The following is a 71,674-nucleotide window of genomic DNA, read 5'->3' as shown; positions in this document are numbered from 1 at the left end:
GTGATGTAAAGGGCCGAGCACGTGAAACGCCACCTCGTTGATGGTGTTCGAGCAAACGAATACAAATAACTATGTGCAGTCTGCGATCGGATCACCCATCCAGACCGATTCTAGGGCAGCTACGGCTGCGTTTCGCCGCTTGATGCCTGCCATAAGTATGCACTATCTCTCAAAACCCACGAATGCTTTTTCGACCCTGGGATGAGCACTGCGTTTGTGCTGTGTGCAGCCCAAAGTATCTTTTTCATGATGCCCAAGGGACACTACCTGAGAAACTTCGAATCAGCTTGTGACAAATTGCGTGCACTAAGAGCCAACAATTCTGTATTTTGCTTGCTCGTATAATTAAGAAAGGCCTTGTACTTCTAGATGCTCAAGATTTTGAGCTCGAGGTTCTTGCACTAAAAATAGCTGACCTGCAGCATTTCCAAAAGTACAAGCTTAACGACGTCGTCAAACAAACATTGGTTGTTAAAGAAAACTAAAAAATTTGAAGCTGTGCTTGAGCACGAGTACAGCTTCGTGCTGCCCTACCGTTCTTCTTTTTTTGAACAAATTTAGGCTTCATAGCCAAATGACGACGAGTGACCATCAGCACAGCTTCGAAACATGGAGTTTTGTCAGTACAACCAAAATTTGTTCATGATGTCTTTAAATGGCCACCTCATGGTCTGTAGAAGGTAACGATTATTTTCAGCGTGAAAGCTTCCAACGAACAATTTCTCATTCTCCGGTCCGTGTCCATAATAGCCATTTCAACTAAGAGCTTAGGAACATCCCAATAAGTTGGAGGGCCTAGCACCTTTTGAAATAACCTTTCCCATGCTTCACCGTAGTGTGAGTGTTACGCATTACGGTAGGCGGGAGGGCCATAGCTCCTGTTCTAACCGCTCCCGTTCCCACGCCGATGGTACCAGGAGCAGCACCAGTGCAGCGGCGGGGTGCTTGCCAGCGGCGAGCAGTAAACATGTAGCGGGAAGTTGATTACGTCAGGGCCGTTCCGCGGACCCATCAGCATTTTTTACAGCGGCGCCACCAGTTCAACGACGCTCTGCCACGCGGGGAGGGGCAGGGCTTCCCAGCGGGCCCGGCTGTCGTTATATACGAGGGGCGGGTCGGAGGCGGCACCAGTCTGTCGTCGCTCAGCGTCCGTCATGCAGTTCCTGTCCGTGTTCGCGGTGCTCGCCTGCTGCGGCGCCCTGGCCGCCTCCCCGGCCCGGCCACGCCGCGACCTCACCGCCCTGCCTGGGGGCATTCCCCTGGGGGTCCTGTTCGAGGCCTGTGGCGATACGACCGACACCGGTGATATCGGTCCCTGCGTGGAGGACCTTCTTAGGGGCGTCATAGACATATCCAAGCCGGCATTCTCCACGGGACTGGACGTCGGCAGTAAGGTCGTCGTTCTGGAGCCGCTGTCGCTCAAGGACATTCCGGAGAAAGCTGACAAGAAGTTCCGCTTCTCGGCGCGTAACCTGAAGGTGCACGGCCTGAGCACGGTGCAGGTGGAGGACGTGACGCTGCAGCCCGACACGCTGGCGCTGGAGCTGAGCTTTGACCAACTGCGGGCCTCCACTAAGATGACTCTGCGCTACAGCTTCATCACGGGCCGGCCGGACGTGGAGCTGGAGCTGACGCGGCCCCGCATCCGCGTGGAGGCCGGCTGGACGTTGGGCGAGCAGGACGGCAAGCTCAACATCCAACTAATCAACCCCAGGGTCACGATCGACTTGGAGTCCTTCTCCACGAAGATTTCTAATCTGGGAGGGCTGGGAGGCTTCCTGCAGTCGCTTCTCAACAACAACAACGAAGTTCTGCTCAGGTTCTTCAAGCCAGAGCTGCAGAAGCAGGCACAGAAGATGCTTGAAAAGGAGTTCAGAACCATCAAACTGGTCAGCTAAATTGTGCCACCGTTACGTCAGACGATGCCGTAGTGCATCATTCGAGTGATACGAGACTGCAGTGTATCATTCGGCTGCTCGTGGCCTGTTATCTGCTTTACGTGTGACGGACACAACTGGATGCCAAGTGCTGCGCTGGAGCGTGGCTTACTGCGAGTTGTCCTGCGCTCTCGCGACCGTGACCTGCGCGACCGCTCCCGAACTGTGATGCGCGATGCGCGCGTTGTGAATCTGTTGACCATTGTTGGTGTAAAGCTCTCGGCAGGTAATGGAGCGTTACGTTCGCGCCTCAATGTCTTGCTGTGGCAGTTGGTGGACAAATAAACCACAGATGACTTACATTTCCTCTGAGTGCTGCATCACGCCGTTGGAACGAACTAGAGGCCTAAACGCCTTTCGCAAAGAGACCCAATGAGGGCAGTCCGGCGGCCCAGACGAGCGCCAGGCCATCAGCTGTCCCTGCACACTCCTGCTTGCTAGATGTAATGCGAGTAGAAGGTGTGAAGAAAATTGTTGGCACCGGAGTTGCGTTAAGGGCAACGGGCCGACTGAACAGCATTTGCAGAGCAAAGGATGCTTTCTAAGCCGCCCAGCCGATTTTGATCCTAAACCGGGATTATCAGCAGTTTGAGATGGGTCGTTTCGCATGCTTGCGAGACGTGCGGTGCTGGTTTCCCTCGCGTGCTGCCCTGAGCACCCTCAGAGCTACGCAGTGAGTACACATAACACAGCATTAAGCCTTCATATCGCTGGGAGTCGTCGGTGGCTTACCTCCGGCACAACCCTGCCATGTCACCATCACTTCCGGTTTTCCCACAAATAAACCGAAATGGCACACTGATGGGTTGTGGAAGGTCGGGAAGGCCGCAGTGGGGGCGTGACCCCGAAGATCACGGTAAAAACACAATCTATGCTTCTAACCCTTGGCGCCACAACTGCAACAACAATGTCCACGTCTCCTGAATGCTTGAGAGTAGGGTTCGCAAAACATCACCATTAGCTGGTGGCTTTAGGATCAATTTTTTTCTTGTCGGGGCCTGGTCAAAACGAGGGTGCGTGCACGGGAAGCGGATGGGTACAGGCATGAAATACTCAAACGAGGGAGCGATAGTAGGCGAAGATCAACGCTGAGTGAGCAAAAAAGGATAGCACAAAATATAGTGGCAGTCGTATGAAATTTTCTAAAAAATCGAAGAGATCGGTCGCGGTCTTCACGTCTGATCTCCATGTAACATCATGTTCTCCATGTAAGACGATGTGATTAATGACGTCTATCTCGGGAGTTCCGGAGCGTCCGCCCCGTTCTAGCTCACATCTGCCGCTCCGGGAGCGACAGAAACGGACCTCGGAATAACAAGCTCGTCCCCGTTACCCTCCGGAGACTCTCGACATCCGAGGAGATAACATACCAGTTGGGAGGATGTCCAGCCCCTCCCCCCCCCCCCCCCCGAAGTCCGCTGGGAATTCCGGCACGTGTCTCCAGATGCTGCGTGCGTTCTCTTGACCGTACTGATGCCCTGACTGTCTCGGCACCGCTGGATGTCTGGCCTGGCGTGTCGCCAAGGTTCTACCTCACCATTCAATGAACATGGGGAAGGTACAGCTTTGCTTATTGCGCATCACCATGAGAGCTTGGGTCAAAACCTGATGCAGATCTCGACCACCCAGCGTTGCAGCGATGTGACATTACCATCATTTTACAGAGTAAAGGACTGATTTTACAGAGTAAAGGACTGATTTTACAGAGTAAAGGACATTGGGAAAAGTGTAAATCGGTGTGCATGGTTATCTAGCTAGGGTAGAGTAAACTATCATGCGAAGCCATCACCGGCGAGCAAATAAAGTAATACCTACCAGCGATGAGCTGATATGCGGGCAAAGGTGATGTATGCTCACACATCAGCTGATCATATCTGTTCTCCATGTAACACCATGTGACCAAATGCACCATATAATGATGCACTTGGTTTCGGTGCAGTGTCGCAGTTAATTTGCCTTCTTCGCAGCTAATTGTGTGAAATCGCAGCTAATTGTGTGAAACAAACTGCACGACACAGGCGAATGTACCGACCACAACTCGCTGATGGGTCTCCAGGCCGTCCGGCCCGGGCGTACGGACACTTCTGCAGCGAGCACGATACGTGCCCCAGTGATCGACTGGAGGAAAACAAATGTCAACCTTTTTGAAGCCGAAGACGATGTGGCCTGAATCAAGAACCGTTAAGCCTATACAAATTACGAGTGCGCATTTGTTCTCACTACGGGCAATGCATAAAGTGAAAACATTTGCGTTTTCGAAGTACTTTGGCCACAACTGACAAAACCATAACTAATCAATCATTCATCGATTTCGTACGCTTGATTTACTATTTCCGATGAGACCTAGAGATTGCGTTTTCCGGCCATGCTATTTGCGAGTGTTATGATAACAATGGTCAACAACTCCTAACCAAACCAAGCCAAAACGTACAAACAAAAGCCAACACCAATTACCCAAAATTGCGAACGCTTTCGCTGCAACGCATAACAAATTCGCAAAAAATGTGTATCGTCCGACAGACGTAAAATCGTCGCTGCCAAAGCCCATCCTCGGAATATCGCTGCATTTATGCTGACCACACCCATAATATGGCAGACATGCGGTGGCGAGTTCGCCTTCCAGAATTCGTGTTCGTATATGACTCGTCAAAGAGGACCATTCAGCCGTTGTCTTGATAGCGTCAGCCCAGTTACAGTGGCAACCAATAGTCGTGGATTTACATTGTACAATAAACGTCCTTTCGTGCCAAAAGGACAAAAGGGCATTCATTGTACAATGGGCCCCGAGACAAAATAGGTCCGTTGAACCGCCATTGCAATGCTGGGATGACGGGCTCAGGGCGCTGGAAATAGATTATGCTCCGCCCCGAATCCTACTGAAAACCCGCCCCAGACAAATGTTCGTGTTCTGAACTTCAGCATACCATTGCATGCAGGATGGTTAACCTTTCTCAATACCCCAGTCACTGCCGTCATCCTAGCCACTGGTCTGTGGTAGCGCAGACCAGGGCTACTGGCCACAGGTCTATGGTAGCACAGACCTGTGGCTCACAGGTCTGTGCTGATGTCGGATGCATCAGGATCCAGACGTGCCGAGTGGTACATTTAACATCATCAGGCTCGTGGCTGACCAATGGGCTCCTCGTGATAAATTTTGCTCTCGGAATGTGGCGTACGCAGAGGCGTCCCCGGCGGCACCAGGGAAACGTCCTAGCAAGAAAGCAACGTACTGTCAACTGGCTACGCAGAACAACAGCAGCAGCCGGGCAGCCACGGACGCACCGATCCCTTCCCCCACACAGACGCAAAACCCATCGCTTTTGGCGCACAAAGCTCAGCAAAAAAGACAGCGCGCTTCCTGATGAATGCATCGCAGGGGTTCTCGCAGATGCTCTCTAGTGCGAGAACGAGAACGACGGACTCCGTCCGTCATCGGCCACCGCAGGGACGCCGTCAGCTGCTAGGATTGCATCGGCGCTGCCAGTCGCGGGAACTGCAGGGCGAGAATCGTCGGGACTGCACCGGCGCCTGCACCCCAGCAGTGGGCACTGCAGGGACACTATGTTGGACTGCCGTGACTCCACAGACATCGGCGGCTGGGGCTTCAGAGGCGCTGCCAGTCGCTGGAATGGCTCACCTGGTGCTGATCATTCCGCGTTCCTCGCCCCCGCAGGTCAGGGGCAAGGTCACAGGGCAGCGCTCGATATTGCCGATTTCCTCATCAGTGCAAAGGCACCAGGACCGGCAGAATAAGAGATGCTCATAAACCCAGATGAAGAGTCCAAGTATACAGCCACCGGTCAAAACGTTCTGGATGATGTGTTCCCTCTGGCGAAGGTGTGGTACGAACGCGATAAATCTGACTCCAGTGTGTGAAATGTTTCAGAATGAGATGCTGCACTCGTGCGCGAGATGTACATGAAAGGATCTGAATCGGATGAACCTTTTCGTGTGGCTTTAATTCCAGTCAGGGTCAGCATGCTAAATAAGGTGATCTGAGGCCACGTACAGATATCGCGTAAGGTAAATATACTTGCAATCAAACCAAAATGATTTATGACGCCGATTTATGATGACAAGTCAAGACAAAACTTCAGTAGCTCGCAATGAAGTCTGGGCTCACTCATGGGAACCAGAAAACACCAGAACAGGAAGTGGAAAAGATCCGATGCACGCCGCACAAAGGGCTTGATAAGCAAGGGGGACCTGTCGGTCTTTGGTCGGGGCGCTCCAAATAGTGTTGAGTCCTCTGGAAACGTTTGACTAACGGCGTAATACTCGTAGTAGATCTGCGGGTTCTGAGAAGTGGCTAACCGCTCTGACCGTGTCTACTCGGCACTGCCATTGCAGTTTTTTCTAGGGGGGGGGGGGGGTGTAATGATGAATACTGCGGCGAAGGCTACGATATGTCAGTTGCAGCGAAGGCCTGCGCTCTTGGAAACGACGCAATCTCGCAAGGCTTTTACGAAATGCATGCGGTGAACGTGATGTATAGAAATGAAAGGTCACGCGATAATCGTCGCCAAGCTCGCTCGGGTGTGTCAGGGCGCCCGGGTGCCAGAGTCCAGTATACAGCCAGGACAGAGCACCACATTAATCCACTCCGAAGACCACTCGCAAAGCACTCCATTTCTATAGATGCGGTCGCAAAGAAAATGTCTGTCTTGTAATGCTTACCCGGCTCGCGACGGTGATGCATTTGAACACTAAATCACCGTGACACATGTACGTCATGCGGTCCTCTGCCGGTTTCATTTTCAGTTGTATTTCATTACAAAAAAAACATAAAACACAGAGCAATAATTCAGCTATCCCACAGCGGGGTTAAGCTAGGCTCCCAGAGAGGTTTCAGTTATTCCTCTAGGCTGGCACCCCAGCAACGTGCCCCATAATCATAAGAACCACGTGCGGACTGCGTGGATGTCACAAATCAGATGCTTTTCAGATCGTCAACTCCATTGAAAAAATAATTACTGAAACACCACCAACACAGCAAAGCAAGCAGAGAACCCAAATACCGCAGGGGAGTTTGTCTTCAACCAGCAATAAAAAAGACTGGTGATCCGACAGGAGCCTCGTCTGACCACGTGCCGAGTAACCGGACCTCTGATCCCACGCGCCGGGGAGTTTCAGAAAGGTTGAATTCCGCGATATGCCTGCCACCGAATGCGTCATGATACGGCAAAGCTCACATGTTTCAACAAAACGTTGTCTATACCTATGCACGGTGGCATTAACTGAGCGCCACTGTACCTGATGACGTCATTCGTCACCACAGCAGTGCAAAACCGGCTGCGATAACCTTTTGTTGGGTAATGTCTGAACTCTGGGTGTTCCAATGCGCTTCCAGGAATGTGGGATCCGTGGCGATTTCCGTTCGCCTTTTTGGTGTGGAAGGTTGTGGGTGTAAGATAACACGAACGTTACCCATTGTAAGAATTACAAGTTATCTTGCCGAGTAAGAGCCACCACTTGGTCAGATAACGTTTGCCGTCGTTATTTTCTTGCGGATGGTGCAAAAAGAAAAAGAAAAAAGCTAAAAAACTGGTTGTATTAAAGCGAGATGACACATCAGTGGACATTCGACGACTAACATAAGCATCGAATCATTCGCCCATCACGCAAACACCTTTTAATGATGCACAACAAACAAACTCTTTCGTTGAAATGCGGAGGGAGGGGCAAAAGAGTGGAAGCAGCATGGTGATGAGAAAGACGCAATACGTTACGGGTAGGGTGCGTAGTGCACGCAAAAGTATTCGATGAAAAAACATCAGAAGTGCCATGTGCGTGCTTCAACGGGAGGAAAGGATGCGGCACATAGGGACATGGGGAATGACCATGAACAATATCACAGCCATCACAGGCGAACGCCTTATGGGTCATCGCCTCTCAATACCCTTGATAAGGTAAATGTCCTGCATTCTCGTCACGCTGTAACGAAATACAGTGATTGGTTACGCGACCGATTCCTGCCGGACAACGCATAACACACGCCGTGCGCGGCGCGCCAGCGTAGTACATCACAGATCCTGCTCAATCATTCGTAAAATGCAGGCAAAGATCATGAAAAACATCCGTTGGGGGGTAGCTTGCCACATCGGCATGTTGTAGGAGATCTGAAATCCCTGGTCTAGCTAGCCAGCTTGATCTTCTTGAACTCCTTCTCCAGCAACTTCTTAGCTTGTTTTTCCAGCTCTGGCTTGAAGAACCTGAGCAGGACGTCACTGTTGTTGCGGACAACGGCCTCCAAGAAGCCTCCCAGCCCTCCCAGATCCGAAATCTTCGCGGAGAAGGACTGCATGTCAATCGTGACCCTGGGGTTGACTAGCTGGATGTTGAGCTTGCCATCCTGCTCTCCCAGCGTCCAGCCGGCCTCCACGCGGATGCGGGGCCGGGTCAGCTCCAGCTCCACGTCCGGCTGGCCCGCGATGAAGATGTAGCGCAGAGTCATCTTGGAGGTGGCCCGCAGTTGGCCAAAGCTCAGCTCCAGCGCCAGCATGTCGGGCTGCAGCGTCACGTCCTCCACCTGCACCGTGCTCAGGCCGTGCACCTTCAGGTTACGCGTCGAGAAGCGGAACTTCTTGTCAGCTCTCTCCGGAATGTCCTTGAGCGACAGCGGCTCCAGTACGACGGTCTTACTGCCGACGTCCAGTCCGTCAGCGAAGGACGGCTTCGCCAGGTCGATGATGCCCGCAAGCAGCTCCTCCACGCAGGGACCGATGTCGTTGGTGTCGGTCGTATCGCCACAGGCCTCGAACAGGAGGTCCAGGGGAAGGCCCCCGGACAGGGTCAGGTCGCGGCGTGGCCGGGCCGGGGAGGCGGCCAGGGCGCCGCAGCAGGCGAGCACCGCGAACACGGACAGGAACTGCATGACGGACGCTGAGCCGACGACAGACTGGTGCCGGAACACGCACGTCCGCAGCATATACGGCCGGCCGGACATTTCGGGAAGCCCGCCGCGTCGCCACGTGGGGACGCCCGCCTGGAGGCGCCGGTCAAGTGTCGCCCGCGGCCGTTCGCCGAACGGATGCGGCGGCGCTCGACTTCCCGCGGCGATGTTTACGCCGGCGGGCGCTGTTTATGTCGGGCGGCGACGGCCATCGCAGATGCGGTGTCGGCTGCAGCATCGGCCCGTGCCACCATCCTGACATTCCCAGCGGGTGTCGGGCCCGGCATTACCAGCCTGTCAACCGCTGCACGGTGTGAACAGCTGGACGAGGCAGCGCACTAGGCCCGGTCCCTCTCGAAGCACGTGCTCCGTTATTTTCTGAAGTCATTCACGATAATACGTCATCTTTTTCGATATCTGACGCGCGAGCACGTGGGGACCATCCGACCTCACACGTGGAAACGTTTCGGATGAAGATGGGGGCAATGCCAATGTTTACATCGACTCCTTTCCATGCATCGCCACAGGGTGACTGTTAAGCATTGCACATTCTCGAAAGTGAGGGCATGTCAAACTTCCCCTGCTTCTGAGCTTGGGAATCAGTCAAGCTGTTGCATCCAGAACTGAGCACCCGTTACCAGTGGTGTAACCAAGGAGAATCATTTTAGGCCCTACCCCATCCTCCTCCCCACCCTGGAGGTGGCGGTGCCCCCTCTGGCTGAATGAGCCTTTTAGGATCCAGTTGAGTCCCCCCTTAGACGAAGTCCTGATTGCACCTCTGCTCGCGTTCTGTGGTCACCATTCGTACGTTTATGATCATGGTGGTAACATGCGCTTCAGAAGTAACAAACTAGCAGTAAAGTCCGGAAACTCTTTCTCTTACGGTACAGATCGGGTTGGCCGCCGTGCCCTGCCGTGCCTCCTGCTGTGGCGGGGAGGCCGGATACGGTGGCGTAAATCACTCTGTGAATATAATAATGCGCTTGGGTACAACAGGGGCATTTCACAACACATCAACGGGTGGAGGGGCCAAAATAACACCCCTTTTTTTGATATTGCTGAAAGTGTCAGTATGGGGTGTCTCACGAAACCACATGTGCCATTTTTAGAAAGACCGGAACAGCGGTTAAGGGGTTATAAACTCGGACACTTTTATGGGGTCAAATAGCAAGGTCGTCTTTGAGTTTATACAGTTTAAAGTTATTAAGATTTAGCAAAACGAGATACCTTTGGACTTGCAATGAACCCACGCACCTTTTTTAAAAGTTTTTAAATTCTTATTTACTAAAATTGTAAGCCTGTTACCGGCTAACAAAGCTGTCACCCCCTGCACAAAAGTGCAGGGACATCACTATGCGAGTTTGTTCATCGAACTTGTAAGGCATTCAAATTCGCCTTCATATCGATATTTGCACGAGAGAGGACATGTGGTTGACCTGAAAACTTGTACAGAGATACAACGCGATTTTTTTTTATCTCATCGAGTACATCTGAGACCGGTGCACCGCTTTTCGCAGGTCCTACTCCTATAACCAATTGACGGAGCTGTGGTGGGTCTAGTGTCATCATTCAAAACGGGCTTCGATATTCGCTAAAAAATATTGTGTAGCAATAAATGCTGACCTCTTAATACGACAAGCACCAAGACTGACATCGGCAAGACTCAGCACGGGACCAAAAACTAGTCAAAGTTACCAACATCGACCGAAATATGAATCCAAAACAGTTAATATTCATCATCATGCTTCATCATAATACATGTTATAAATGTGTTGCTGTTACATGTAATCTGTTACAGATCCCTCCATGATTTTTGAAGTCAATTAAAAACTGGTTATCACATTGTTTCCTTTTAGTGAAAAGCAATCCTTTGTACCGTTTCAAGATCCAGGCGTACAATTAACTGTGCGAGCGCTTTTCCCGAAATGTTACTAATGCAACAATAGCAACCATATCTACGTCTCAAGGGAAAAAAATCAATCGTATCGATGAAATGTTCAATGGTCACCTCGACTTTTAAGCGGTGGCAGCATTGCGCCTTCGCCATTCGCGCTTAGGTGGCGACGTGCAAGAGATGATTCATACTTCTTTGGAGAGTCCACTCATAACCATCGAATTCCTGTGCGAGGCTGCGATAAGGCACGCGCCCGCTTAACACTCTGGTCCATTAACGGCCTTAACCATCATGCAAAAGGCTTATCGAACACCTTGACCATCCCTCGTTAGTGCGCCCGGTTATCGTGGCAGCGGGTGGAAAGAACGTCCTGTCACATACCGTCAATACATGCCCTTTTTTGTCCCGGCTGTGGCTACCACGGTCACCGGTGCCACTCTCATTCTCTCGCGTTCATCCTTTCGAACGTAAATAATGTATCTCAAGCCTGCCATAACTACACGACATCAGGCACAATGCACGCTGTAAAAAGTTGCTCCGCCATGCTCCCTTTATTACACCATCCAAGCTGCAAGCTGAAACTCAGCTACATCCTGGCTATTGAACAATATCCGCCAACGGTTTCATACCTCTTGATCATTTCCGTCTCTCTTTGTCCCCCACCATGCCTGCCCGCTCCCAGTCCACTAATTACGCCCATCACGCCCGCATACTCTGATTGATGAGTGATTGATCTCTGAGTGATGAGCGATTTGTATCGCGCCACGCGCCGGGCTCACTGTCACTTCTGACTGTTCAATTCTCCCGTTCATTTTTCCCCTTACACTGGATGTTTTGAGGCGGTGGATGCGGAGGTGGCCGGCAGCCGCCGCCATCCACTAAGTGCCGCCAGGAGCGCGCTGGCGTGGGCGTCCGCCGAGCTGGCTCGATCCCCTCCTCGCTCTCCCTATTCCTCGATTAGCCCCGGTCACGTGACTGCCCGTCAGTTTTGTCTGTCTTCTGCTGGGAGCGCCCCCTAGTTCCCTGCGGTGATCCGTGCCGCCGTGACGGACTGATTTTTAAAGTTTCTCCTCCGTGCTCCTTCCATTGCAATGGAAATACCCACGCATTGACTTCACCGAGAGCTGAGCTCGCTTCCAGCGTTTGCCTGTCTCCGCTTGTCGACCCTGTGACTGACCTCTGACGTCACGTCCCCCGGGCTATCGACCTTTCGCCCGCACCCAGGTACTCCCACAGCTCACTGGACGGCGGCTTTGCGGCGATGATGCAGCGTTAATAACCAGCGTTTATAACCAGCGTTATACGGCAGTAAATCTGAACACCTGAGTGGTCTCCTCAATAACGGCGCGCTAACGTGCGTCGGTCGAGCCACGGCGCGAACTTTCACCTGGTCACGCACGGAAATAACTCTGTTTTCCCGGTGCATGGCTCCACGCTGCCGTCCAGATTTGCGATGGTAACAGCACGCGGGGGAAGGGGGCGCTAGGGAAAAAGAGGGCAAGCGATGCTAGTTAAAAATGTAACCTTCCTTACAATTCCTTTGCATTGCTCCCAACTCCGCCCGTCCCATTGGCAGCTGAACGATGTGACACACTCTGGACTGACCCTCCAGGTGATTACAGAGAATGCCAAATCGACGCTCCGGGCTCCGGCTCTACGTGCCCATTCTTTTATGCGCAATTATCTCGTGTGCCTCATCTGAGGGCGGATCCAGAACAACGCCTTAGGGGAGAGAGGAAAGGCAGCCTGGCTCGTGGTCCAAGATCCAAAAAGAGTCCTTATTTTCACCAACTCATTTACCTAGCCTGATGGTGATTGAGAATTAAAATGCTACTTTGCCTGCCGTCTCAGTCTCAATTTAGGGATGTGCTAGGTGTGGGATGTCGTACATAATAATGTCAGCCCAGTGCGAGTCGAGCCTAGATCAAAACCGTTCAACTGAGGTTGACGATACCACTGCAGGTGGAAGAGCGCTCCAGTCATCGACGATGTCCTCTTCCCACCTCCGAGTTGCTGTCTTGTCAGAAACTCCTCCACTGACAGCGACATGCTTTCATAAAACAGTTAAAATACCGCAACCATGCTTCCTGTACGACGACGGCAATACAGCGAAGGCAGCTGTAGGAGTCGGAGCATCTCAGGATATGGCCGGTGCCTCGCTTCGTGGACAAGACGCGTGACTCGTCGCTGTACCCGCTGTACCAGCTACTCCTGGTCCAGCTTGGCAAATGGGCCCCAGATAACGGCGCCATAAACAGCGGACAAACTTCGGCCTTGTACAGCCGTGGCAGCGTGCAAACGTCGATGTTGGCGAATGACCGCCTCGCGAGACCCAACATCTGGTTGGCCTTCGATATCGCCTCCACAGTCTGCACGTAAAATTTCAGCCTGTAATCCACGACGATTCCAAGGTCTTGCTCAGTGGGCTCGGCCGTGAGTTCGATGCCGTTTAAGAAAGAAAGTCAGTCTCGTGTTACAATTGCCGATGTGCATTGCTCTGCACTTTGATGCACTGAAAATAAGCAGCTACTCCTCCGATCACTCGACCAGGACATCGAGGTCGACCTGTGAAGGGGAGACGCGGTCGGGGACCTCGGAACACGACAATGTACCTTAGTGTCATCCGCGTGCGTCTTGGCCACGCTTCGCTCTTGATCTGGTAGATCATGAACGAAGATGATGAGCAGTTTTCGTTCACAACACTGCTCCTTGCGGAATGCCACTGACGACGTCAATCCAGTCCGACTTCGAGCCCTGGACTCACCTTCGCTGCCTCCGGTGAGTTAGCAAGGCCCTGATCCAGCGCATCAAGCTTGCCTCGCACACTGTAAGCATGGGACTTGGGGACCATTCGTTTATGGGGCATAGAATCGAAGGCTTTGCTGACGTCGAGGTGCGCTACATTCACCGGTCCCCCGATCCTTTACCGCGAAGCTCCAATCCTTCATGACATATAATAGCTGAGTGTGGCAGGGAAGTTTCGGGAGAAAGCCCATGTTGGGCTGCTTGAAGGAGTCTTCGTTAGGTCTTCGTTAAGTGTTAAGTTAGAACGTCTCCGACGAAAAATTCAGGCACCTTGGAAGGAACAGCAGCAAGATTCCCTAGTTGGTAACTCGCTGTGGACTGTCGGCTATCGTTCTTAAAGATCGGGACTGCTTCACGAAGCTCACACTCTTGGGAGAACATTCTGGATGTCAGTGCTTTTCACAACAGCGAACACAGAGGTACTGCCAGAGGTACTCGGTAGACGGTTCTTCCGGTCCGGTCCGGTCCGGTCCAGTCAGGTCCGGCCCAATCTGGTCTGATCCAGTCCGACGAGATACGATCAGATTGGGTTCTGTCGGTCTGGCCCGGTTCGGTCCGGTCCGGTCCGGTCCGCTCCGATCCAGGTCCGATCCGATCCGGTCCAGTCCAGTCCGGTCCGGTCCCAGTCCGGTCCAGTCCAACACTAGCGAACCTGGCTGCAAGGCTCATGCAGTGCATACTCAGCCTCTTTTCTATCTCTTCCTGAGTGCCCCATGTCTTTACCTGGTTGCATCCTGGGTCCTGTATAGGTTAAACGGGAAATCTCTGGAGCAGGATAAAAACCTACGTACTTCTGAAGGCAGCAGCTGCTCTCCGCAGACCGTCCTCATACTCAAAGCTATGCTGGGGCCCACATTATCAGCTAATGGGCCTCGGCTTTGAAGTCGATCAACTGTGCCACTTCTGTGTTGGTTTATACTCAAGTGCACGGTGTGAAATATTTACGCAGCTCTAGCACCAGCGCCGTGCGGCCGCGGCTTGCTGCGGCCTGGCAGGTCAGGCCACGGATCGTGCGTCACCGGCCCTCCAATCAGCGCGTCGGACCCGCATGACGTCATGTGGATGTCCTGTCCCGCCGCGCTCGGCCCGGGAAAACTGACCCTCCTATCCTCTTCCTTGCTTCACCCTAAATCCTCGCGGTGCCCCGTTAATCCGGGGCAGACTATATGCACCAGTCACGAGTGGGGTAAGAGGCTCCCTTGGAAAGGGGACCTCGACCGGGCACTCAGCGCACACCATGAGGAGTTCCTGCGCGAGTTAAAGCTCGGCTGTTGCCTCACCCCCCCCCAAGAGCATGCAGGCCCGCCCCGCCATTATCCATTTCTTCTTCATCCCATAGCCCTGAAATGATAATTTATGGTCGGAAGGGCTGTAATAAAAACAGGTAATCATCCCTGAGCGCGAGCTCCCCGTCGACGACGCGCTCGGGTGTCGTGCACAGCATCGCTGATGTTGCCCGAGACGTAAATAACGTATATAGAAATGACCGTAGTGCTGCAAAACTGGACGGAGCAGAGCAGTGATCGGAAGCGAACATAACATACGATTCCGTATACGTATGCAGGGAAGATATCCAGTATTTATGACGTAGCTTGATTTAGACACCACACGTAGTGCAATGGTCGTCTTGTACAGACAAACGAGTGAGTATAAGGGCATTATGCACCGTTTTTGATGCACTTGAAACAGGACCATGTGTAGTGGAAAGTGTTGGGCATTTCGAGTAGGTGTACGAACAGCGGCGCGGTGTTGTGGTCACGACGGAACGGCCCTTCACATTTTGAAAATGTTTAGCGATGATTATGCATCATGGCGTGTTGCTAATTTACTCTCAATGGATGAGCCACGGTCCACTTTTCAAAAGAATCTTACGGATACCATGAAAGTTATCATTCCTGCTCAAAACATTACAGGGTCAGATATAGTATCGTTGAGTTAGGGGGGGTGGGGGGTGTAGAGAACATTTGCTAGCGGATTTCCTGCATAGTCTGCCGCAACTGCGCTATGGCTGTCCGCATTCGTGAAAATCGCCCAAGGCCAATCAACAGAGATGATCCCACCGCAGAAGCCATGGAAGTTTTGTCGATGCTGTGGCGGTGATGCTTGGTAAAATTGCCGGGGTCTTAGGCTTGTTGGACTTTGGATGAAAGATCAGTGTGGAGGCATCCAAGCGTGGCCGTCGAGCGTGGTTCTAAGTGGTTAACAATCGTTTACGTCAATATTACCGTCTTGTGCACCCTGCTGGCTGTGAAACGACTCCGTCTACTACTGTGGCAGACCAAATAACATTCGGCAATTATTTCAAGTGCTCAGGTAGCTTACATGTCAGCTGATGAAGCTTACACTGTCACTTATGCACAGCGTTCTATGTGGAGGAAGCATCATTGCTATTCTTCTAAAATCCACCCACTGTATCAGATGCCTGCACATTAGGGTGTTGAACCTTGTTTTTGCATGTGCCAAACTCGAGGCCTGACAGAATTTTCAGAAAACTTTTGAACAATTTCACAAAAAAAGAAGAAAAATAAGTAGAACTGAATATGTATGTTTGCCCCAAATTTTGAGCTGTGCTCTCCATGGTCCACATATTGTCAAGAGTGTTGGGAGTGTGCACATAAGCTAGAAATAAAAACATGAGCTCATTTTGCATTCTATGAAATTACAGTCATTTTTGGATGGTGAGGATCCATCTTCTGATCCATGTGATGTGCTCAGATTATCACAATGTACATAAACACATTTTAGTAAGAGGCTTTAGGTTGTAACAGTGTGAACAGATGTGAAGAATGATCAACAGTAGGAACAAACACATACAATTAGCATTATGAGCCAACAGGTTTATCATTTTCTTGTGCTTTTGTTATGATATCTCTGTGATCCAGAGAAACTGTGTGGTACATTCTCATTTTTCTCCTTGAAGGTGATGAAACATGATTATGGCATGTGTATCTTGCTTTTAGCCATTGCTGGTGAGTATCAAACTCTCCAGCAATTCCCAGTGCACCACAACCTCATGGGTGTAATATCTGTGTTGCCTATCTCTGGATGCCCTCTACCCTGCATTGGTGAACTTCAAATAACCTGGCCTGGAATACAGAAAACACTGACACTCTTCAAGATGAATTGGATGGCTTAGATTGGTATGCCTTGCTGCTTTTTACTTTTTGTGAAACTACTGGTGTTAACCTTATTCTAGATATCAGATTGCAATGTGCGTGCATGACAAAGCAGACAGCCAAAATGCTGGCAAAGCAGTATCCAGTTCTTCAAGCTACATAACAGACATTTCATCAATTAGTTTGTCACTTTAATTTCTGCAGTATTATGGGTTGCATGAAATTTGGCCTTGCTGAGCTATACATTCATATAAGAAGAATTCACTGTAAGCTCAGTTAGCTCCATTTGGTCTCAAGAATCTGGCATAACAACCTAAATTTTAATGGAGAATGATAAGAACCATCACACTGTTCATGGTAAACCCAGACTGTATTGACAGATGTGAGGCTAATGTTGCCTTGAGAACTTTTGGAAGAGACCTTCCTTCCAGACCTTCCTACACCATCCATGCCTAATGATGTGCAGTGAGAATCAGAGCCCAATCTTTTAAGACCATATTTTCATATTTTCCAGCTCACCTCAAGGCCAGACTTCCTTTTCCTGCACATAGGCACCTCAGGTTAAATTGCTAAGCACAATGTGTCAAGATCACTATCTGTACAATTGCTTTAACAAAATATGGATTGCAGTGTTCAGTGCTACTTTTGCAAAGCTTTGCTTTGCATGTCTTTGTACCAGGCCAAGTAAACAGGATGAGCATGGCTAGCTGAATGATGTTGATGTTTATGAACTTGGCAACCATGCAATGAACCCAATGTTGGCATGTCTTGGTGGTTGAATTTTTTAACTAGCATATACCATCTGACAAATGTTTCAACATGCAATTTTCAGACATCTTGTTTATAAGAAGTTACAGGTAGAAGGTAAATTGGCACAAGTTTTTCAGTTGTCCTCAGTCAGTTCATAGGAAATAATATATGTTCATCTCTAATAATCATGATACACCTTTCTTGCATGAGGTGGAATAGGCAAGGTAAAATGGATGGGGGCATTGTCATGTATATGGTACAATGTTCACAATGAGTGAGCAGCATAGCTTGGAATCTTCACGACCCAAGCCACCAGTATAGCATGCAAGACCGGCTTAAAGAAAGGGGCCGTTGCTGCTTCGTCTCTTTGGGTCAAGCTGTCTCGAGGTTTCTGATTGATTTGCAGAGCGTTAAACGCTATGCTTTGCTTTCTCGACCTTGTGCGCCGGCTCCCGAGGTCTGAGATCTATCCTCACATGTCTCCCGAAGCGGGCGACTGCACGGTTTGTGGTCGATCGCGCACAACGAGCACCATGCGTCTACCCGTACTGACTTACGTCCTGTTCTCCATCAGACGGCTTTTTCACTGTCACATGGACCGAGTCGTCGAGGACTGAGCGCCGTTGCAACCTGTGTTACGCGGCGTTGTCACGACTAGGAGAATGTACGTTTCGCGAGCTGGTCGAATAGAAAATCTTGTTGCTCAAAGTTTGCTGAACCAAAATTGCAAAAATATCAAATGCTGCTCACTTTACAATTGCAGCAGGGTGTTGACGCCTGATCGGCGCTTACGGCTTTGGTAGAAATGTGCTTCATGAAATACAGCACGAACTCTTACTAAATTTATTTCGTGTTGCCGAACGAACACGGAAATATGCGATTACTGCTTGCTGAAATATTAGCGGGTTATGGACGCACCGGCCGTACTGGGTATGGCCGAGCCGTTCAGGTAGAACAATGTTACGCTTTTAAGTGAAACCTGCTTGAGCTGCCGACCCGCCTGTCATTTTCGGTACCTTCCGAAGAACTGAGACATATATTTTTTACCGTGTCGTTTTTATGGGTGTTTGTTGCGGGTTTTTCGTGTTAGTGGGATGACTGCATACGTTGACATGCTGGATGCGTTATTGCCAGACATCTTTTCGGTTTGATGGGAAAGTTGAAGCATGTGATTGTCATGCACTTTCGATCGACAAACTAATTGCTGTGGCAATCTGTTCCAGGCGAAGTCCAAAAAGTTAACGAGGAAGACAAATGTCGTTGAAAAGACGTCGTCCTTGGTTACAGCATCAAAATAACATGACCTTGCGCAGTGTTTTGAGCAGGTCATGTGATTAACATTTGACACCTATCAACTAGTGCCAGTGAAGTACCACCGATATCAAAGGCCCGCTCGATCTTCCACGATACATTTTTGCTCAACTTGATTTGACTCCATGGTGTTGACTTCCATGAACACCGATTTCCCTGATCAAACCACAGCAAGGTGGCAGCGTTGCTGAAACTGCATGGTGTATAACGGTACAGCCCGTCTGGAACCCAGAGTGTGAAGGCTCAACTGAAACCCAAGGCGTGAAAGCTCATCACGCACCCGACGTGTGGGAGAGGGCTTTAATGGAGAGAATGGCCGGCAACGACGAACTGCCAGGAGTATTGGTGGTTATTTTTATTGCTGGAGGAGTGCTGGTATTCTTGATCGTGTTCATCTTTGGGAAGAGGCAAATCCAGAGATTTGCTCTAAAAAACCAGAAAGGTCCTCATGTAGCTGTTGGAATCGATGCCAGAAAGGTGAGGCCACCTACTTTTTTTCCACATCGCTGTTGGCTTCTTGACTGTGATGCTATCGTTTATCTGCCATGTCCACAGTCCACACTATTTATCTGCCAAGGGACAGACTGTAACAACGAAACCCTTTGTCGCCATGTCTCCTGTGGTATCGTCCAACGCCTTGACTGTGGTACAAACTGCACCCACGAGCCGACGCCGCCCCGCGACTGGCGGCCTCGTGCTGAGCGCGTGCCGCCGACCGCAGGCGCTGAAGCGCGAGATTGAGCGCCGGCTGGACCGGACAGCGGAGATCGTGACGGAGCCGCTGCTGGTCAGCCCCGGCGTGAACGCCGCCAGCCCCGGCTTCTACCGCATGTGTGCGGCAGACGACGCCAGGCGACTGGGTAAGGCCGGCGTTGACTAGGCGGCGGCGGGTTCACCGAGGTGGAGCCGGGGCGGGGTGTCGCGAGAGACTCTGAGCGGGCCCACAGAGGTGGAGCCGGGGCGGGGTGTCGCGAGAGACTCTGAGCGGGCCCACAGAGGTGGAGCCGGGGCGGGGTGTCGCGAGAGACTCTGAGCGGGCCCACAGAGGTGGAGCCGGGGCGGGGTGTCGCGAGGGACTCTGAGCGGGCTCACAGAGGTGGAGCCGGGGCGGGGTGTCGCGAGGGACTCTGAGCGGGCTCACAGAGGTGGAGCCGGGGCGGGGTGTCGCGAGAGACTCTGAGCGGGCCCACAGAGGTGGAGCCGGGGCGTGGCGTCCGCGAGGGACTAGGCAGGCTCACTGAGTGGAACCCGGGGTGGGGTGTGCGAGGGACTGGGCGGGCTCACTGAGGGGAACCCGAGGCGTGGTGACCGCGAGGGACTGGACGGGTTCACTGAGGGGGCCGGGGCGGGGTGTCCACGAGGGACTCTGGGCGGGCTCACTGAGGGGAACCCGGGGCGGGGTGTCCGCGGGGGACTCTGGGCGGGGTCACTGAGGGGAACCCGGGGCGGGGTGTCCACGAGGGACTGGACGGGTTCACTGAGGGGAACCCGGGGCGGGGTGTCCGCGGGGGACTATGGGCGGGGTCACTGAGGGGAACCCGGGGCGGGGTGTCCACGGGGGACCCTGGGCGGGGTCACTGAGGGGAACCCGGGGCGGGGTGTCCACGAGGGACTGGACGGGTTCACTGAGGGGACCCGGGCGGGGTGTCCACGAGGGACTCTGGGCGGGCTCACTGAGGGGACCCGGGCGGGGTGTCCGCGAGGGACTGGACGGGTTCACTGAGGGGAACCCGGGGCGGGGTGTCCGCGGGGGACTATGGGCGGGGTCACTGAGGGGAACCCGGGGCGGGGTGTCCACGAGGGACTCTGAGCGGGCTTACAGAGGGGGACGCGGGATGGGTCGCGGTGTCCGTGAGGGACTCTGGGGGGGGGGGGGGGGGGGGGGAGGGGCAGGGGGCTCGCCTTGAGGGATCTGAGATCTGCCGTCGGTGATGGACGGTGGGCGCACACTGCTTGGGTGGATTATAACTTCAGTGTGCCCACGATCAGCGGGGTCATTTCCAACGCTTAAGCTTTGAGTGCCTTGGTGTATTCCCATGCCGCGCTTCTCTATTACATGCCTGATGAGTAGCAGCGTAGACAAAGTGTCCGCGCGTCTTCAACCTGTCCTCTGTCGTCCATCACCAGAACTAGAGATTCTAGAATGCTCCGGTGAGCGGCGTTCGCCGACGGACTCGGTGCGCCGGTTTCTGATGGCGCTTCGGAACAGCCTGCTGGGTCGGGCTGGCGCGCGCACCATTCACGAGTTCTGCGACATGTACGAGCTGGCGCGCTACGACCCGGCGCCGTTCCTACAGCCGCAGTACGCCCAGATGTCGGCTCTGCACGCTCGGCTCATGGAGAGGTACGGCGGCTCGCGGCCGGCTACGCCGACACTCCCGGCGATTAGCGTTGGGCCGCCGTTGTGGGAGGGAACAAATGACACTCACGGTAATGGGACGGCACAGGATTGATGCGTGGCCACTCTGGTCATCTGCGACCGGATGCATCGCTGCCAGTTGGCTGTGACTAAGAGCGGCGGCACTGACCTAATGCGGATTGCTGATCTGATGTGCGCTGTGGCTCCCGTTCTCAACGCATCATTTGTGACCGAGCTGAATGCCCCTTGTGGAGCGTGGAGGCCTGTTATGTGCCAATGAAAAGTGTTGGCCGTGCTCCCATCTGCATCCGTCTGTGGCGTCTCCCGTAGCGTTCGTGATGGCCTTCTGTGTTGATCCCTCACTCCCCATTGCAGCTTGCACGCACAAAGTAGTCAGAGCTCACAACGCTCAACGCCACGCGTGCGGACGATCGGCGAGTCAGCCGAGGCGGCCGGCACCGGCCGGCGTCCGCACTCGCTGTCGGTGGCAGCCGGCGCGGGCTCCGAGACGCCCGTCTGATGCACGGCGGCCGGGCCCGGCCGGTGGACCATCCCGCGGGCCGGCGCCGGGTGCTCTGGGCTGGGCCGGGGCTGATGCGGACCTTCAGCCGCGACACCGGCCGCGGCGGTCTGAGGCGGCGCCGCAGGCCGGACGGCCAGCCCGGCGCCGCACCGGAGCTCCTTCGCGGAGGCGCGGGAGGCTGCCGGCCGCCCTCCGTAGACTGCGGATCGGCCGGGGATGGCTGCGCTGACGCTGCTGACGACCGGCCGGCTCGCCGCGTTTTGTTTGGGCACGCTTCCCCGCTTTTGGAAACATGGGAAGATTATTTTTGCATTTGAGCCAATCTCGCTGCGAGGAGGCCACGCTCCAGAGGTTCGAGGCGCGCGTCCGCCGGGCTCCTTCCATGTGCCACGTGTTTGCTTCCGGGTGGATATGAGTCTTCGGAAGCCACATGATGAAAATTAAAGCTCAGGCAATATTCGTGCGGTGGGGATCGCGTTCTGTTGTGACAGAATGGCGCGTGAGTGCATTTTTCATCATGCTGTCGACTCCCGCGCCATTTGGGATGATCCCCGACCCGACGGTGACGCTGCGATGGGATCGTTTGTCCGTGCGCTGGTTTGTTTCGTGCCCGCGTCCTCGCTAAACATTTCCGGCATGTAACGACGCGAGTTTTCGTCGTACGCATTGGAAGTTATTATTGGTGGCTTTTCGAGAAGTTCAGTAGATTGGGTACAGCCATGTTCTTACGCTCCCAGAAATATGCGACTGCAGTGCACAAACGCGCCGCTGTTCTGCTCGTTGGCCGCTGTCTGCGGGGCTGTTTGTTTTGGGGTGCAGTCGCGACGTCTGGCGCGGAGGTCCGCCGGCGGCCGGTGATTCCAGCGCGCGTTGTGCCGCGTCCCAGCGCCGGACGTCGCCCGCGTGGTGGCACCCCGGCGCGAGGAGCCGCGCCGGGTCCCTGGGCGCCAGACGGAAAGCCATGCACAGGCTGTCGCCCGGGTGGACCCAGCCTGTATTGTGATAACGCGCGCGAGACACGAGTGGCGCCGACTGACGGGAATGGGTGTGTACTATGCATGGCTGTAGTGAGAACGTGCTCAGAATCCGATCTGAGGACTTCGTCCACCCGTAGTTTAATAGCTGTTGATGTTGGTCACTGGATCGGTGGAATCGTGGCGCAGCTGATCAGAGCTGTCGTGTAGAAAGGGCCAAGCCAAAATCCGGGATCGGCGGGGCGCATCAAACTATGCGCGCTAAGATCCCAACACAGTATTATGAGGGCTACCTGGCCGTCGCTGTGATTCGGACGAGATTTGCGGGTACGTTTCGACCCAGGATGATGATGTTACAGGATGTCCTGATTGGGATCTGATCAAGCGCCATCCCGGACTCGGGTGGCAGGCGTTACGGTGTTATGACATCTCATTCGCAATATCCGTTCCGTGTATTGTGTGTTACTTGCCAAATCTGTCCGGATGGGCTACAGACTCGTGCAGGCAGCTGGACATGTCTCGCCGTGCTGTCGGTCCATGATAACCGATGGAATACACCATGCTGATTGTTAAGGTTTAATAGCCGTCTCTGAAGGGCGCAGTGGCCGGGTAGTTAGTACTTCGGACTCCCACGCGGCGGTCCGGGTTCGAATCCCGCCACGCTCTGACCCCTGAGCGCCAAATGGACAATGCAGTCGCTGGCGATCCATAAAAAGGACGTGATGACGTTCTCGCAAAAATAGTGAATGGCCTAGCCGTTACCGCTAAGTCTGCCAAGTAGAAAGGTCCAAACTAGAATCCGGGATCCGCCCTGTGCATCCAGCTGCGCACCAGTGGCGATGGCGGCAAAATCCCATGCTCCGGTCCAAGTGCGCTGACGTGCGGAGTGGAGAGCCTGCTCAGCGAGCCTGAATGCGCCGCCCGAAGCTCGGCCATCCGGGACGCGCCGGATTTCTCCTGCACTCAGTCCGATGGGAACTTGGAAGTGCACTCAGAGCTCGGTGACTTCGTGCGCTCCGGTACAACTGTTCTGCCTCGTCATCTACCCCGCAGGGTTAGGGGCTGAGCGCGGGCAATGAGGACGGCGCGGATTGCGGGGCTGGACCTGCGCTGTCATCGGATGGGCCCGCAGCGGTCAGGGATTTGACCCTGTCTTCCTTCTTATTTGGTATTTGTGGGAAACACCACGCAGGCGATCGCTACCAGGTGAGCTGCAGTTGAAAACCCACCAGTGAGCGTAAGGTAACGTGTGACGTTTAAGCTGACGTCGCTTTTATGGAGTGGCATTCATGCCCTCACTCGTGGCGAGAGCGTTTCACATGTACGGTTTAGCGGGTGACCAGTGGGCGGACTTTTCTATGGTGAGTCATATCTGGCTTGGGAAAATTTGGGGTGGGAAGCATAATTGGTCATAAATGTTTGCCAATCTGGTGGGCAGATGTATTTGTACTGAGCTGTCATTTTGACTTGTCGTACAGCGCTCTTAATGCTCTCGCCACTTCATAAGTGACAACTTATGCCTTTACTAACCGCTCAGTTGCTATGGCAAACTACTCGCAATCAGGAGACCCGGGTTCAAATCCCAGCAATCCCATGGCGCGGATTCGGGTTGCGACGCGAACATCGCTGAAAGCCAAACACCATCCAGGCCTAAGGTTTCCAAAACATCTGACGACAGCCGGAGAGTTAAATGGCTGAAACGTTGCGCACATACTAACACGAGACAAGGACATTACTCGGAATGGTTATTGCATCTTAAGTACGCATTCTTTTTGCCAGCTTTCCACCAGCGGTGAAACTACGTAAAACGCTTGGAGTAAGCCACGTACGTGGCCAAAGGTCATTCCCGTGGATGAAATTTCCTCCGCAATCCTGCGAATTTTAAACAAATTCCCGCGAAATTTCCCAGTATGCTGTGTAAACTCCTTGGCTCAGAAAGAGTGATGTCTCCCTTGGCCCCCTGACTGCGTCCCTGGAGGGAGCCGAGACTGCAGTGACGGTGACACCGTCGGGGACGTGACGGGGGTTGGGGGGAAGAGAAGTGTCTCCCACAGCTTTCAGAACGTGGGGGTTCTGAACCCATAACGTCAGACTTGTTCAATACTTGGCACATACTGTGATGGACGGAGTACGCGCACAAAGTCTCACACGGCACAAAACATACGTACTCGGCATTATTCTGGCAACACCGTAGAAACCGATCCCAAGCGACTTCTCGCGAATCCGCCCGATTGGGGACCTCCTCGCACTCCAGACAGAGCGCACGCTCGCCACTTGGGTTGATCAACGCTTTCCTTTTGTTCTCAGCATGCTCGTTCCGCAGGGGTAGGTCTTTTGACCCCTTTAAGCGAGTCATGCCCCTGCATGCTGCGCTGTTCCCTCAGTGTTATAGTTCAGATTTAAGACGCACGCAATGGCCTTAGGAGGTAAACAAGAATACACAAGTTTATAACTGTATGCTTTCTTGTATATGAAACCAGAGCTTTGCTGACGTTTTTTTAATAGGTGCCGTATTTTGGCACAGACACTGCATTTGGGATCAACATGAAAGCAAGCGCGCCTTTGCAAACGTCGTTCCTATTAGAGGATTGCATGGATCGAACAAACCATATCCAGTGGGTAGCGGACTAGCCGGCTGATATTTTGGGAGGACTGCGGGCGTGGATACGGCATGGGTAGGACGTTCTAGAAATGCGAGGTAGATGCACAAAAAGTGCTCGGCAATGTCACTGTTTTTGGCACCTTTTCATGACAATAAGTTCCATACACATTACTTGCGCAATTCTCAGCATAAAAAGCAGGTCTGGCTTTCAGCTAGCAGAATGCATACGAATGGGTACCAATGATTAAGAATAGTTAGCGAACGGGATTGGGCACATCCACATGAGGAGCATGCGGATTGTTCACAGAAAATCCCACAGTGAAGTTCCTAGTGCCTATGTCTTTGATATATTCCTCACATAGCCGCAGTCTTGTTTGTGACAATAGCATATTGGTGTGTAGGTCAGTTATCGGTGGTGATGCGGTAGAGTAACCAAGGCCTGGGTAAGGGAAGGAGCACAAAGCTTCATGGAGAGCCCTCGGTGAAAAAGCGCCCCTTATAAATATATAGGGGCGCTTTCTAATAATACCGCAGTTGACCCACTCCATCTCGAGTGTCCGCATAATAATAAATTCCTATCCAGTCATGCCAGCTGGTGCGTTCAAAGAAGCGCCTGGGTGAAGGGTCATTTTAACCCCGAAGGCAGTGTACAAAATACTTTCGAACACCGCAGCTTACCCACGCCAAATTGTGCACAGCTGTAGGCAATTTAATAGCGAACCTTTGGAAATAAAAGATGAAATATCTCGTACCGTGTAAGATCGCTGGTCCATGGCAGGTCGAGGTCAGGGCGTGGTTCTCAGCTAAGACAATTTCTAACAAATCGTTTCGTCTGATAAAATGGTGTGTTAGGCGAAGCCTTACGCCTCTGAAATAGTTTGGTAGGCAACAACACAACTAAATTTAGGACTGCAACACCTTCCATTGCCCTATGGTCACGTATGAAGGCCAGACCGAGGTCAAAACTAGCCTGTAGTTTGCATCTAGGTGACCAAAATAGTTAGTTCTAATCTTTAATCCCAGCAAATTGAACCTGAAATTTATGATCTAGGACCATACAATTTTGACGCATTGAGCTCACATACAGACCTACCCGTTTTCGAGTGTGGTGTCTCCAGATCTCTTATTTTCTGGGATCTCGGGGCGAAAATGGATTCCCCACCCGAGCGAAAGATATCCAACCGGCCACTTGGGCACCTGTTAATGGGTGTGTTCCACATCTGTGTTGGGTTTCGAACTGAAATAGCCATCTTGAGGACAGTTCGGTGCAGTTCATATCCATGCCCTTTTTGAGACCTAAGCCACCTTAGCTATACGCCCGCGAAGATGTGCAGGCTTTCAGGGAGACTATTTCAAGATCACCCAGGTATCCGTCACGTCATAATAACGCCATTCAAATGCGGACATTCCATTGTGCATGCGGCAGCCAAGGCCAAGACAGATACGATTATCGTGCATCGCCGTAAATTGGCTCTCAATCAATGTGTAAGGCATGCTGACGTGATCAAACAATTACGTATTGAGAGGCATATGCACTTAACAAGAAAATTTTGCTGTCTAGAACAGTCTTTTCCACTTAAAAGCTTACGAGTCGTTAAAAGTGAGCTTATTTCATTATCTCTCACTTCTGCTTCGATATCTTCAACTGCAGGACATTCCACTTAAGGGGAGCGCCCTATCTTTAGGGCGTATTTCAAAGGCCTCAAAACTAGCTACGTCTAATAATAACACTGAGAAGTGGCGCTGTAGCACCGTCAACTTATAAGGGGGATATAATTTTAATTATTTTCGGGTCCGAATTGCCCTGTCAACGCTTTGTAATGACACTACTCTTCTTCCCTTCCGCGACCACCGTCGTCACGGCAACTACCGGGCGCACCTCTAATGGTACGAATAAAAGAACGTTTGTGATTGGCCCAGCGGGCAAGAGCCTGTTACAGAGAAGCGCATTGACATTGACAACATTGAGTGCACTGAGTGCACTGAGAAGTGACAACACGCGCCCGGGTGGCCGGCTGGATACTCTTCGCTCCGATGGGGTGGGGGGTGGGGGTGGGGTCAATTTGACCCCCGCCCCTGAGATCTCGGGAACTAAGAAAGCTAGAACCACTAAATTTACAGGGTGTGTTGACCTGTACGTTAACTCATTTAGGTCCAAGTGTCAGATTCCTAGGTTGTGACCTTCGGGTCAAAAAAGGTCAAAAAAGGTCAAACTCTTGGTTGGTCTCCAGAGTGCCCCCAGAACCTAGATAACCGTTTCTAAACAAAGGGTCACATTCTCATTCAACGCCAGTGACATTGTTTGACCTTTTAAAGGTCAAGGTGACCAAAATCATGCAAGATTGCTTTGAGTTTTGCGTTTGACTAAGCGACAAAGATTACGGTAGGTAGTATGCTCGTAAAACAAAATGTTGACTTGGGTCATTTTGGGTCAATGACCTATTTTGACCTCTGAGAAGTGCATGGAAGATGTATAATGTGGTTCCTGCTATCAACAAACTCGAAATGAACACCACAAACTATCCCATACAGCAAGCCCTAGAGTAACAAAACAGGTTGCTTTTGACCTTGGTGTGACCTTCATACCTGACCTTAGGTCGATGTAATTTGATCATTCAACTGTTGTATTGCCTAAGAAAGCATCTCAGAGATGTTTGGCTTCGTCTAACATTCCGTTGTTGGATCAGATTGAAGGATTCCCTGGATATTGCCTTGGTTTTTTAGGTACATCTAAATTTTTGATGCCAAACGATCCGTTATTCAATTGTCTACAGCTATGCAAAATTTGGCGTGACTATGCCGCGCCGTTCGGAAACCATTCTGGAAAAGCCTTCGGGAGAGGGGGGGGGGGGGTCAATTTGACCCCCACCCGAGCGTGTGTCAAGGTTTGAACCAGTACACCACATGGACCGTGTGATACTCCTATTCCCAAAGCCAAAATGTGCCTAGAAAAGAGTCTCTGTGGTAAACGGCATGCGGGAGAAAGCAAAGCCATTGTGCAAAGTTTCGGCGAATTCGCGGGATAATAAAGATCTCCCCATTTTTGTATGTTCCCGTCCCAGTCCGGGGTAGCGGCGACTACTATAGCAACCGGGGCCAGGGCCTTCTAGTCGATCGGAGGGTCTCAATGGGAGAAAACGTACAGCGGTCCCACGCCGATGCATCCTATTATTCGACCCAGACCCAGAAGGCCACTGACCGCAGCTATTAACCTCGGATAGACGCAGGGGCTTTCACTGACCCCAAAGGACTTGCCGGCACAGCGGCTCAAAATCGGCACAGGTACACCAGGTAGGCTTTTTGGGCTCAGACCCGTAGCCAGACGGGTATGCTGGATACCCGTGCATTTCCGGGAATTTGCGGTACCCCTCCTCCCAACCTCATTCCGTGCAACCTCTGTACTTACGGTGTAAAGGTTTGAAGCATCTGAACCCCGTACTATTTTTCTCAGCTGTGTTTTGAGGAACAAACTAATTTTTTTGTGTTGACAGGTTTTCTTCATACAGGTGGTATTTGGTTCCTAAAATTATCCAAATTTGCGCGATAACAAAGCGATATTAGATATTCGATGTTCGAGCAGTGGCGACAATCTAATGCTTGGCACTTGCTCAACAATGTCAATTCAATGTTAGTGTCAATCAACAAAAATGCTCAACAATTTATTACAGGGATTCCATGTACGCTGACTGTCTGGCTGCGTGCTCTTCGTACCCCCAGCATTGACCGCGTGGATGAATTGGTTCAAAGTGCTCTAAATCGCATCGAGACTTTAAAAGTAAAGCACTAGAACACATAGCGTCTTTTCACGGATATACAACTTATACAGATAGTTCTAAAACCGATGCAGGCGAAGACTGTACCTTCGCGTGTGGCCCCATACACGCTCATTCACGCTACCTTCCCATGCATCCGCCTGCTTATCCGAACTGACGGCTATCACCGCAGCTCTCTGTGTTAGAGAAGAAGACAACGGTTATTTACATTCCATACTCTATCTAGCTGCGGCTCGTGCCTTGTTCAAAATATTCTTTCGCGTCTTACCTCATTGGATCGGGCGGGAAAAATAGTGGCATCATGTTAGATCTCAAGACACGCTTGGATCACTGGAAATGATCTCGCCCACACAGCAAGCAAACTTGTTACGCAATGGACGCGTATGTCAGTCACGCCACGGCCTGCCAAGAACACGTACCCAGCATTTTTGTCCGTTATGCAGAAGCTAGGGCAGCACCGCTGGGATTCGTGCAGCAACAAGCGGACGCTCGTCAACGTCATGGGGGGGGGGGGGGGGAGGAGCCCCATCGGACTGTGGCAGTCGTTTTTCTAGGAAACACACACCTCACCGTCATCTGCCATTTGCTGGTGATCGCCTACGCTGCCCTCGATGCAACGACCCGCGAACTGCACCACGTGCTGATCGCCTGTTGTGGCCCAGTTGAAACACGGGTGCCGTTTTTTTTTTAACGGAACGCCGCAGATCTTACACGGGCCGACATCTTAGGTAATGAATCTCACGCTGTCGAAACTCGAAAGTTTTTTCGTTTCTCTCTACTGTATGTTGTACTGTGATGTTTTCGCCGTGACACCACGCTTGCCTCAGTCTTTTGGTTGTTTATTTTCAGGAATCAACCACCAGTTTGAATCACGACTCTATGTACAATGGTCGGGGGCGCTGCACGGCCATTCGCAGTCGGCATGAACTAAGACACAAAGCCACAACCACTCAAACTTGGTGCAACCAGTGAAGATTACACATTTCCCCTGCAAAATCACCTACATTTTGAGATGTCTCTGTGGCTCCCTTGAACATCAACGACCAAGGCTTCTCATATCCTTTGGACATAGGTCCCGTGTTTCGAACATCTCAGAGTGATTTAAGACCGCGTCTCGTTTCATACGAATGTTGGAAATATTCTACATCACAGCTCATGCCTGCATGGTACCATTAAACGTACGTAGGGGCGTGGTAGGGGTGTCGACAGGTGTACCCTTCACACCCTTTACACTACAGCGATTCGATCAATTTTGGATCACTTAACGTTTCTGTTTGCTCTTTACGGTAGGTATACCTCTCCAATTTCTTTGCCTCACACTGTCCAAAACAATGCCCTTCACATTTTCACCAGCACCCCTCGAACATCGCCAGTGGGCAACCTGCTGTTCAAGCCGGACGTGCCCCACCTATCCCGCAGGCGTGAACTACAGCTCATTCATCACACCCGTAAACCAGTGTGCTCTGATCACCCCTGCGCCATAAAAATAAAATGAAATAAAACACAATCTACCAGCCACAGGAAATCTGGCACATACAGATGACATTTATTTATTATGCTATTAGTTTTTTTGCCTCACTTTTTGTCCTCATTTTTATATGCCTCACTATTAGTGCACACATTCAACGTGCACGAGACCTTCTTCACACGCATGTCGTCACCATTCTCCCGACGCCACAGCTCCAACCCTTCTGGGACAGCCAGGCATTCTCATGGCGTACCTCCCCTACTAAACAACGTGCCATAGCAGTGCAAGTAGTCTCTCGCTTTAATCAAAATTTAACGCCAAGCCACGAATCATATTTTACATTATATCATCCTATTACATCAGTTATATTTTCTATTCTACGCACTTTGAAATCATCATTTTACTACATTAACTACTGAAGACGGAATGCATGCGCTGGAGCCGTTTTTATTACTTCTGTTATTCCTTATACTGTTCGTCTCTCCAACTGTCATGATATTTCTTCAGCTAAACTGTTTGCAATCGATACTGCCCATCATCATGCAAGAATCAGCAGTCTTGCCAGACAATCGATGGCAGTGGTTTGCTGTCTTCACCTCGTGGTCTCTCCGCTAAGCATCACTTTTTAAATGCTGATTTTGTCTAACTCTGCGAAGGTTTCCCAGTCTTTCTCTAGTTACCACGGCCATTTTCCTGTGGATCCTACGTCATAGTCGTATCCTTTGAGATGACCGTGCCAATATTCTAGGCACGAATAGTTTCAGTCTTCGCTCATGTAACAATCTTGCTTATCTTGCGTCCAAAATCTTAACCCATCTCAAATCTTCTTTTAGAAGTCTGCTACGACAAGACAATACAACGTAAATCCACACCCATTCTTGTGATTAAACCGTCCCTGGAACACTAACCTCCATCGCACCAGAATAGACGTTACAAGGAGGTGACCGGTGACTCCCCTTGGTATTGGCCACACAAAATCACACTCCTACACTGTTTCGAACACATTCCACCTGTGCACCCTGTCGTTATGCTGCGCACTGCAGCGTCGTGCACATTTTTCTGTCCTGCCCACCCCATCAGCATTGCCACCAGACGCTTTTCAGGTACATTAATAGTTATGATATGCATTTAAACCTCCAAACGCGACTGGGATACCGATAACGCTTGTCTTTGTTTTTTCCACACCAAACCAAATTCGATAGCTGCATCCAATGCAGATTTTCCCAAACATTTTGGTTTAGCGTGTAGTTTTCCTCAAAGTTTGGATCCCCCATTTTGTTGTTAGGAAATCCTGGAAACACACAACACGAGAAGGCATTTGGCCTGCTGGGCCGGGACATGGTCTGACCCTATCCTTGCCTGCAATGAGGTCGATCCGACTCTAAACACACAGTAGAAAAAGCGGATAGTGCTGGTGGGACTCGTCGAGCCGGGAGCGAGTTTTGTTTCCCTTCCATTGCTGCGGTGGCTGATGATGCGAATCTGACCCCAGTTTTCCGTTGCCTTCGCGCATGACTGATGTTTCGCATGGCCGCTTGTACTGTTCTTGCAATACATGTGCACGTTGTGCCGTATGTTTCGTTTGTCGTAGATGTCTTCAAACGCTTTGTGTTTGCACCGTACGCTCAAAGCCTTCGCGTAATATTTTCCGGTTCAAATTGGCCAGACATAACTTTCTTCTCAGGGCTTTGTGGCTCTAAACCAGCACCAGTGCCAGAAAGAAAAAGAAGAAAAAAGACTCACATCGCGTGGGTTTGATGGTGATCGGATTTCACACGTGGTTTTGAATGCAGCATGGAGGCAAAGCTACCTTAAAACATCTGAGCAGGCATAGGATCAAGGCCACGGGTTCGGATTTACAGAGTCGCAGTGTTTTTTTAAGGTGGATTAGTGGGCTTCAGTTTTGTTTTCCACAAGTGGCTGTGAGTTTGTGTTATTTCTAACAGCTGACTTCGCCCACGGTTTTGAACAATTTTTGAATTATAGGTCAGGCTTCGCATTTTTGTCATCTTAAAATGTTGGGCTTGGCTTAGTCATGGTGAATTTTTCGCTGCAATTGGGTCTTTCCTTCAATTAACAGGCGTGCCACTATCCCTCCTGTCACCGCCATGCTTCAGACAACATTCGAGGCTGCAGCACATGCATGGCTGGAAGCCAAAATACCGTTGGCCGTTCTCCTGTCACCGTTATACTTCACAAAACGTTCGAGGCTGCAGCACATGCGTGGCTGGAAGCCAAAATCCCGTCGGTCGTTCTCAGGAGCGCTGCAGGCGACCAGCTGTCGTCAGGTGTCGAGCGCTCCTGGGTCAAGACTCTGCTTCGGCTTCGGCTTGGCGATTTTAGATTGATCGGTTCCTGCTTTGGCTTCCAGTTTCCTAAGTTCTCAGGTGCTGACTTTAGCTTCCCCTTTGTGCTTAGAATGTTTGAAGCCGTTGGACTTGGATCCGGCTTCGCGGATTAAAATCATAGCGTACTACAATTAAAATGCCTGTGCGTAAGTCCACCTGCAGCAAACATGCTGACACAGAAGTGCATTCTTCGCAATTAGACTGACAATGTAGTCCCAAAAGAGGATATCTTACCAACTTTCACGTGACATTTGATCTGTTCGACGTTCAGTCATGTCGTTTCTATATGTCCCCAGCTGGCAGGCACCCAGGGGAGCGGCCAGAGTCTTGGTAAGGGAGGGGGGGGGGGGGGCGGAGTAGGGTTGACATAGGCCCCTGATGGTGACTCTTCGAATAAAATCAATAGCTATAGCTCAAGTGATTTAGAGGACACTTTTCTCTTTGATTTGTTTTTATTTTTACCTTCTTTAACTAGAACAGAAGTCACCGTAAGACACAATTCTGTTTGTACTTTGAAGTCAGTAAAATGAAGAAAACCTATGTTAAATGACGGCATGGAAAAACTGCCGGCTCTAGTCATTTTGAAATGGCTAAGTTGACTCTTTCTTAACGGACAGCACTCTGAGACATTTTTAGATTTTTCTGGCTTCTACATAGCACTCCATGATTGTAGACGTAAATTCTAGATCAAATTGAGATAAAATTTTGCATTTAAATGGTCAGCCCATATTCATATGAGGGTGATTCAACTTCAATAAGAATAATTAAGTGACAACAATTATGCAACATTGTCTTGAGCATGCTCTCTCACAAGTCTGAAACAAAAAAAGAAAGAAGAAAAGTCGACGCAGGGCGAAAAGCCGTTGCAGTCTCCAACGGCCGCACGGGTGTCAACCCTACTGCTAAAATTAGGTGGGCGGCCTACGGGCGGACGAAAGTGATGACGCATCCGCACGAGGTATCTTTGAACGGATACTATGACATCAGTTCGTACGTTTATGCGACATTCCTGTCACCTTCGCTATTTTAAGACTGTTCATAGAGACCGATCAACATTTACAGCACGACGAACTGGTGCTGGAGTCTGTTGGTGGAGCTGAAAGAGCAAGTGTGGAATTTCTATGCTTTATATTTCTGTATCCGTTAAGCTATTAAGAGGATAACTTCAAAATGATGGAGGCGATATGTACACCACGATGCAATCTCTGAACGTTACGAATTTATTTAAAAGACTTCCGGGAGCACTATTTCACGACGGTCGCTCTCGCGCACTCGGGGCCCCACCACCTGATGTTCTCTGCAGCGGCCAACGCGCACAAGCGTCAGTGCGTCTCGGCCTGCCGCCCCTGCCGTGGCAGTGGCCGCCACGCTCAGCAGCCGACGTCCGTCGCGCGCTGAGCTAGGGGAGACGAGCGCTGCCGGGTGGCTGGCGCGGGACCGCTTCCGCCCAGCGGATGAGAGGTTTACGACCGCGCCAGCGGGGGTGTGACACTGCCGCGACGGATCTCCGCTCGTGAGGGAAACCCACAAGCCATCGGGACTGGCGTGGTCAGCACGCCAGTCGACGTCCCTGTCATTGCGTCCGATGCAAAGTCATCACCAGTAGCTGCATCGCAGCGGCTTAAACGCTCAGAGCCACGCATGGGGCGAGGCGCATCTCACTGGCCCGCCCGCCCGCCATATATGGCCACCATGTGGTAAACATGCACCTGGGCGGGAGCATTCACGGCCCGTAATGGGCGTGGGAAGTCAGCCAGCCACCTGTGACAAGGCGATCGACGCCGCCCTGTAATTGTGAATCAACGAGTGAATGGGAAGTGGCACTCCGGCCCTGCGGCGTAATTAGTGTCCCGGGGGCTTTCTATGTTGGAGAGTCATCGGATATTCAGTTACAAAGCATGTTCGAAATTATTATTGGGCTAGGAATAGCAAATGTAATAAAACATTATTTCGGCCAGCTTTTTTATTGGATGGAAGTTTCGGGACAATCGCTGCCCCTGACTGCCTGACCAAGACTGGAGAAGATATAGCGATGAGCCCGGAACGCTCGATAAAAACAAGCTGGAAGAAGCATCGTCTTTTTGCATAAACAAAGCATGTATAAAGATCAACATCAGACCAACAATCAAGATGCTCTTGTTGTATCAACAATCTGTTGTTCAACACAAACGTGCCCCGCATTTCATGTTGTTCCTATGCCCTTGCACGATATGCATGGGGTCGCACCCACACACATACCTAATGGCACCTCATTGGCACAGTGGGCCGAGACGACTCCAGCTGCGTGTCTGTCCGGTCCCAGCGCGAACGGAGGGCCAGGTGCCTGTCACCCCGCCCACGCGACCCGGCCCAACCAAGCGACCGTGGGAACAGTTCTAAATTCGGACCGAGTTGCGTGGGGGATGGGGCGGTGAGCCGCCGGTCATCACTCGCGGCGACGTTGAAACGGCGACCGGTCGCCGGTGTCCCGGCTGTGGCACACACACCGCTGTCGACGACGACGCCGACGATCAGTGGACGACGCTCTTAGCAGCCCGCCTCCCTCCAGGGACGCCTGCCGGGCGGCGAGCGGCTCTGCGGGGGCAGCGGCGCTGCAGCAGGAAAGAGACGCCGCGGCGTAGCCCACTCAACATTCATGAGGCTTAGCTGTTGGGTAGTCAAGTGAGAGATAGCATTCTGTTCCTCCTTGACTGGTCGCAAGCTGTTAGTGACTTGCGAACGAAACCATTGAATGGATTAGCTAAGAAACGACAGGCTAGGCTGGGCTCAGTTAGGTAAGATTGGGTGAGGAAATCAGTTTAGATTTGGCTAGTTGAGGTTAGGTTAGGTTGGGTTGTTGGGTTTGAAATGCTCTGTTTTTTCATGCTGGGCAACATATGTAACTTGTGCGTAATTAATCAGAAAGACCCATCCCACAGGCCAGTGTCAAAGAATACAAATGAGAGGATTCATGCAGTGTTCATGAAAATTATACAGGTTTCAGACCAGCCTCCCATCTTCCTGGCCTTTATAGCTGTTGTCACGCGAGCAGGGCTTAGAACATAAAACCACCGCACACTTTGGATCACCTAATGTCACTCCCGCTTGCGTAATGCCGTTTCGAGTTCCCTCTAAGCGAATTTCTTCGACTTCCCCGAGCATTGGAATCAACGGCGGCGCGAGAAGCGCGTTTGCTGCCAGCCGTTCGACGTCAAACCTCACGCCATCCATCGCCCGCCGCCGCCCGACCCGTGGCGGCCGAGCCGCCCGAATACGACCCCTGTAACTCCACCGCGTGACCCGGGCGCCCGAGCCCCGTGACCTCCGCCGGGCCGCGCCGCGGCGACTGATTCATTATTCAAGCGGCCGATCGAGATGTCTATGAGGACACGGAAAGCTGACTGACTGCGGTCCCGCGGGAGACTCGGTACAAGTGCGCCGTGCTGCCAATCAGCGGCGGCCGATGTTGCGTCAGTCAGCCTTGTGCACAAATACCTCGGCCATCGCGAAAACCCTGCCAGCGTCAGCCCCGCGGACCGTCGTAACGGCCCGTAGCATCGTCAGTCCCGCGGACTGTCGTAACGGCCCGCAGCACCGTCAGCCCCGCGGACCGTCGTAACGGCCCGCAGCACCGTCAGTCCCGCGGACTGTCGTAACGGCCCGCAGCACCGTCAGCCCCGCGGACCGATGTAGCAGCCCGCAACACTGTCAGCCCCGCGGGACCGTCATAACGACCCGCAGCGCCGCCAGCCCCGCGGGACCGTGGTAACGACCCGCAGCTTCGTCAGCCCCGCGGACCGTCGTAGGTGACCTTTGCAAGCCGTCGTTGAGCTGGATGTGTTGTCAAGCTGGAATGGCTGTGGGAGAGCTGTGCGCCGCGGAGAAGTGGCGTTACTAACTAAACCTGGTCTCCACTGCGCCAATGACTTTTTCCTTTACGGCGGCCAACGACGTGGCCGACCAATCACCGCCCAATCAGTGACATTCACGGCGTGACATTCAGCCGTCCAGAGTTTTTTTAGTTGGGCCAATCACCATCGCTGGTGCCGGTTGGGGCGGTGTAAACGTTTACACATGTCGAGGTGGGGATGGGGCTCACCAGCTATCAGCGGGAGTCTGGAAAACCGTAACACTAGCAGAGGTTCAACGGTCTTTTGAGAGAGATGTGTGCACATTTGAAGGATAGGTATTACTGAATGATATCTCGTGAGTCCTAAATATGTATTGTAGGGAAAATAAGAAGAATGCTGCCCCCCAATGGAGCGAATCATTTTAGAAATAAAGCGCACCGAAAATGTAACACGATTCGATCGAGCATACGAATGAAACGTGAGGTGATAAGAAAACACAGATAGAGGTCCACGAGAGGATTTGTTTCTCGTACAAAAGTCGGAACCTCCACTTAGAAGCATGGTTGGCTGGTTGTTCGGTTGAAGCAGAGGCCGCTGGCACCATTTTCACCCGGCGGAACCGTGGTGGTAACCGATAATAAATCAATTCTCCTCCCCTTTGTTGTGCCAGATACCTATGATAGACCTTTGTCACTGTTCACGTGAGGAAATATGTCGCTATAATCCCACAACTAACATTGGAAAGTTCTTTAAGCTAGCATTTTAAAGAAATTACTTGTTTTCTTAGGTGCTAATACAAAACTATTCGTTAAGTTGCTAGTCACAAGGGAAGTTTACACATATTGCCATAACATTACCACGATTGAGGGCTAGGCTGAACTTTTGTTGAAGTCAGTTAGCTGGGCATTTGGTTAGTTTGTGTCCCGTCCGTAGTCACGCGTTTTGATGTAACCTGCTCAGGGTTGTCAGTCTTATAAGTTAATGGGGGGGGGGGGGGGGGGGCGTAATGAAGGCCTGACAGCCCACCCTCCATTTTTTTTTTATCACTGGATTACACTCACTTTAGTTTGATTTAACGCCACGTATGTTTTTAATCTCTGTACAAGTTATAAAAGCTTTTAATTTAAGCAGTGCAGAAGTCATGCAGGGCTGGATCCAAGGAGCAGGCACTGAACGCACGTGTCTCTTCTGATCAGCGTGTGAAGGCACCCCTTAAGAGGCCACCTTAGGAGGCCGATGGCGCTCTTCTTTGGCGGTCATGGGAGGCAGCATGCATTTTGGTTGTAGGGGGGGGGGGGGGCGGGAAGGGTGTTAGCCATGAAGGACTTAGGCCATCCCCATATTCCAACGCTTTTCACATTAACCTCTCAAACCATTGTGTGCCTTATGGCGCTAGGTATGTGAAGTTTAATGCATCGTTTATCCGCTCAGCTGTTGCGATATGTGCCTTACGGTGAGAGCAGCCATGACTTTGTTATGAAAGTGGTACAGACGCCACTACGCAGAAATATCAAAGAAGACAGTTTTATGTTATAACCTTTAACCCACGTGTTTTGTAGCGTTCCAGCCAAAGCCATTGAGGGGGGGGGGGGCAAGCCAGCATTAGGGGGCTCAGCTCAACATTGGGCGGCCAGGGCCTCACAAAATACAATACTGTGCATACAAACAAACAGAGCAAAAAATACAAACAAAATAAAAATATAATAAACAATACAAATCATCCATGAGCCTGCCTTGCATAATTTTACTATTTTTCTAACACGCAAGACTTAAGGTTTTCTATGCATTGCAGTAATTACAGTCATCCTAACGACAGTGTGGATGGTCCAAAGAAACCAGATTTAATGCCAATGGGGTGTTCCCAAAAGTTCAACTGGTGAACTGCATACAAACCATGACGTGACTTCACTTCAAACGGGGCAGTCAAGTCAAGTCGAGTCAAGTCGAGTAACCACATTTGGAGAGCCGGGCTGCAGTAATGAAATGGCACCACTGGATTTGAGTTAGTGGTAAGGTTTTGTCAGAGCTCCAGGTCCAAGTCTAGGTTCACAGGTCTGGTAGAATGTTACACATATTTTCAGCAGTGTGCGATGTTAGCTTTCTTTAAAAGCTCACTCTCAAGTAATGTGTCGCGCCTGAAAAAAGCTATCCAGCGGTACTTGGCCTGTGGGTCACCATAGCGCCAGAGGCGCAGGTAAGGGTGGCGACACAGGGAACACGTGTCCCCTTCCTCCCTCGCTAGGATGAGGCGGGCCCAAAGCACTCCTTCGGATCGTCAATAAAGGGTCAGAAGGAAGGACTGGAGAGGTTGCAGGGGTAGCTGGAAGCCAAGGCAACTTCGGTAATGTGGACCGGGTCCCGCTCATTTGATAAGGCGGGCTTTTGCCACGACTGGGAGCCGCTGCAACAGTGAGGACCACACATTAGTCAGAGGCAATGAAAAGTGATCAGTCGGCCCGGCGTTAGTCAGCGGCCAGTTTTCCGGGCGGGGACGTGGCCGAAGTCCGGCAATGTCGGAGGGCTTTTTGCGCTAGCCCGCTGAAAATGAAAGGAGATGTGATAAGTGTCAAAGAGAGGGCTCACAATTCTACAACGGGGGATTCTGTGTCAGCAGGGGGCCAGAAACGAACGGTAGGCTCTCCGTTCCACTTCGGCCAGAGGCCCCATCAGGCCCCGAGCCAGACTGAACTCCTAGGAGAGCACCAGCAAGCCAACAGAATGGCGGATGCTTGGTAAAAACACGATTGATTTTTGGCGAGCTATGATAATGCCATTTTCGGCTGACCAGCACTATTGTAAACAATTTTTAGTGCCTCAAAAGAACGCCTTAGCGTTGTATTTCCGCTTATGTCCTTATTTTCATCCGATTTCTGCGAATTGCAAACACTTCCACACAGAAGTTACGTGTTCATCAAATTTGAATGCTCTCTCGGCAGCCATACAACGAAATGTCTCCTACTTAATCATATCAAAACCTGAAGTCTTTATAAAGCTTTAAACGCAGCTATGCACCATAGAATTTAAACTTTAACTTTATGCTTCAGATTTCGAAAAACACAACTATGCATCATACATTTTCGAGGAGTTTGGCGTTAAAAGACTTTACCCCAGGATGTACCAAATGATTGTCACTCGTTGGCTTTAACCACAATTGCGGCGCCATTCTTTATGCTTTAAAGGAAGAAGTAGAAGAGCCACTCGAGACCCGGCTATCAGTCGACGCGCATGCGCGTCCAATAATTGTAAATCCCCTGCTTTACGAATGCCGCATGATGCTTGCTTCGGCGCAAAAAGGAAGGGGAGGGGAACACAGGGGACACAAGTTCCCGCCCCCTTAGGTCGGCCCTCGGGACCCACGGCTAAGGGCCCAATTAGGAACCCAAAAGACTCGAAGGACTGGCCGATGACCGCAATAAGGAACCATGGCCCGTAGGGCCGGGCTCCTCAATGCCAGTCAGAGGACACTTCACGCCGATTGGGGGCCTCCTGAGTCGGTGAGAGCCTCCTGTATCGTCAGGCACCAACGCAGTAATTGATCACTACTGCTCTGCTCCGGCTGTCGTCTGGGCCTCGAGGGCCAATTTCCCAAGCAAGGACAAAGCCAGGCCTGCGATTTACATAAGAAGAGCCCTCGGCCAATGAGGAGCCCCCTGTGTCGTGTTAGGGGACATCACAGTGCCTAGCAGAGGTCAGTATGTCCGGCAAGGGCTCGGGTCGGCCAGGAGCACAGTTGCTGGACGGGACCAGGACTGGACTGGGAATCCCAGAGGGGTTCTCGCGAAACTGTCGGCAACGGCGGTTTGTCGCGCTGAACAAGGCGGCGGTCTGTAACTGGAGGATCGCCCGGCCGAGGAGTCGCCGGACGTGCTGGGCCCTCCCGTCCGGAAGGCGGCAGCCGGGTCGACGGTGGTGGCCGCGTGGACAAGGCGGCGGTCCGACGAGTCGCCGGCAGAATCGCAGCGTCGCTGCCCTTTCGAGAGACGGCGGGATCTGGCGGCTTGTTATCGTGACGGGTCAATGCATATTCATGCGTCCTTGGCGGTGCAACGCATGCGACGCGGTGTCCGCGCAAGCAAAAAGGCAATTGGCGTCAAGTGCAGAAACAGTAGGACAGTGGGATGGGTACGTTTAACATATATTTTACAGCTCGTAATCTGGTTGTTATATCGGCCGTTTTGAAGCGTCTCAACCGTTATGGCTATCAGCCCAATCAAGCCCTTTCCCTGGGGAAATACACACAGGTCATTTGGCCGTTTCCAAATGCTACCGCCATCGGTCCAGCAGGTCAGTGATTTGGGTTTGCTGCCCATTGGGAGTCACTGAGAGGGCTGCTTTCAGCCAGTGAGCGCGAGAGCTTGCTAAGCGACAGGTCTCTGGCAAAGGAGCGTGGGGTCCAGTCTCACATGGACAGAACAGCAACTTAATATTGTCTTTTGTGAGGCTCGGAATACGCGCAGAATTTTCGTTCAACGACCACCGCATCGGGGCTCCTCCGATCCGAGGCTTCGATAGCCGGGCGACCCCAGGCCCTTCACCTCACTGACAGGCCGGCAGACTGTGCAAGGCCGTGCACTTGCGTCAGACATTAAGATTCCGTTGGTGCGGCATGCGGGCCGTCTGAGCCGGCCATGGCGATGGCAACTGCAGAGTGTCTCATGCCCCTGGATGACGCCATGTATCAGCACTGTACGTGGTAAGGCCGGATCACTTACTGTTCTGGTGCCTCTTTTTCTCACATCTCGTTCCACCACCCCTGCTTTATCCTCCCTGTCGTTTTCCTCACGTCTATTCTCCTCTCGTATTCTGCGCCCCAGTTCCGCCGTTTATTTCACGTGCGTATTCAGTTCGAGTTGATAATTCAGCCTTGTGGTTTCTAGATGCTCTAGGCAGGTTGATGGGCTTGACTACGTGACTGACGTCTCTAACTCCCGGCGCCTTATTCGCGCGCACTTTACTGAAAGGAGAAACGGGAGTCAACCGCGCGCTCAAAATGAGGAGATTTTCGCATCCTGAAAAGGTCGCAGGCTGGCGGGCTGGGCGCATAAGGATTGCTCAGTAAAAAATAGACACCAAGGCGTTTGAAAATAGGATACGATGGCATATTCCGTCATGTACTCACTTGTAACTTGCCTCCGCGTTGTACGCACGCACATGACGTCTGGAGAGCTTCACGGGTAAGATTTCCTTTACGCCATCCACCAGGTCCGCATGGGGCTGTGCTCATACCCTCCCGCTCAACACTCCCATTCAGTCGTTCCCACTAGTTACCCACTTAATTGCATTTTACCAGCAGGTTGCCTCGGAGGTAGAGAAAATATTATGTAAGGCGCTGTTAGCTCTCTGTTACATGGAGGTCATGAAAACTTTTGCAAGCTTTGGGTAATGGAAAGCTTACAGCAACACTTCATCTTTGGATCAATGATTGTTTACATAGTTGGGATTCTTTGGCTGAAAGGAGCGTGAACAGTAACATTAAGCAGCATATTTTGACGCATCTACCCGTCATTTCGTAAGCATCGCACCTATACCCTTACCCACAGCCATAGTTTTCCAAAAGTCTTGCCAACCCGGCACTTCACCGATACCATATGATACCCAGCCGCTCTAATGACGTCAAATCAGATCGATTTATGACGTAAACTCGGGGGGCACTGTTTGAACGTTGTTTCAGGTCTCCGAGTCAGTTATAGGACAATTTGCACACTCTGACATAAAACAATGCAGATCACTACCACAAGGTAGACACTCAAACCTCTGAAGCTACCCAAATGCTACACATGGCTTTACATGCACTGTGAGTCAGGATTTTTAAAGCGCTGAAGATTGGAACGTCGCACACCCTGGCCGCCAGGCGGCTCCATTTCGGAATCGCGCAGGCCAGAAATCGGCATCGCACGAAGTTAGTGCAAACCCAACCCAATGTACCTCTCGAAGGCTGCTCGCCCCCGCCACTCCATAGGCATAACATTGATATGCCGAGTAGTGAGATCGTCTTATATTGGTCAATAAAATGGTACGCAGCCTACTTGGTCTTATATTGGTCTTATATTGGTCTTATATCGACCGTCTTATATTGGTCAATAAAATGCAATACTTCGTGTGACCAACCAGGCATCATGCGGCTGTGAGACAAAAGGTAAACCGCTGGTAAAATCGTCAGCATTCTGATGAACACGCCTGTTGCAGTGGTACGCCCAGGAGAGGGGCGCCTGAGGGGCGGTCAGCACAGCTGACCCCAGCTATCCATGGTGCGAGTCGTGCTGGAGTCACGAAACTCTGAGAAAATAATGCCTTGGTGATGATCCGATGCCGGGTCACGATAGTCATAGGTCAAGCAGTTCAATGTCAAGTGATGTCAATAATAAACAATCCACGTTAGTCGCCAATGACAAACAAAGCTCTTGAAAATTATGAACATTCTTTGCGTTTTGTTTTTAAACGCTGCAATGAAAGCGACATGCGATGAAAAACTAGATTTATTGCTGTAGTTAGTGATTTTCCCGTTTCTGCCCTGATCCCTTATTCTGCTACGAAGGTCGGCGCCAGCTTTCATTGGATGGTCAGTTACGTGGTGTGGTGTGGTTCGAAAGCCGAAATCATCGATGGTTCCTTTCAATGAGGAATCCTCTTTATAAGAATAACAAGATGGCGGCTCCACCTCTCGGGGGGGGGGGGGGGGGGTACCTGTTACAGTACGACCCCCGGGGCGACCGGTCGGCGATCACGACTAACGGACATTCAAACTCTACCGGGCTTTAGCAGATTAAGCTGCCTGTCAGCTTCATAAGTTCTTGGCTTGCTCGACATCTGGTTTTCTGTTTATGACACTAAAAGCTGTTCGTTGGCAGTTTTTTTTAGCTTTGGTGATATTAAAAAAAAACAAGAGGGGATTTCAATTTCTCCTTATTCCATCATTCCCACCAGTTCCCTCGCCATTCTAAATGTTGAGGATTCTGTAAGTGGCATTGGGCTAAGTTGATTCCCCTGGTTACGTAGCTTATCCCTCTTTCGAGGGATACGCCATGCAACCAGCGGAATCAGCTCACAAATATCTATGGTACATGTCCAGGTTTCTTTTACATATTTGGTTATCGGCTCCGGAGAACTAACAAATGGAAAATAAATCAAGCGAACCAATTTTTCTCACCGCGCTTGCCAAATGAATTTAAGGAACACGACGTCAAAGACGCAGAACAGGTTCTTGTAGTTGCTTTAGTTTATTTTGAACTAACTATGCGTGCAAAAACCTGAAATTATGTCCAAAAAAAGTTCGAAATAACGTATGAAAAAGTTTGAAGTAGTCTGTGAATAAGTTTGAAATAATGTTGAAAACGGTACGAAGCCTTGCTTTACCCGAAAAACCAAAACCAATGCACCATTTTGCATGGCACATGACCACCATGGCCAGATTAGCTGGATGACGTTAGGTTAGGCTAGGTTAGGTTAGATTTGGTACTGAGGAACGGAGCCCCAGCTGTCAATCACGTACGATTTGCAAACGTTCGGATACGCAATGACGGGCCATCTATACGTCCGGTTGTAAAACTTGCGTGACGTGGAGGAGGCCGCTTGAACTTTGGAGAACGCAGCGCCCACAACGGAAGTTGGTGTTGGTCAGCGGAACATGACCTGATGCACGTTGCATGTTTATATGAATGGCCCATCTATCAATTGCCTAGAAAGAAGGCATGATATTTGCCGCCCATAGCAGCACGTATATTTTCGGAATTTTTGTTGCTGTTTGAAACACTGCAAATGATGACTTGGAACAGGTTTTTCAAACGCGAAAAATGCGTACAGTCCTCAGTCTCATACATGGTTTCAAACGGAGTTCGGGAGCTTGTCCGTTACGTATCTGGCGACGTATTGTTATGTTGCATGCTTTGCTTTATTCGCAATGCGAGAGAGATCGCTAACCGCATTTCTTTCCCAAATGTCAACAATTATACGACACAGTATCAACATATATTGATTGGGATGGTTAAGATTGCACACACGAAGTAATGCCGCCAAAGCATGGGTATCGCCGTGATGAAGCTTCATGGACCCTGACAATGCATCTGCCGAACGCTTTGCCCAGAATGCATCATGACGGTACCTACGTAAAGCCCATAGAAACGAGGTAGCATTGTATCTATACGCTCGCACGGTTCCTCAGATGCAGCATTCTCAGGTACGCAAGCATCGAAGTCCATGAGTACTGCAGCCTCATATAGCATCACATAGCTACCGCTGCCTGGCTAACACTTCCAACAGCATGTGTCTCAGATGTGTAGCCACCTATATTAAAAGGGAGCTCTCTTATCAAAAAGCATTTTAGACATATTATACATTATGCATTTTAACATCTTGCATTAAAATCATGCGCGTTTTAGACATATCCAGTTCATTCCATGACCCAGAGAGACAATGGCCTGTTCGTGCATGAAGCATGTTAAGCGAGATCGAATGGTAGCCAGTTTAACACACAGCGGGTCGTGGACCCTCGTCCCCCATGAGTGTGCACATTAGTATGACCTATTGTTTCACCGCGTACCGGTGCATAGCTCAGAAACGTTGCGGCGTAAGAGGCCAATGGCTGAAGACAGGACAATGTGCCGAATTATGAAATACCTTCAAATTTCTATGGTATGAAGCATATTTTGGGGGGCCGAGTTCCCTTATAAACAGCATACATATTTTTGCATTCAGAACTGAAATTCGCTGGTCCGAAGCAGCACGGTTTCTCACTCCTGCTTTAATTCTTCATGTATCTCGTCATCATGCATGGCTGTAGGAGGTTTGTCACATTGGAACCGATTGCCGCATGTCTGCTTGCCTTTTACTTCGTGGAAGTGTGCCGGGCGAGAGGATTCGTTCTCCACTGGTGCCAAACAAAACAAAAAATGCATCACTGCTTTGTCTGAGCATCATATTTTCTGAAAAAAAACATTACACATGCCTAGCCACGAAGCTCGATGCGCACTCGTGCGCTTAAATAGGAAAATAAATATAGCAACCTATTCAAACGATGGAAAGTATCACGTAAACAACTTAGAGACGTCCGCCTCCTCACAAAATGAGGTTAATACGCGATTGGTGGGGAACCTCACAGCTCCGCTGTTGGCCGATTTCATTCATTAGCAACGACTCACGCCTAGACGATGTCAACGCAACGGCTCACGCCTCAGCGATGCCGACGCAACGGCTTACGCCGTAACGGTGTCAACGCAACGGCTTACGCCTTGTCGATGTCAACGCAACGGCTTACGCCTCAACGATGCCAACGCAACGGCTTACGTCGTAACGATGTCAACTGAAATAAACAGCGTTTGGTGGCACCGGGAGATGTGATCAACACGTCCAGTGGGAAAACGCACCGATGATGCAACAGTTCACTCGCACGACGGCCGTCTCGCCGCCCTCGGCGGCCGTCATCCGCTCTCAATGCAGAGACCACCCGGCCGTCAGCGTTTCGCCGGACACCGCGACGAGCGGCCTGTGCCCTGAGCGCGGTATCTGGTGAGCGACGGTCCTGGGCCTGATGGCCCAGTCGCTGCAGTCGTGACGAGAAGGGAACCAGCCACTCTCGTGTCGTGCATGGAGAACGACGAATACTGAAGACAGGTTGATGCGCGAGAAGTTATTATTCTGCGCTTCTGAGATCATTGGCTTCTAGCCTGCAAAGCGAAAAAAGTGTTAGTGCTTCAACAAAAGAACGGCTTCGTCACATCAATTTCGAGGGATGTAAAAATTGTCAACGTCCAAGTGCCGATGTACTTTAACATGAATTTGACCATAGCATGTGAGCAGATGTAATGCATCCAAAAGGAAAACGCATAGTCAATCTGATTTCAGCATCATATGCCCTCCTGTCACTAAATCATTTAAATTAGTGCTACATTTGGCTATTGTGAAAACTACAAAACTATCCGAATACCGATCATTAAAAAAAAAACGCATTCAGTGCTTTCAGACGTCCTTCATAAGCAACAACCACTAGCGGAGACGAGGTCACGCGCATCCGCACGGCTTAAAGGAAATGTGCCACATTTGAAGATATTGAAGCAAGCATCAGATCTGAAAGAGCAAACTCACTTATATCTATTTGTATCCCGTTTAGTGGAAAAGACTGCCCCACACAACACGATTCTCTGTTAAGTAAACAAGCTCCTCCATGCGTCATGATTACGTCAACGGACCTTGCTCAACATTGACTGAGAAGCAATAGATGGCCGTTATATCTGGAAATCTCGCTCAAGAACGCCAGATATGAACGCCTTGACAGTTAAATGTTTCTTGGTCTTGATCGTTGCATGGCTCATGGAATGGCAGAATTTGAATGACGTTATTATGACGTCATGAATGCCAAGATTACTTTGAAATACTCTCCCCAAAATCCTCTTCCCATTTTTGCGGGTGTGTAGCTTAGAAACTAGATGGGTTTATGTCTGAAGAAGGGCAGGGTTGTGAAGAACACCGAAAGGTCCTCAAAATAGCTATTTCAGTTCAAACCCCATACAAATGTGGAACATTCCCTTTACTTTTCGTTAACTTATAATCGCATCAGTGGCCGCTCGCAAAACTCTCACCTTTCTTTCTCCGACCTAACGTGACGAGACTCAGGAGAGCTCCGATTGTCTCTGGCTCGACTCAAATCTCCTGAAACAAAACACAACGTGAACATCGAACACGACCAGCTCCCGCGGTCGTTACCAGCCCGGTGCGGCCCCCTTAGTGGCTGTCCGCGCGGCGGGGCTGTCTCAGGTGCGCCGAGACAGGCAATGACTCACATTACTGCACCTCACAAGCCGCCGGCAGCAGATGTGTTCCTGCTGCTTATATTAGGTGCTGTGTGATGCAACGAAGCGTACAGCTGCTCCACCCAGCCGCCGCCAATGGATGCATTAACGTGGTTCGAGTGAATCCCCGTCACTTAACCTGGCTAGAATATAAAGTTCTTAGATACTTGCCTGGGGCCCTCGCTGAGGTTGTTATTCGATGCAAGCTGCGTTCTGGTGCTGCGCTTTCCCTTTCTTGCAAGAATGTCTGAATTCTTGCTGATCTGTGAGAGAGCAGAAATCCTTTGTCAGTACTGGCCTGAAACTAATCTTCAGCACCAAAATGCACATCGGCCAGTTTGTGTGACAGTGCTTTATGTTTTTCACCATTCCCTTATCGCGAGGCCTGGGCGATTTCAGCCGTTTGTCTACTAATTAACGCCTGACAAACGCAAATTCAGACAAAAGCCCGAGCACCTGCCTCGACTAGACTGGTACCTGCCGCTGCCATCAAAAGCAGAACCCTTGTTTGAAGAACGCCTGCCCGGCCGCCTAGCCCATGCCACCGACCCACGCATCAGTCTGTGGCCGCCCGCCACACCCGTGACCTCTCCACGACCGCGGCCGCCGCCCGACTGACCTGCAGCCTGTTCTTGCGGATCCTGCGACGCAGCATCTCGAGCATGACTCGCCGCCGGAGCACGTCCAGCGGGTTGATGATGGACAGGCTGGGGCTGGAGGACACGGAGGCGTGGCGCAGCCGGCGGAGATGCCGCAGAGAGTCCAACACCTGGCGGAGGACACGCTTCGGTCAGAACACACACCAGCGCCTGCAGAAGGAGATGCTGTCGCCAGGTGGATTCCGCGCAGATCCGGGAGCCCGCAGATGGAATAAGCGTCGTCAGTGTGACCACGCACGGGTCCCAACACGTGTCAACTGTTGTAATGCACGCGCTGTCGTCAGCTGTGCTCCACACAGCCCTGAACACTCGTCAACGGACGACCTGTGGCCAGCCGGGATTTGCGCAGATCCCAGCATCCGCTGGTAACAGGTCATCAGCAGTGCTAGCAATGACGTACGGTCGTTATCTGAGATCTAAAACGGCCGTGATGCCCGTGACGGATGCTTTTCTCAGATGCGAAATCGCTCTCACACCCCATGGGATCTGTGCTTATCAATGTTGGGCGTGGTTTTGAGCATAAACAATAATTATAGTTTTTTCTTTCATCAACATTTACGCTGATTAGGGTAACAAAGAAGCGAAAGGTATATGACCTGATGACGTGGTTGCATTTATTATATATATTTTCATTCATCCAGCGTGCGCTATTTTGTCTGTACAGTGCTCCAGCGCTGCCCGTCGGTATAATGCAAACTTAACATGTTGCGGGCAGTGTATGAAGCAAAAGCTACGTGTCGTCAGTTTGCATTATAAGTGCTCTTACGACGCTACAGGCGGACAAGTATGCAGGCTTCCAATCCATGAAACCGCCCTCAATATTCTTTGCTCTTCTTCAAAACATATTCTGCTTGTTCCCCTTCAGTAGGTGAGATGATCACTGTCTATATCTCGACAGGTGTCACTCTCCTCTTACCATATCGATACCCGTTGCCATGCTGTCGATAGCGCAGATCTGTCTAGAATTGATGGTTGTACTATGTGCGACGGCCAGGTCCCTTGTTCCATCGCCAAGAATAGCTGCGGTGCTCGTGGCTCGGAATGGGATGCAGTGACATTTGCCAGATGACATTTATCATACTTAGGCCCGTCCCAAAGGGGCCGATCCATGACAGCTTAAGTGACGTTCCTGAATGCCCGAGGGCGTGGCATAATGTTTTGATTTCAATCGACGGCGGAGAGAGGGATGGATCTGTGAGCATATCTGAAGCATTCCTCGCTGAAAACAAGCGGCTTATCGTGCCGCCACCGTAAACACGTGCGCAGAAAACATGACATTCGCGCGGCGCCGAGGCCGGCGCCTGCGACGGTCACCGCTGCTCACCTCTCGTCTGGTCCTGTACCCGGGCGGGCCGGGCTCGGGGCCCGCCTCGTGCCGCTCGCCGCCGGCTCGGCTGTCCGTGCCTGCCGGCCGGACGGCGTCCAGGACCGGGTCGGACCGGCTCGGCGCGGCCGGGCGACCCTCCGGTCGACTCGACACGGACGCGGCCGGCGCGCCGCGTGCCAAATGCAGGGTCACGGTCATGGCCAGAAGCAGTACGTTCAGCATCACTGGAGCGCGCTGCAACGCGAGATGACGTCACAGGGACGCAATGGGACGAGGCATGGCGTCAGAGGGGCCCTCTAAGACATGGTGTGACGTCATGGGGGTGTACTGGAACACGGTCTGGCGTCAAAGGGGCCCTCTAAGACACGATCTAACGTCACAGGACGGTACTGGGGCGCGAACTGGCACCAAAGAGGCGCACTAGAACACTGGGTGAAGTCAAAGAGGCGCGGACGCCGCGAACTGGCACCAAAGAGGCGCACTAGAACACTGGGTGAAGTCAAAGGGGCGGGGACGCAGAGTGCGCGGGGGCGGACGTCGTTAGATCACAAGTAATCAAACACCGAGCTCAAAGGGACACACAAGCTTGAATGTTGCCAACCAAGCGCCAGGGAACGTTGTGAGTTCGAACGACGCACACTGGAGGCATAGCTGACACAATGACGTGCGGTGGCGAAGCTCTCTGTGACCCGTTGCGTCTGCACAGCTTGGAGATGACTGCTTTTAAGAAACACGCCAATTTGACCCATACAAAGTCGTTGTATTTGTAAAGAAGTCGTGTAAAGAAGTCGATTTGTAAATAAGGTCGGATGTCATAACACGGCACTTGGCCGCATTTGCACATAGTTGCATTGTCAGGGACTTTGCATTCGCAGACGAGGGTTTTAAAATTCGCATGTCCTCCCGGGGACACGCGGCGTCACATGCAAACAAAACGGATCCCGTGTGAAGACAGCTGCCAACATGCGCACAGTACGCGGAACCCATGTAAGAGATCGGACAGGTACGTGCGATCGCGCTCGCGCTTATAACTCAGGACGAGCAAGAAGCGTGGGTTATAACACCATCTTTAAACAATCCGCTTCAACACAGTTTTCAATCGGGTTGCGGGTTCATTTCATGTCGCAACACTGAATACCAATTCCACAGCTTTCGAGTCAGCTTTAAATGATCAGAGCTTTGTGAGCTCATAAACATGGGGTGGTCCAGAGATTATGACATGGGGTGGCCCATAGCTTATGCAACCGTGACGGCGAGATTGCACGAGCCGATAAGCGTACACAAGTCCTCTCCCTTGGCCTGTGCAAAGTTTCCATACTAAGCTATGAATCTTTACTGGCTATCTACACCCTTGCGGTGATACATAATCCCATTCCCCCACTTCTCTGACAACATTATCCATTACGACGGGCTCCGTGACAATCACCGAAATAAGTGGAGACCTCGGCAACGTAGCTGCGATCACACAAAGATGGTATGATACAATATTGGAAACTAAGTTGCAATGCTTCGAAAAGCGTGGCGAAAACCATTCATTTATGAAGCGCAATACATGAAAAGCCTTGCAAGACAAAATATCGTACCATTCTTTTCACATTCCGTGTTCCTAGCACCTTTGTACAGGCTTCCGCGAGTTAAATCACTATAATCGAATCCTGGCATTACTGTGACACGCACATATCATGCACTAATTACTCTACATCTAAAATATTTTACTTTGCTCATTGCTAGGTGATTTATAATTTTTACATGTCATACTTTTTTACTTTGAAAAACATTTTACATATCTTGCTGTTCTACAATATGCAATCTAATATAATCATCATGTATGTATGCATGCAAATATATACACATATATATATATATATATATATATATATATATATATATATATATATGTGTATATATATATATATATATATAGGTACGGAGAACATAGATGAAGCATAACTAATTGAAGTGAAACGCATTCCATATATATGTATATAGACTTACTAGAGACTGACAGCACCTAACGTGAGCACATATATGTGCCTATGATGAAGCATCAATGTAGCAACTCCTTTCAAACCGCAAACTGCCTCGCCCCTCTCGTTTCCTTACGAGAGCAGCCGCGGGCAGGCCCCGTGTACCGCCACCCACCTGAAGCACGTGACCGTTCTCCCGCAGACCCGGAGGTCCGAACCGAACGCTGCTGACCTGACGCCACCGCCCCGAGACCGACTGTGCGCCCGAGTGGCGGCGGCGCTGGGCCGGCCGGCGCAGCCGCTCCCGCCCCGCCCGCACGGGCCGGCGCACGCTGCTGGCACCAGCGGTGCTGACTATTTGCGGTGGTATTGAGGCGGCGACGATCGGGCCGCGGCAGGCCGGTGATGGCCGGGGGCAGGGGACGAGCTATCACTCACGCGGCTCGGTGGGGCGGGGCAGGGGGCGGCCGGTGCGTGGACCACTTCCATCAGGTGTCGGACCAATCATGGCACCAGGTCATGCCAGCGGTGAGGGCCATGCCAGGGTTATTGCCAGCGGTTTACTCAGTGAGTAGGGCGTGTGTGTGGGGGGGGGGGGGACCATTTAAGCATTTAAGTTATCAAGCAAGTGCTATCACTGTCGCCAAGGGGGTCAATGTGATCACTGGGGACATGACTGCTTCGACCCCCCGCTGTCGACGCCCCTGTGGCCGCCGTAGAAAGCCGTGCTTCGAGATGAGGCCTATGATCCAGATGCGTCCGAGGCTGTGCACAATAATTTGTGGATCCCCGTATGACCCACTGTAAAGCCCCGACCACCCTCATAGCGATGACTGGCACCGTTTACAACGCATTTCAATTTTGGAGTCGCTCCTCAAGGTAATTTCCAGACACTTCATCCGAATATAAAAGGGCATCATGATCTCAAAGGAAATGCTCCACACCTACAGATATGAAAGCAAGTATTACTTATGGTGTAATAAGCTTATTTCGGTTCAAAACCCCTCACAAATATGGAGCATTCCCTTTCAACCAGATAACGCCATGCTCATTGCTCACATACCACTGAATTTAATCATTATACCATTCACCTTAATGAACAGCGGCCAGCTGTCACAATATTCAAAGAAAGCTCATTCTATTGCGTGATCTATGCCAGTGCAATAGTTCAGGTGGCTCTCCTTTGACATATAACACCCGTGACCTCAAAGCAAATTTTATCGACTTACATGTCCGTCTCTTCACGCCTACCCATTTACCCGACGCCTTCTCAGCTCGCACACTCGGCACACCTACTTTGGAAGCCACATACACACTCTACGGGCCGTCTTCCTCACTCACGGTTGGAACTGATGTGGACTGAACACGTCTGGCGTGAAAAATTCCCTCACACGGCAGCTGCCGACTGAGTAAGACCTCACACGGCCGCTGCCGACAGAGTCCGACCTCACACGGCCGCTGCCGACTAAGTCCGACACCACACGGCAGCTGTCGACAGAGTAAGACCTCACACGGCCGCTGCAGACTAAGTCTGACCCCACACGGCCGCTGCCGACTGAGTGCGACCCCACACGGCAGCTGCCGACTGAATGCGACCCCACACGGCAGCTGCCGACAGAGTCCGACACCACATGACCGCTACCGACTAAGTCTGATCTCACACGGCAGCTGCCGACAGAGTCCGACCCCACACGGCAGCTGCCGACAGAGTCCGACACCACACGGCAGCTGCCGACAGAGTAAGACCTCACACGGCCGCTGCCGACTAAGTCCGACACCACACGGCAGCTGCCGACAGAGTCCGACACCACACGGCCGCTGTCGACAGAGTCCGACACCACACGGCAGCTGCCGACAGAGTCCGACACCACACGGCAGCTGCCGACAGAGTAAGACCTCACACGGCCGCTGCCGACTAAGTCTGACCCCACACGGCCGCTGCCGACTGAGTGCGACCCCACACGGCAGCTGTCGACTGAATGTGACCCCACACGGCAGCTGCCGACAGAGTCCGACACCACATGACCGCTACCGACTAAGTCTGATCTCACACGGCAGCTGCCGACAGAGTCCGACCCCACACGGCAGCTGCCGACAGAGTCCGACACCACACGGCAGCTGCCGACAGAGTAAGACCTCACACGGCCGCTGCCGACTAAGTCCGACCCCACACGGCAGCTGCCGACAGAGTCCGACACCACACGGCAGCTGCCGACAGAGTAAGACCTCACACGGCCGCTGCCGACTAAGTCCGGCCTCACACGGCAGCTGCCGACAGAGGCCGACACCACACGGCAGCTGCCGACAGAGTAAGACCTCACACGGCCGCTGCCGACTAAGTCCGACACCACACGGCAGCTGCCGACAGAGTCTGACACCACACGGCCGCTGCCGACAGAGTCCGACACCACACGGCCGCTGTCGACATGGCCGCTGCCGACTAAGTCTGACCCCACACGGCAGCTGCGGACAGAGTCCGACACCACACGGCCGATGTCCAAGTAAGTCTGATCCCACACGGCCGCTGTCGACTGAGTGCGACCTCGCACTGCCGCCGCCGACCTAGTCCGACGTCACCGAACTGAAACCGATTGAGTCTGACCTCACACTAAAGCTGCCGACAGAGTGCGAGGCACCACCTCCACTGACCTGGCGTAGCTGAAGGGAACTCTAGGGTTTGTCCGCGGGCACCGGGATCAGGTCCAATGTCTCCCGAGCTTCACCTCTCCTGTCACAGTGCGGTACTGCGCTCAGGACCGCTGGTGGGCCATTTATACGGGTCCGTGTCTGATGTAATGCTAGCCAAGGACTCCACACCGACACCGCTCGCTTACAGCAGCATCTGGAAGAAGCGGTGTTTGTTTTCGTTTCCAAACGCGTCTGATCTTTCAAAAACGTCGACGCCTTTCGTGACGATGGAACGGTGATAAGCAGTCACTGACCGCAGCTTTTGCAAGAGGCGTGCAACGAGGGGTTCTTATAAACGTGTTGAGTACTGAAGTTCGATGAATGGCCTTTGGCGAACTGTTGCACTCATCGGTGTTGACGCGGTGTCAGGGACACACTGCACGTGTCCACAATATCCGGATGGTACGGCTTGCTGTTAACGGTATTGGTGCCGCCAGATTATTTTGCCAATCATCTCCTTTCTAGGCAGCGGTGAAATTAATTACTGGGAAAAGCACCACTCGGTCTCGGCTGATGCAGAAAAAACAGAAACACTGTCACTTGTAAAACGTTTTATAAATTTGAATTCACTCTAACGTTGTGGCCGAATGTGCTGCCTTATTTGACAGCATCATTATAAGTACCCCAGTACCTGAAAGTACCACTCCCCCAGCATGTAATCTCATGTTGAAGCCAAAACCGTGCAGTATTGTTGCAGTGTAAATGTGAAACCTCGGCAAAACTAAGAGTGTGAGATTTGTTAAGACGAATAGCTCATATTGATGTATTTTACACAAGTGTGCTTCGGTGGGTTCCATCCTTTCAATATTACACCACCATAATCACGTTTGTTGGAAAGATGAAATAATCTAGCTCATAAAAGAAAAATGCTACTCGTAACGACAAATCTGGACTTTTGAGAACCACATTGAACAAACTGAATTTGAAGTCTGACTCTGCCATGTATAATCTAGACACGAATGTGCGGATTTAGTAATATTGTTACCTAAATGGTTGCACTCTCCCTGGAATGCCTTATGGCCATTCCCTTCTGTCGGGGTGTTCGCCGCGAGCTCTTAACGCCACCGCTCTCGTCCTCATTCCTGCACCAGCTGCTCTCTGGGGACAGATGCTCCACTTAGCCCATGATAAAAACAGGCCAGGCCACGCTCAACGTTGTGGGAGCTCTGCAATTAATGGGCTCGAGGTCACGCAGAGCCTGCTTCTGCTGCCGGGCTGTAACATTCATGGGCTTTAAACATATTTGGTGCTGCTGTCCATGTTTATGCTACACACTGGTGTGGCACCTCTGAATGTAACTAATTTCTTGTGGGATAATTGTGAACTTATTTCCCTATGAGCAAAGGCAATAGTTAATTTACAAGCATAAATTTATAACAATCGGCATGGCCTGAGGCATTCATTCTTCAGAACAGATCGAGTTAACAACTTTCCTCTGCCGAGGTTTCAGTCTCCGAACGAACCTCCGACGTTTCACAAATCGTAATCAGCAACACCCACAGCCTAAGTTGCAAGGCAATCAAATCAGCTCGCTTCCAGTGAGGTTTGCGCACAGGTCTGCGTCCACCAGTATGCGTACGCTAAATAGAACGCATACATAAAACAAACGGAATGAATGAGAAGATTACGGAGTAAAACGACCGACATGCGTGACAAGAATGAAGCAAATAGCACTGGGGAATAAATGAATGAACGTTATATTTCAGGCTCCTAATGAATGAAACGAAACAAATGCATGAAATAAGCGCCATTAATAAAACAGAAAATTCAAGAAATTTCTGCAATTATTGAAGCGAGCAAAATAAGCAAAATGAATAAGACAAATGCATGTCAATCACGAAACAAGCTGCGTTTTTAGGATGGCCGCCGAACGTTGCAGCAAGACAAAGAACACACTTATTGGGGCGCACGAAGGGGGGGGGGGGGAAGCAAAGCAGTTCGCGGGCCGTGGTCCTTACATGCCGCTCAAACAACACGGCTTTGGAGCAGTGTCGCAGTAGTCTGGATTAGTGAGGAGAGTCCCAGTTGCAATATTTGCTATTTTTACGTTAACGTACTGGTAATTATTAGTTGGCGTTCTTTGGTGCTTAGGTCACAATTTTAAAACATCACCAAAAATTATGACCTAGCGAGACCTTTTTAACCCAGCCTACAGACCTGCAGACCTAACCGAACCGTCCAACATGATGCTTGCATGAAACTACCTAAATCCTGCTTAAGACCTTAGAATGACCCAATGGAAATTAAGACGCCTTCGCAATTGCGACCGATACAAAAAGTGTACTTTGAGTTTCATAGAGATATCAAGCCAGACTGGTGCAAGAACGTGACCTGAAGTTCATGGATTCATCTTCTTATTCATTTGGACGGAGGGAGGGAGCTTCTTTCCCAACTCTGAGAAGATCGTGGGTCACGTTTGTGAAAAAAGCCCGCATGTATTTTTGGTGTAGTGTTCACCATTTCTTTTGCGTCCAGTCCAGCCAATTTATGTTGAAAAAACTACGTTTGTGCCGAAAATACATCCTTCCTTTTGTTTATAATAATGCTTGATATGGCTTTCTTTCAGTATAAATTGCTTATGTACTCTGTACACTGAAGCTCCAAATGACGAGCTCTTAAAAGTAAAAGTTATGTATGTTGGATATATATCGCATCGTGGAGAGCGAGAACGCCAATCTTAGCAGCCCACATCAACGCGAGGACACCAATCCTAGCAGCCGACATCAAAGCAAGGACACCAATCCTACCAGCCGACATCAAAGCGTAGACACCAGTCCTAGCAGCCGACAGCAAAGCAAGGACGCCAATCTTAGCAGCAAGCATCAAAGCGAGGACACCAACCCTAGCATACAACATCAAAGCAAAGACACCAATCCTAGCAGCCGACATCAAAGCAAAGACACCAACCCTAGCAGACGACATCAAATCGAAGACACCAATCCTAGCAGCCGACATCAAAGCGAGGACGCCAATCCTAGTAGCCGACATCAAAGCAAGGACACCAACCCTAGCAGACGACATGAAAGCGAAGACACCAATCCTAGCAGCCGACATCAAAGCGCTGCTCGAATCAACCGAGTCATTCTTTCCGATTCACAACGCTCATGGAAACGGATGAGCGTGCGTTTTCTCCGGCCTCGATCGCCAGAAGCCTACAGAGATGTTGCTCCATTCGCAACCACCCCCCGCGTCCGCTCGCGGGAGTTCCGGGGGCGGAGACGCCTCAGCGACTGCTACGATGCGTGACGCTGACGTAGGGCTATCCTGCCACGTGACGCGGGTGGCCAGGGGGGGGGGGGTCACAGGCGGGGCACGTGGTCTGAGTGCCGATGCGACACGTCGCCCTCACGAGCAGCGTCGGCCGGCGGCTGCACGGCACCGCACCGACCATATGGCCGGGGGGCGGAATACGTGTCCGTTAGCCATGACTGATGGCGGAAGATTGCGCACTGACTGAGCACGTCGCACTTCAAGGTCTGCGGGCGCGCGTGGTATGCACAGGACAGCTGACAGGGTGACGGCTGGGGTGCCGATGGGGCAGTTTAAGCTACGCGTATCTGGGAAACCAGGGGTACGGAATTCGATTCCCCGCGGTGCCCGTCTTTCCTGCCAGGACGAAAGGCAGTCGTCGCTATAAAGCCTCAGCAGCTGAGTGCATGGTTAAACCCCAGCGACCTCACGGGGTAAGAAGCCATGCATAATACCACTGACAGCATGAGGAAACGTCTGCCACAACCTGTCAAACTGCTAGCCCCAGCAAAGTTAAGCGTATAAGGTCTGCCTTTTGAGGCAGGTCACCGAGACATCTCAAAGAGAAGTGTGACATCGGTGCAGTGCATATTGCAAAGACCGGTCACTTCAAATTAAGAAGATTGGTCGAAACTATATTAGTGACTCTTAAGACAGGGAGCTTACTGTGCTCGTTTTTAGAACATCGTTTCAGGCCCTCACGGCCCCGAGCGCAACGCAAAACATTGGACTGGAATAATAACAAAAGAGCTGCAGGCGTTTCACTTCGAACACATTCTTCCATTCAGAGCATCGAGTCACAGTGTTTCAAAATCAAAGGGTGTGTTTCACCTTTATATGGGGTTTTAAACTGAGCTAGCCATCTTGAACATACTTCGGTGCTGCTCACATTCCTGCCCTTCTGAGGACCTAAACCCCTCTTGTTCCTGAGCTAGACGACTGCAAAAATGGAGTACAGGTATCGGGGAGAGTATTTCCGTCACCTTGGCATCCATGACGTCATAATAGTCACTCAAATCCAGCCACTCCATAAGCGATGTGGCAATCAAGGCCAAAAAATGCAATTATATAGGCGCTCATATCTGGCGTTCGTGGACGCGATTTCCAGATGCAACGGCCGTGTTCTCAACCAATGCTGCGCAAGGTACGATGACGTAATCAAGCCATAACACATTGATGAGCATATTTACTAAACATATAATTGTGCTGTCTAGAGCAGCCTTCTGCATTAAAAAGTATACCAACAGTTAAAAGTAAGCATATTTCATCATATCTGATGCTTGTTTCAATATCTTCAAATGTGCAACATTACCTTTTATGCTTATATCCACCGCATTATGTAATGAAAGAACACAAATGTCTTGGCAGATGCCTTTCCGACGATACGGCCACCTATCTCTGGCCGCTTGGCATTGCAAATGTTTAGAAGAACGCTGATACTCGTCGTTACTAATTGGATGTTTGCCTTTTTGCGGTGCGTCATTCAGGCGCTAGTGATTTGCTCTGTGGTCTGCGCTGCTGCTCTTATCAAGTCCAATTACGTAACGGGCGACAGTTAAATGCATCGCAGTGGCTATATATAAACGTCTGGTCGTGCAAGTGACGTGCAAGTGACGTCCCAGAGGCACAAATGACGCCGTGTGGCTGTGACTGTCATATATGACGTCCACAAACAAGACCCCATAAAAATAGCGGGAAGCAGCTTGCACCAGACGCCAAGGCGCACCTTTGTGTGCATCCCGACATTGACCGGTGCTTTGCTTTGCATCATGCGTTCTAGATTCCCTACACGGTTGACCCCTAATGTTGCATCATCCCGCGCAGTTTGTCGGAACATCTGGACTCACTGGACGGTCCTTCGCTTGATGGTGACGAGCTGGCGCCTGGGCTGCATACGTGCGCCATGCTCTGCAATCCCATCTGAAACATTAGATTACTCTTGTTAGATAAGTGCTCACAGATTCCTGGTAAGTAAACATGATGCAATGCCGCGCAGCTTGGCTGAGGATGAGTCTCCTGATGCACGTAGCATGTATTATCCAACAGTGAACTTACACCTCCATTTTACAACACTTTCCTCTTGATGCGGTAGGTCTTCGCCACAAATCCGATGAGCATGCCTTGACCCCGCATGTGCTTCGCATAGCATCCGTTGTCTTTTACCTGCGACAGCACGCAGCCCGCAAATGTCACTCGCGATATCTTCGCATGTTTTATCGAAGCATTTTCCCCGAAAAGCATGACTGAAATCACATCCATTAGCTGGCAGCGCATCATGCCACCACAGAGCGATGCATAGCACATGGCCGCCAACACCTAGCCATGCGTGGCTCTGTGCTCTCTCTCCAGAGCGTACGGCAAACGTCACATTAATGCCACCGCATGTGGATACTGCCGTTTTATTACTGTTTCTTTACTTTACCACTGGCGCATTTAATCGTTTAACATGATCTGGCTGTTGCCTTACAGCATCCATTTTATTCGCCAAAGTGATATAGTTTCTCTACCCGGAATTTTATCTTGAACGTCTTGTGCATGCCCATGGCCCTGCCATGGCCCTTCATGGGTTGAATCAATCCATAAATTCAGAGAGTTCATATACAAAACTGAACCGGATACAGAAATTTACACAATACGCTATCTGGGACTGGAATGGATTTCACATTAGCTATACCAAATAGGCCGGAATAGATCAGAGGTTAAACAATTAACTCATAAATGCGGCAAGATATTCGGTATTTTGCTTATCACATCGAGTTGGACAGAATCGTTTTCGATTGATGAGAAAAGTGTCACAAAATGTTTGCTTTTGACGGATCGAACCGGACTGAATTTGATTTCATCAAACAAGCAGATTCGGGGAGGATTAAATTCCCGATTGCTGTACTGGATTGAACTGAATACCAAAAATTCAGTGCATGGAGTACTCCAATTCACACATAAAAACGCTGCCAAGCTTTTTAATGCAGCCGCACCGCGAAGACCACTTGTACAGTTTGGCTGCGATGCATTCTGGTCTTCCATTCCCACGTTAAGCTCGTGCCAGGCGGGAACCATTTTAGCTGACGCACCAGTAAATAAGGAAGATAGGCACCTTCCGCCCCTAGCTAGGCTGAAATAACGTAAAGCAGAAAATAGTTTGAAACCTACGGAATCCGATGACGCTCAAGTACTTACCAGAAAAACAATATCTGTTTAAAAAAAGAAGAAAACACAGTTCTTCTGCCGTGAATTGGTACATGCACAGGGTCTGAATCAGACTCAGTAAATGCTAGCAGTCCAGAGTCCGTCAAAGGCCTACCAGGTCATCGAAGAAAAAGGAAGTTGTGTGACCGCTAGAGGTCACGTGGTTATCAAAATTTCTCCTTTTGCTTGGGATGTATCACTCCACATCAGTTGATTCACAGACATTTATTGCCATTAAGTGTCATACATCCGCCATTTAGCGTAAAATTCCCGGTTGATGAAAGAGCGTCATCGCTCAGCAATTTGACACGACATGAGGACATTATCGCAACATTCGCTCAGCATGAATCTTCATTCTCGCAAAATCTTATAACACTTCGACACATTGCTTTGCTTTTGTTCCAATATTTCTTGGAAAGAAGATGGCTCACACCTTAACGGACAGATATTGATCTTACGGTCACGGGACAGAGGAAGAGCTCACAGGCCGTCGCTATCTGGAAAACGAAACACATGATGAAATCAAATGGGAAGCACCAGCTGGATGCCCTGGCACGGTGACAGTAAACATGTTTGGCTTAGACTAAGGGGTCGGAAACTAGCCGGGACTAAGTTGGCGATCCCCCGGTGACGTCACCATGAGGGTGCCCCAGGGTATTTACGTGTGAATTGCATCACAATACGGTTTTTCAATAAGCGCTTTGAAGTGCTTCTAGGCTATTCCTTCCCTAACAGTGATTCTCAAGACGTTTATTAATGCCTCCTCCTCCTCCTCCAGCCTCCTTCGCGCTTGTCGGCGGCCTCTCCGCGATCGACACCGACCCCCTGTCTGAGAGCTCGTCGTCGGCCTCAACCGCCCTCGCCACCAGCCTCGTCCACGCAGGCCGACGGCCTCCTCTAAGCTCGCTGCCGGCCTCTCCGCATTCGCCACCGGCCCCCTCCGTACTTCCCGCCGCCCTTTTCCGCGCTCGCTGCCGACCTCTCCCGCACTCCCCGCCGGCCCGCTTTAAGTTCCCGCCGACCTCCCGGGATCTCCCCGTAGGCCCACAACCCCCTACCGCCTTCCCCGCGCTCCCCGGCGGCCTCCTCGGCGCAGTTGGCGGGCCTTCTCCACGCGGGCCGCTGGCCGTGACCGCGGTGGTCGCCGTCGTCGACGCTCGCCGCCTGCACTCGCGGCGTTCGCTGCCGGCCTCGTCCGAGCTCACGCCAGCCATCCCCGCTGGCCGTGACCACGCTGGTCGCCGTCGTCGACGCTCGCCGCCTGCACTCGCGGCGTTCGCTGCCGGCCTCGTCCGAGCTCACGCCAGCCATCCCCGCTGGCCGTGACCACGCTGGTCGCCGTCGTCGGCGCTCGCCGCCGGCACTCGCGGCGTTCGCTGCCGGCCTCGTCCGAGCTCACGCCAGCCATCCCCGCTGGCCGTGACCACGCTGGTCGCTGGCGTCGGCGCTTGCCGCCGGCACTCGCGGCGTTCGCTGCCGGCCTCGTCCGAGCTCACGCCGGGCATCTCCGCTGGCCGTCCGCTGCCGATGCTTGCTAGTGATGGCCAAATGTGAGACAGGTACATGAAGCTTATACAGCCTTTTACGGATTAAATCCGCGACACAGGAACGGCCACCACAATGTGCTCCTGCCCCCTCGCCCCATCCAATATGCAGCTTAACGTGACATGTAGTGAGGCCCCAGCTAGAGCTTACTGGATGTCACATTGCACGCTTTTCGACAAAGTGCACCCTTTTGGGGAAATTGCAGCAATGGTTTTGTTGTATCGTTTCGCTGGTTAATCTGAAACGAAATTACAGATGTTGTGAGATCAATACAAAGGCGCGCACAAAGACCGCAGAAGGAACATGCAAGTTGTCTAATGATGCGGAAGTGACGGCATGAAGTTTATGGAAGGTGAATAAATTGGGAGTGATTATCACTGCCATGCACATAGTTGGTCTTTCGTAAGGGCACCACATTATAACGAATATGTTATCACCCTAAAACAGGGAATTCTGCAACCTTGCCAGTGTGTCCCAAAATGTGGAAGAGGAAAACAGCCAACTACGAAAATAGGCAGACAGAATGGGAAAAGTTCAGTCCCCAATGAAGCAAATTAGGGAGAGGCCCATGTACACAGGCGTCATGCTCGCAATTTCAGCGATAATTGTGTGATACCACTTGTGTCCGGTGACTGAATAAGTTGCAATGTGTGTGGGCTGTCTGGACTTCGTACATAAATAAGTGGTCAGAGCAATTACGTACACTGTTAATGTCAATCAGTGTCTAACGTGCTATATTGAATGATGGTGAGGCCACAGCTGAATCAGATTTAATCTTGAGCATGTACATAACATGATTCTTTATCATATCAACACTGATTTTTAAGTTACAATTGATTCAACTGAAATATATCAGCCATATACGAAAAAGCCATTGACAAGTTCGCAATGTAGCGTACCATACATTTGAGTGCATGGGTAATGATTAGCTGGCAGTCTTAGCCAATATTGCATTACGTGGAAGGTTCACGAGCTTGCCAGTCAAGCATAAGGGGAGATGGTTTTATCAGTATGTGCACGTTTAGCTTGAAACCAACAGACATTTGTATTGCTAATATGCAACTTTCATGTAAGACAATAACATACTGTAAGTGAATGCATACCATGGTGCCATTCTGGAGATTCGCAGGAGGCACATCTGCTTCTCTGGCAGGCTAATGAAAGCTAGTCAAGGGAATGAAACTCGAATATATATTGATCTTAAGGGAAAATACATGACTTAAAGAAGATAGGCAAGTAAAAAAACAATTTGACAATATAACTCATTAACAATTGGAAAATATTTATAATAATAATGGTATGAAAATAACATATTGATCTTACGGGAAAATACATGACTTAAAAAAGATAGGCAAATGGAAAAAAATAATTAAAGCAGTGTGCAGAAAAAACCTTTGCATGCTGAAAGCGCACTGTGAGCTATTTGGTAATTCTCAACGCCCGTTGTTAACCAATGCCTGCTTTTGTAAAATTTCAAGAACTGGGCTAAGCCCAACATAATTAGGTTTTGCTTTAAACAGCACTGTTTGCGAATTTCATTATACACAGTGGCACATTTCACAAATTTATGGACAAGGATACGGTCATATGCTTTGAAGCAGACCACTTCTACCTTAAGCAACTTTTGCATCATTTTATTGTCTCAGCTGCACGTTATAGTTCTTATCTGAGGAGTTAAGCAAAACATATCTTAATAAACGCATAATATTTTATGAGTTCCAGCATGTCAGAGCAATCAAAGTATTATATCCCTACGTTATTTCCACGCCTTTAGCCTCTCACGTGTACACATCTAGCTTCCACAAGGGCACATCCCACAATGGCCAACTGCGGCTGCAGCCCATTCCACCGACGCTACATAAGGCCTCACAATAAGTATCTAACCATTACAGTCCAAACAAAGAAGATATACAGCTGAGCATTCGTTCAGATCACGGTAATGTCGAACTCTAATCTTTCAAGACTTCCATGCTAATTGACACTCAGGGTGCTGAGTCTTCGACCACGGACCTCAAGGACTTTCTTGCTTATAGAACAGTAAATTTTACGCATTGACGTCTTTACTATAAGGGAGCGCAGGCCGTTATTGTTCTGTAACAAGCCATTCTTTTCCAGTCGTCGGTGAAGCGAAGGCATCTGTCTTCAAAAGGCAACGGCCTGTGATTAAAAACGATCAGATTTGTCCAATCACGATTTCCCGTGAAGTTTAACTTTGTTTCGGACGCGTCATTTATTGCACCCATACGTATATTTTCCTTCCCGCGTATTGTTGCCATTTCCCTCCTAGAGCAGTTGTGTTCGCATCCGTACAGGGCATACAGTAATCGATACCATCGACGTGAAAAAACAATTTTTTTTGAACTATGATTGCTGGAAGCCTCGTCTTAACTCCCCATTGCTACTAATAGAAAAAGCTTGGTCGAGACACCTGCAGGGATGTCTTTGGAAAACCGAAAAGACTAGGCACACTGCCTTTAATTGAGCCGACAGCTTGCGTCGCGCATGGTGTGCACTTAAGACGCGGGCGTGGGCGCACACTGTCATGCGGCAGTGTGGCAGCAGCCGCGCCCCTTTCCCATAAAACTGGCTACAATTCTAACACTCCATTGAAAAATGCTTGCCCGGGGATCTCAGCCACACCGGTTCTTCTCAGCTTTCTAGGCCCGTACACACATGGATTTCCGGGATCGACAAATGCAACTTCGTGACGCGCCATTTTTAAGATCGCTGCGCAGCAAACTAATGTAATGTGAAGTTTTACAAGGTTGTGTAAAGGATTTCTCGACTACCATGCACATTTCACCGTGCGCAATTGAAAATGAACGTCTTTCCGCGCTTCGCCCCTGTCTCTACTCACCTTCCAAGCAGGAGCACGCCCAGTATGCGGCCGCTCTTCTGATACCCAGATAGCCAAGAGCTCCATGAACAAATTTAATGTCGCTGCCAGTGAAATACAGCGAATTGATAAAATACCCACTTCTTTTGCGTTGCCATAGACTGTTGCCAAAACTATTGCGCGAGCACTGCCCGTAGTCAGTGATCGATACAGGCGTCATATATATATATATATATATATATATATATATATATATATATATATATATATCAAGCAAACATCAACTTTCTTCTGGTCTGTGTGAGTGGCAACCCATAACTTCAGCGGCCTTAAGCATTTCTTTTTCGCCATCAAAACGTGTTCTAAGAGATGTCTGCATACCCAAATGTCTGTATGTAATACCTAAAGTAGAGTCTACGTTAGGTGACTCGAAGAAAACAAAGAAGTTTAACTTGCGGCCCATGGCCTGCGGGCTACGCCTCTCTCAGTCCAGTCCGGCCCGGCCTCGACGCGCTCGCCCCGGCCGCCTCGAGGGCCGGGCATGGACCGCGGGTGACGCTCCGCCACCCCACCGCGACGTCGGCCCCGATCCAGCCGCTCTCGCGAGCCGACAGCAGGGTGTTACGTCAGGCGCAGGGCGACTCCGAGGCCGCGCCTCACACACACACAATGAGGTGACTTTGACCCGCGGTCGGCGCCTTCCGGCGGAGTTGTGACGCCTCACATTCCGGCGGTTGCATCACGTCTGCCGCGGCGTGCAGGCCGCGCGCCACCCGAGGCTCGCTGCAGGAGATACGAGCTCGCCGCTGTCGTGTCGCTGCCCTCGCGCCGCGGCTGTCGAGTGATGCAATTGGAGGACGGCCCGGCGATACGGTAAATAGGCGGCGACCCGACAGCAGAACTCCATTTGCGGTTGGAGGCCGTCATGATCCAGGAGATGTTACCGATGAAGCTGACGCTGTCCGTTGAATCGCCAACGCACGCCGTCATGAGCTTACGTAACAGAAATACGATATAGAAATTATGGAATAATGATGAAGATGAGAACACAGGGCGATACATTGGAAGCAAAAAGTCCGCAATGGTAGCGATTTTTGCCTATGGGGCTCAGTTCCCGACTATGACTTATGTTCGATCAACCATGAACAATATTCTTGGCTACAATTCAAAACTATGGCGGATGATTGCCCCAGGATATAAAAACGAACGCAGTACACCGGACACAAAACAAAATTTAAAAGAAACGGTTCTGGCTGTAGTCTCAGTTGGAATTGAGACCATGCGTGCTGAGGTGGTTTCCTTGATTTTAGAGAAGCCTCAGTCTGTCACTTCACCTGTATAAGGCACCTGCCTTGATTGTCTGGGGCTGTTATGCCCTACGTCCGTCTTTGGTTCGGTGTTGGATTTTTGGTTTTTCCTTCAACGAATGAGGGCATTTTAGGCACAAACGAACTCGTTTGAAAATACACCGAAAGCCACGACACTTCATTTCTAACCTTGCGACGTTCGGGTGCAGCCGACAACTTTTATCTTCACAGTAAAGCAGTTGTCACATCCGCTTCTTGTAACCGGCCACTCTAAGAGGTGTGGAATCTTCGAGTGGCAGCAAACTTGGAGCATACTTCGAGTGGCAGCAAACTTGGAGCACACTTCGAGTGGCAGCAAACTTGGAACACACTTCGAGTGGCAGCAAACTTGGAGCACACTTCGAGTGGCAGCAAGCTTGGAACACACTTCGAGTGGCAGCAAACTTGGAACACGCTTCGAGTGGCAATATATTTGGAGCACACTTCGAGTGGCAACAAACTTCAGAGAGCACAGCGAACTTTTCTAAACTGAGAAAATTCAGCAAGAGGTATCATTTCAGCGCTGCTTCGCCTTTCTTTGGCTTTAGTTCGGACGAGATGTGCTTCGAACTCACCACCCTTGTCTGCACTGTTGGCTTTTTGTTTGTTCTTGTTTCCACTTTAACACTGATTTTTATCACAGGCAATTAACTGACAAATGACGGTGTTACGAATGCATGACTTTAACTGGCATATTCTAAATAACACTTCGAATGCCAGCCTGCCTCATTTCGTACAATGATATATAAAACTAGTATTTGTATGGTAAGTCTATCATAATCTCTTATGTAGTCCCAACATCTATGTCTATTTCGATTTCAAAGCGGTCCCCAGCTGATCTCCAAACTCATGCACTGTAGACGGCAGACGCCAATGGCCGCGAGCACTTGCGAAATGGGTGGAATGGAGCGCCCAACGAATAACTCGCCTCACGCCCCAGAAACGTTCACATGAAACGCCGGCCAGAGCCTCACGCCCCAGAAACGTTCACATGAAACGCCGGCCAGAGCCTCACGCCCCAGAAACGTTCACATGAAACGCCGGCCAGAGCTGGTGACGACCATGTTAGTTTTGCAGTACCGCTAGCAACTCCACTCCAGCGCCCGGGATAACACGACAAGGCCCGCCGGGACCGGGCCGGAGGGCTGGGGGTGGGGAGGGGTCGGTGCTGGAGGGTCGGTGGCGGCAGGTCCATCCACACCGGTCACCATCCGTGATACGGTTAACTCGAAGGATGTCCATGGCCGTGAACGCAGGAGGTGGGCGGAGGCGTCCGGATTCGGTGCCAGACTTTCTGAGGATTTCTGCGGTCCTACTCAGCGCGGTCGATGGCGTTCGATGGGAGCAGTCCACCTTTGTACGGAGTTTTGAACTGAAATAGCTGTTTTAAGATCACACGGAGCAGTTCACAGCCCTGCCCTGCATAATACCTAATTCGCTCTTGGTTTTTTAGCAACGCACCCGCGAAAATGTGCAGACTTTTTGAGGAGAATATTTCAAGGTCACCCAGGTATCCATGGCGCCATAACAAATTCATTCAAATCCTGCTATTTCATTGGCCATGCTGTGATCAAGGTCAATATAAATGTAACTGTCGAGTCGTTCACATCTTGCGTTGGTGATCACGGTTTCCAGATATGACGGCCGCTAATTAGCTTTAAATCAATGTTGTGCAAGGTACGATGACGTTATCAAACAATGACGTACTGAGGAGCATATTCGCTAAACAGGGAAGTTGTATTGTCTAGAACAGTCTTTTCCACCTAAAAATATGCCGACAGATATGAGTGAGCTTATGCCATCATATCTGATGTTTGCTTTAATATCTTAATGTAGGACATTCGCTCAACCATTTCGAACCGAGCGTTCTAGATAGATCAAAACGCATGCTGGAGACGCGGGCCGATTCACATAACGGTACAAACTCGGCGCCGACCTCCGAATTCCGCAGACCCCAGCCGGGCACGTGACGCTGGCGCCGACCGGTAACCAGATCTGCTCTGGTGTCGGGTGACTGGCCTGTTCTACAGGCGTCTGCTGCGGCGCTACGCATGTCGCGGCCTCGGCGCCTGAACGGAAGCCGCTGCATAGCGGACGCACGCGGCACGGGCCGGTCTGCACGGCGATGGGCGGCCACGAGGGGCGGCCACGAGGGGCGGCCACGTCTGCACTTTGGAACGCCTTTCATCCACCGCGCCTGGGCGGGTTAATTCATTGCTGCATGTGCGGATACGTTGATTCTAGAGACGAATGGTTTGTTTCATCATGGAGCTTGTGCTTTTTCAGAAGCGCACACGGCCGTGCTGGTTCGCTGTAACCCAGTCCCCTGCGTGAATCATAGTGAGGAATAGACTAGACGGCTAGCTTGCTAATCAAAAATAGTGAAGTTGTGTATTGTGTACAACATTGTACGGGAAAAGCACTGCTAAGCCTAAATGCACGCTTCATGAGACGTGCGCATGCCACGCTTCACGACACATCCGCATCCCTTGTAATCTGAAAACCGTGCAAGACGTGGGCGCTAACTTACATGTACCGCTTGCCTGGCGCATGAACCCTCCATCTAAATATGTTCAAAAGATGCAGTGCGTAAGGTACCGGTGTTCACACGCGTCACATCAAACCAGTGAGAGCGGTGTCTCAGATCCGAGGCCGCGGCTACGGCCGCAGCGTGGCGCCACCTGGCTCACATGCGGCCTGATTCGACGGGGCGATACATATACAGATGCAGGGCGATACAGATATCTGAACGAGCATCAGACATAAGATCGGTGGTGTGAACTATCTCATATGTTGTGATACGCAACAGGCCGATAGGAGGGAGGGCTTGGTGAAGATACTACAAATTTTGTCACATTCGACTTTGATGTAATTACTCGAACCTGCAGGGCCTGAATCAATGCAGGCATGCAGGTCTTGGACAACTGAAGCAAGCTGACTGGCGCGCGGCAGTAGGTGACTGCATGTGTAGGCGTAGCCACATATAACATATGTAGTTTTATAACCCGGCTTTCCCAGTGCACATGTGGCGGCACCTTTTTGTCACAAGCATTGCGCTTCAGTCCACTTCCAATGAATTTGTGAAACCATATGCAGTCTGCATGCGTCGCTGGCGCCCTTTCACAAGTACTCACATTTTCGGCTGAATAGAATCTCTGGCTTTACCAGTAGCATACCAGGCAGTGAATGCCTGTGGCTGTTTAAGTTGATTAAGTTACAGTTTTCTTAACTAGATGATTTAAACTCTTGAGTTGCCTGAATGATGTCACCACGACATGCTGCACATCATGTTTCTGTTTGAGCAGAAGTACATTGTGGGCACAGAGATTGTTTTCAGAAGGACATCTCCGCACGGTGATAACGCTTATTTTGACAGTCAGCAACGTCATCTTGAAATCCCTCCACGAATGTCGTCCCCCCTCCACGGTCTAGGCCCATGCTCATGTAGCACAACATTCCTCACTTTGATGACTAGATCGTTCCTAAGGCTCGAAGACCCATTCTGATATCTTGATAGTCTGATTCGTTGCTCATGAACTCGAAAAATGGACATGCTCCCCTTTCTACTAGCGCCGTGCATTGTCAAAACATACTGAACTACGATCCTGTTTCGCCGCCACATCCATCGAGAGGGCCTTGCGCTCTCCAGCAGGGCCCTGCAGCCTCCAGCAGGGCCCTGCAGCCCCCAGTAGGGCTCTGCGGCCTCCACCAGGGGTCTACACAGCCTCTAGGGTAGTCTGACCGCCATGATTTCCTTCGGTACGCGGCTGGGGATGCACACACTGTTCCATGATGACACCACCTGATGCAATGACGTAATCGTGCTCTGAATTTTCCCATAAGTCAGTGAGCAGGTAACAGGTGGCAGTTGTTGCCTAAGCTCCTCTCCGGGGGCTTCGTCGGTAGACACACACGTCAGCCGTGGATATTTGCTCTAGAGCGATGGTGCTGACGCCGAGCGAGATTGTCAGATGATAGGTGCTTTGGTCGAATATTGGCGAATTTAGTTCATCAGAGGGTAGCCTATACAGATGATCTATGCAAATACATTTTTTTCAGTGTTCCCGCCATAGATATTTCATACGATAAGATCGGAAACGGCCATGCCCAGATTGTGCTTGACGAAGAGGAGCAATGTACATCGCACTAAACTAAACTCACATTTATGAGCGGCCGGGGCTGGTCAAACGTGGGAGGGGGGGGGGGGGGGGAGGGGGGGAGGGACGCTTCGATGCCTTCAGCATTGCTGTTTCTAAGCCCTTGCTTCGAATTCGGAAGCCAATCTCACCCTGTGATTGGTCAGGGGAAATGGTGTCTGTCACAGTTTGAAACCCCGTGAAACCCAGGTTGCCGTGGCGTTTAACCCCGCGGCATCGGGAAAACGCTTACTTGACGCCGCGTTTTGTTTCGGCTGGTCGTGCGCGAAATGCCAGCGTCATATCATAAGAGATCTGATTGATTTAAAACGTACAATTTTGGATGACCTGAAAGTTGACGCTGACAAAGATCAATGGAACTCAGCTGTCGCTCTCCATGTCGCTTACTTTTTTGAAGTGCTCATTTTGTTTTGACGGCATATCCGGCGCAGTGATGTGATGCTGTTTCATGGCCGTTCAAAACAAAACTAGAGAGGTAAGACTTAGAATGAAGCACCAAAGTGTACACAAGCATCTGGTTTCTGCCAACATCTGCTATAAGTGCTGACTGATACATGAGTTGAGCGATGAGATATTGTTTCCCCGATGTTATTTATGGGAGTGCTGTAGGAATTATTACGGCGTTAGTGATCTGGTTACTGCCTGGTGTCAGGCATTATTTGTGGTTGGGTATTTGATGTAATAGGATGTGGTAAAATATGACAAACGACTGAACGCCATTTAAGCTGTCTTGGTAGTCAAATATTGTTTCCAAATATACTGAATATTGTAAAAAGAAAGACCTGTTCACCGCACGCAAGTAACGGCCCATGTGACACGGGGTGAGATGGTGCTGACTCCGGACCTGCCTGGCTTTGTGCCCAGAGTTGGGCATCGTCCCAATCGTCAACGCTGCTACAATCCCGGAGCCGCCGCGCCTGTCCGCAGCTACGACCCGAGCTACGGACGTCCGTGCGTCACAGAAGGTCGGCCACCCAGCTTCATGCTCCTGGCGCTGGCCAACGCGCCGGACGACGTGGGCGTCCGGCTCGCCCCACGCGGCGAGAACTCCTAACCCTGGGACGCGGCCCTGTCGCTGCCCACCGCCGACGGCCTGCAGGACCTGTTCTTCGATCCCGAAGTGTTGTCATCCTGGTGCCGGCGCCAACAGGAGGTACCATAGACCGAACTGCCGACCGGGCCCGCCAACACTCTCGCCGTGTTTCGTCTACTCGCTGGTTACATTGCTGCTGGTGCGATCCGTGAGATCCAACAAGAATCCAAGACACGGCCTTCATTAGACAGAGAGATCCAGCAAGAATCAAGATCCAGCTTGCATTGTGCCGCTAGATCCAGCAAGAGCAAATGCTTA

General features: G+C 50.9%; 3 protein-coding genes across 3 annotated transcripts; 2 read left to right on the top strand and 1 right to left on the bottom strand.

The window, feature by feature from the left end:
- Positions 1-1,403: 1,403 nt before the first annotated feature.
- Positions 1,404-2,239, top strand: LOC119103695 (uncharacterized; the record flags this gene model as incomplete). The annotated part of the gene is given in 1 exon segment (XM_037227318.1): positions 1,404-2,239. A coding segment is annotated over 1 exon segment (495 nt), but the record flags the coding sequence as incomplete, so codon positions are not given.
- A 13,410-nt stretch (positions 2,240-15,649) lies between these two features.
- LOC119102927 (protein C1orf43 homolog) lies at positions 15,650-21,584 on the top strand. Its single transcript, XM_037226376.1, has 5 exons — positions 15,650-15,841; positions 18,618-19,182; positions 19,427-19,565; positions 20,833-21,049; positions 21,440-21,584. Exons 2-5 carry the CDS (start codon positions 19,009-19,011, stop codon positions 21,582-21,584), a joined length of 675 nt encoding a protein of 224 aa, XP_037082271.1. The 5' UTR covers positions 15,650-15,841; positions 18,618-19,008.
- Positions 21,585-44,957: 23,373 nt separating this feature from the next.
- On the bottom strand, positions 44,958-51,571 carry LOC119103400 (uncharacterized). Its single transcript, XM_037226924.1, has 6 exons — positions 51,492-51,571; positions 49,347-49,583; positions 47,983-48,132; positions 47,535-47,626; positions 47,154-47,223; positions 44,958-46,241 (listed from the first exon to the last, which is right to left on the bottom strand). Exons 2-5 carry the CDS (start codon positions 49,569-49,571, stop codon positions 47,184-47,186), a joined length of 507 nt encoding a protein of 168 aa, XP_037082819.1. The 5' UTR covers positions 49,572-49,583; positions 51,492-51,571; the 3' UTR covers positions 44,958-46,241; positions 47,154-47,183.
- Between the last annotated feature and the right edge of the window lie 20,103 nt (positions 51,572-71,674).

The sequence above is a fragment of the Pollicipes pollicipes genome, unplaced genomic scaffold (genome assembly GCF_011947565.3).
Source record: "Pollicipes pollicipes isolate AB1234 unplaced genomic scaffold, Ppol_2.1 Scaffold_5724;HRSCAF=6776_pilon_pilon_pilon, whole genome shotgun sequence".
Taxonomy (NCBI): Eukaryota; Metazoa; Arthropoda; class Thecostraca; order Pollicipedomorpha; family Pollicipedidae; genus Pollicipes; species Pollicipes pollicipes.
The sequence above is the reverse complement of the archived record's forward strand: the minus strand, read 5'-3'. Positions and strand labels throughout refer to the sequence as shown.

What these genes read in the sequence shown, in the direction of transcription:
- LOC119102927 (XM_037226376.1), top strand. Translation starts at nt 19,009, where the DNA reads ATGGAGAGAATGGCCGGCAACGACGAACTGCCAGGAGTATTGGTGGTT. An exon ending in TTGGAATCGATGCCAGAAAG is followed by an intron (nt 19,183 to 19,426) that starts GTGAGGCCACCT and finishes CGCCGACCGCAG; the next exon opens with GCGCTGAAGCGCGAGATTGA. An exon ending in AGACGACGCCAGGCGACTGG is followed by an intron (nt 19,566 to 20,832) that starts GTAAGGCCGGCG and finishes GTCCATCACCAG; the next exon opens with AACTAGAGATTCTAGAATGC.
- LOC119103400 (XM_037226924.1), bottom strand. Translation starts at nt 49,571, where the DNA reads ATGCTGAACGTACTGCTTCTGGCCATGACCGTGACCCTGCATTTGGCA. An exon ending in TCCGCAAGAACAGGCTGCAG is followed by an intron (nt 47,627 to 47,982) that starts GTCAGTCGGGCG and finishes GCTCTCTCACAG; the next exon opens with ATCAGCAAGAATTCAGACAT. An exon ending in AACCTCAGCGAGGGCCCCAG is followed by an intron (nt 47,224 to 47,534) that starts GCAAGTATCTAA and finishes GTTTTGTTTCAG; the next exon opens with GAGATTTGAGTCGAGCCAGA.